Source organism: Corvus kubaryi, unplaced genomic scaffold (assembly GCF_017639235.1).
Source record: "Corvus kubaryi isolate FWS band 111438036 unplaced genomic scaffold, C.kubaryi_AGA036_p1.0 split3-73, whole genome shotgun sequence".
In the NCBI taxonomy this organism is placed as follows: Eukaryota; Metazoa; Chordata; class Aves; order Passeriformes; family Corvidae; genus Corvus; species Corvus kubaryi.
Window position 1 is genome coordinate 17,356,243 of NW_024582091.1, and position 72,089 is coordinate 17,428,331.

The following is a 72,089-nucleotide window of genomic DNA, read 5'->3' on the forward strand; positions in this document are numbered from 1 at the left end:
CCCCAACCCCGGTGTGGGCAGGAAAAGCCCTCATTTCTGCACCATGATACAAGGCCATTATGCTTGGCAGATGGGTACTTATCAATTCTGGTACTTCTTGTTCTCACTTGGCTCTATTCTTTTGGTCTTCTTTATTTTACAACAGGGAACAGTGACTTTTTATACAGCAGAGCCCTTTATATGTCTTTTGAAACTTGGCAGTCCTGTGGGGTGCATCACTGTATAAATGTGTATGAGTTTCTGCACATCTGGGGTGTATTCAGGTAGCAGAGAACTTTTTTTTTTTCTTGCAATTCTGCTTCCCACACAGCGCTGCAGTACCTCTCCATCTTCTCAAGTCAGATGTGAGTGCTAAGAGGACACTGTGGCATCGTGCTACAGGTGTGAAGAGTGCCTGTACTGCTGGGGGAACAGGGGCTGTCCGTCTGGTTGAGCTGCGACTGGAAGCTTTACCCTTGTCACATTCTTTTGTTACATTCCTACTTTTAAATGCAGCATTTTTCCATGTTAAATGCTCCAAGGGATTGTTGGGCCCAAGCATGTTAATTATGGGCCTGAACTTGGACTCAAACTAGAAGGATTTTAGTCCCAGTTTAAACTGAACTAAGACTGGATTGAAAATGTGCTGGTTCAGCTCATACCTGCAGGCTGCTTCAATTTCTACAATCCCTGTCCCACTACACATGCTCAAATCTCCAGAGTCTGGAAAGCAGCTGCCAGTGTTGGATGGGTCAGTTATATTCTGCAAGAGCAGTTCCAGCCTGAAGAGCTTTAATTTCTCCTGGTGCTCTTTTGTGCAGCTCAGATGCTTTATGAACTATCATCACCATCCACAACCATGGGAGCAGGAGAATTAGAAATGGGCTTTTTACAGAGGCTACCTGTGTCCTGCTGGGAGAGTGGCCAAAGTTCAAGGTAGCAGAGATTGCCTTGCTCGGGGTGTGTGTGTGGGAACTGCTCTGAATCTCTGCAGGCTGCTGTGGAGGTGAAGCCTGGGACTTGCAGCAGATGTTCTGAAAGGCAGGACTTTGGTTTGATTTCATATTACAAGAATTAGAGGTGTTTTCTTCACTAATTCAGAAAAATCAACACTGCAAGTTTACCTGTGAGCAAAGAGCTCCCAAGAGATGCTTAAGCCTGCTACTTGCTGATGTACTGTTTTGCCTTTTGGATCTACCCTTTGCAGTCCCTTCATGTGCTCCATTCTGGGTGAAACTGACCCTTAAAGAGGGAGCCTGAGGTCCACACATAACTTGCCTCTTTATTTAACCTTGTGCTGACCAGTTACTCAGGAATAAATTGAATCCCTCCTGAATTCTGCTTTCCAATATGTATATTTTAAAAAACCCAAATGAACTGAGACCTTTTCTGTTTTGCAGAAACTTTAATAACATTTCATAGCCTCTAAATTCTTGGCTCAAAAGTCTGTTTTCTTTCTGAAGACTTCTGACTTTTAATAATAAAGGAACTGCCTGCCCCGAGCAGAGAAATACAAGAGCACTTTTTTTTTTGGTTATTCTTCAAAAAAGGGTATCTTAAAAAAAAGGTTAATAGCTTGTGACCTGGGTATATCAACAGGGAAGCTTACTAGTATCATTTATTTTGTCCTAGATGGAAACTATTTATTTATTTATCTTTATCCTTCAAAAGGGAAATTTGTAGAACCTGCTTGGAGATTTAGGGAGATGTTCATTGCTTCATTGCCAATTTAACATTACTGTTTAATGTACACAGTATGTGGGCTTCTCTTCCGTGTTTTGCAATAGATGTAGAGTAAGAGTCATAATATATCACTTTCACAAGCAATTTAGCACAGCATAAGGGAGGAAATGTAGCTGTACTGTCTTGCTACTTATTTTCTAATAAAATTCTAATAGATTTTAGGTTAATGACACAGAAGATGACATTTATATCCCTTTTTTTTTTTTTTTTTTAATCTGCAGCACAATGAAGCAGGAAGTTATAAAACCAGATGATAAGATAATGCACTCCTTGCTTGTGCACAATAAAGTACCGTTATGAAGTGCTGGTTTGCCTTTGACACTTAACTGAAGTCTCTCTGTAAGACAGTACCTGGCAGGCCAGAGTCAGTAAGGCTGGTTAGGCTTTCCTTCACTGACATTGATTTGCTCCTCACTTGAAAGATGATCTGCTTTAATTCTCCCCCACCATGCCAAGAATTATCAGACTTTTTTAAGAAAGAAGGCAGGGAAAACAACAATATTTTTTTTCCTATGGTTAATAAAGGAAGATTAAAAAGACTCCCCTGTTGATAAGATCTAACCATTTATGTTCCTGTGTGATGAAAGGTGAATACTTATTTAAGATTTGTTTAGTATTTTGTCATCTATAATGAATCTAAAGGGCACAACAATTTGTCTTAACATTCTATAATGCAATGGAGCTCATTTTAACAAATAACTATATAAATAACACATTTACTAAGCCCCTTGGTTGACTGATCTTGTGTTTGAGCTGTAAAACATTTTTAATTGATAACAGACTGAATCTGAAATAACAGAATGGATTCTTTCTGTACAGAAAAAGAAAAAAAAAGTGTAAGGCACTTGTAGCTGTCTACCTATGTTTCTGTAAATCTTGCTGTGCATCTATGTAGGGTCTCATTTCATGTTTCTCAAAGTAACTAGGAATATTATGGCTGATTACTTTGAACATGGCTCTGGACAATATCTACTTTCAAGTTCTTCAGAATTTAAATGAAGCAAACATCATAATATTTCTTTGTAATATCATAATGTTCTTTGATTTCTAGAGGCAGAAAGAAGGATCATTGTTTTCTTATAATTTTTTTACTACTAGCCAATCCTGCCATTTGATAGAAAAGATTGTCATCTCTGTACAAGAGAAGTAAAAGAATATTGTGGCTGGATTTGAAGTTTATAGAATCATGCAACCTATCAACAAAGTTGTGAGACCTTAGTGCTATCATCCATGACTTTCTTTTTAGTTTTCAATGGATATGTTTCGGTTCAGTATATGTGATCTGTAATCAGGCTTTTACCTGGTATTGTGAGTTGGCTCATTTTTGAACAAGAAGCAATAAATCAATAAGAAAATGAGAATACAGCATAGGAATATGCCCAGTGGAAGGACCACTCAAGCTTCCCATACAACTGTATCAAATCATCTCTATTCTGAGCTGTGCCTACCCATGAATTAATGTGCAAGTAGAAGATCTGAGTTTTAGTTTCTGGTGTGGAGGATATGCTTTCTGCAGCAGCTCAGGTTGACTGCACTGGAGTCTAGAAGGACAGAACACAGGTGCCAGGCTATCACTGGTACCTTTTCCCTTCCAAGGCAAGCCCTGAACAACTGAAAAAGGCACTGTTCATATGCCAGTGAGTTTACTCAAGTAAAACAGTGTGATTGTCATGGGTGGAGTGGGAGCTTCAGACAAAATTTATTAGAGAAGTCCTCCCATTGAGTCATGAGGTGCAGAAAGGACCTCCTTGCTTTTGTAACTCCTCTCAGAGAGGAGCCTTGGTGTGACGGGATCCAATCTTAGCCCCAGGCTCAGCCAACAGGTTATGTCCAAGGGATTATACAGGTGCAATTGAGCCTTTATAAAACTTTGTCCTGGAGGATTAAGGATGGCCGCTCAGATATATTTATATAAATAAAATGAAATATTTATTTGAGTTGATTAAAAAAAATTATAATGATCAGACAAAAAAAGAACTTAATCAGAATTATTTACTATGCAGTATGGATTGCTATAACTACTAGTATAGTGCTATTTTTGAAGCAATATTGAAGCAGTTATATTAAAGCAATTATATTGAAGCAATTATATAAAACTAGAAAAAACAATTATTAATGGTTGTGGGCAAATCTCTTTCTTTCAGCCTCAAGAAGTAACCTTGAGGGGCATCCCCACTCAAGGCAAGGCCCTTACACCTTAGGGATGTATGCTTGAAGACCTCACCATGCAGAAGTGGGACTGGTCTTTTATGGTATACAGTGATGGACTGTCAGTCATACACATTTTTAAGGTTATGTTTTTCAGATTTACTCAGCAAAAAAATGCTTTGTGCTGAAAAAAGTATTAGCAGCTGTTTGGTTTTTTCTGCCCAACACTTCTGACTCTCACTTTTGTATCAGTGCTTATATTCCTTGCTGGCCCCAGCCTCAGGGAGCATGTCTTACATATCCTTGTGGTGGAGTCTGATGGCTCGGTCAAACTGATCTCAGCATTCACCAACACTAAAATCAGCAGACCCTCCTTGCTCCAACAAACAGCAAACTCTCCCTGCTCAAGCCATCAACCTGTAAAAAATACAAGTTTTGAGCTGCTACAGCGTTCTTACTTAGCTGGACATATCTGAACAAAATCTAGTACTTTTACTTAAATGCATCTGGCTTTGGGCAAGACTTGAGTATTTTTCAAGAGTGCTATACTGAAATAATTCAGCAACATTCATGTTGGCCCCTGAGAATGGTACTTTTGCAGTACTATCTGATCTCTTTTATTACCTCTTTCTGAAGATGAAAGGAGTTATTTTCATACCTATTTCTCTCAACAGTCTACAAGAAGTCCAGACAAGTAGATCTCAACCTCTAGTTGCCGAGACCTAATGTTAGGTGTCTATGTTATAGACCCTGCCTAGCAAGTCTGTTTTGCTGTGACTCACTCTGAAGTTGAGCTCACTCAGCATTTCATTTTCAATTAAGCATTCTCAGAAGTAAAATACATGAGGAGGAGCTGGAGCTACAGGAGCAGAGGGACTGAGTCTTCTTCTGTGGTGGGACTCCTGGGAGTCCTCTAGGAGTCTTCTGCTCTGTCTCTCTATGTGCTCTCTTAGATGACATATATACAATTGTTGGAAACAACAGATTGAATGCATTAACCAGGACCTTTAACTCACCTTGTCTAACATTCTTTGTTCTCTAATGCCAGTCACAGTTCTCTGCCTGCATCTGAGCAGTATTTTTTTAAAAGGAAAAGAATACAGTTAATATCCAGCTGAATAAATACTAAGATTTTGTCATACGTTGAAAGCTCTTCAGATGTTTTAAGAAAATAACCAGAATTCAGAGTGTATATTAAATTATCAACTATCTAATAAGCATGCTACTTCCCAGCTGGGATCCTTCTGGTACATTCATTCATCTTCAACCAGTGTAATTAAAGATGAAAGGTGTAACACTGATGATCCTTCTCTAGAGATCTCATCAGTTTAATTCTAGAACTATCAATGGAAAGGGAATATCATATAAATTTTTCAGACTTAATTGGACACCTGCTGGAGGTCAAGGAAAACAACCAAGGTCTATTGAAACAGGGATTGCCTTCAGTAATTTAGTAATTTGGTAAGAGGGAATTTGGAAGGCAATGCAATCTTTGTTTCATATTTGCTAAAACCCAGCTAGATTTGTCTAGCAAAGTAAACACTAAGAAAGAAGTGGAAAACAAGAAGAGCAAACAGAAATGTGCTTAAAATCTCATCATGTGGACTGGTAACATCAGAATGCAGTATCAAGGTTGCATTTAATAGCTTTCTACTGGTCCAACAAGGGTGTGCAGAACTATTTCTGGTGTAGCACAACTTCTTTATAAACTTCTATTCAGAAAGTGTGCTGTAGTGGATGAGTGAAAGAACCGCCTTTGTTTCCCTCAAGAGTGATTTTAAATCCTATCAGTATGTTTTGATGTAGTGAAAAAAAAAAAAGAATGACTCACTTTTAAAATAACTTTTCGTAAGGTGGTGTCAAGAATAATTTTTCATTATGATGATGTCATCAGATCCACTTGATCCATTTATAGCTGTTATTTAAATTGCTGTTTCCATAAATGTATATGACTGCCTTAAGGGTGTCTATATTTGTCACAGAAGTTGTCTCAGGAATCTTGGAGCAATCTCCCAATCTAATTAAGAGTGCTGTAATTACAGCATAAATGGCTGTGATGCTAATACTAAAGTTTCAAAAATCATGAGTCAGGTCCCATAATTTGAGACTGGTCCCCAGTGTGCATATTTGCTTTTTAAAAGAGTATATTATGTTTTGGGCTCGTTGTTAATTTTCGAGCTCCGTTTGACGTGGTTTGCGTGTGCAGGTATGTGCATGCCTGTGTGCTGTAATTCTACAAATAATGTTACTTCTTCACCATATGTTTAGGATAAGGCCATGCTAGTCCCCAGTCTCATATCTGTCTACCTGCCTACCTTTAAGCCCCCAAGGATTGTTACTCCACAGGTCCTCCTGTGGCTCTTTACATTACTCATTCCTTGAGAAGGGGACAAATTGAAGTGTTTTGTGTTCTTCTCAGGCCTGGAGGGGAAAGAGATAGGGAAAAGGAACCGAGGGAGCCTTCCTGCATGGGAGGAAGAGATGGATATCTTGAGTTTCCAGTCTCTTTGCTACTCAAATAAGAAGTTTATCTCCCTGGCTTTCATTTTGCCCAGGTTTGGGGAAGTACATGATGAATGCACCAAGTTCTGACACGGGACTAAAGTATTTGGATTTGTCTAAATCTTAAGATAGGACCTTCCTTGTCCTGGCTGCAGGACAAAGCTAAGATTTGGTGATAACGGTTTGAGTCCATGTGCAGCAGGAAACAGGATTTATTATGCAGTGTTTTTCTTCTGTCAACATTGTATTCCAGTTCTCTACGACAAAAGATGCTCAGCTATGACACTGATGAGAATGATATATGTCAGTCTTCCATACAAAACAGAATGAAGGAGTCTCTCCTTGGGTAGACTAATACAAGACTTAATTTCTGCTTTTTTAATCAGTTTCCTATAGTTTAACTAATCCCTGGAATAATTTATTTAAATTATCCCTGGAATTTCAATTAGTGAATTACCATAGGGCATCACTATGTCTTACAAGGCAATTTGAATGTTTTGCATCAGAAATGGCTGTGTTACAACTTAATGTCAGATGTGATCCCTGTGAATGGAAATATTTTTGATTTCCCTCCTCAAGGCCATGACATAAATAAGGAAATCATTCAACAGTCTGCCCCAGAGAGAAGCAGGAATCTACCTCACCACAAAATATTCTTTGCTGTGGCATTTCAAATGGGTATTATACTAATTGAGATGGATTTTTTAAAAGATTAAGAAGCTTTCAAACTTTCTTTCAGATTCCTATAAATGTTTTCTCATAGTTCAGTATTTGCCTCATCCTCTGGGTTGCTTGGCATCATTGCATAAGCTCTTCTGCTTGCAACCCTCCTTCTATAATTTATCCTTTTTGTATCAGCTGACTCAAGGTCCCTGAGGAGTATTCTCCCTTCATGATATTTGTAACTTTTGAACATTATCTAGGAATGAGCAATAAGATGTGCCAAGTTTGACATGACATTCTAAAAATCACATCTGTCACTTCATTTTCTTTCCTCAGTTTTGACTCCACTGTTTGTAAATTATGCATCCTTGTTGACTGGGCCAACCACAAAGATCACATATCCCCATTCTTAGCTCTTTTTTGCACATCATCTACATTGCACTTGAGCAGTGAGGTTCTCAAAGAGTCTTCTCTAATTATTAAGGACTGTATTTTTAGGTTGGAGAGATTGGGTGTTGCTCCAGTGAATCTTGCGTAGTCTTTTGGAAAAATGCAAAACTTATATCAGAGTGGGCTCTCCTTCAGCATTATGTAAATACAGGCAAGTCACCTTTTCTCATCATCTAGCTTCACAAGTAGTCAACAGACAGACAAACAGGCACCACAGGGAGGGGCACATTTTTTTGATAAAAGAGAAGACTAAGCAGGACAAATTGTCCTGTGTAGGTACCCACAGTCCTTCCCTTGCATCTAGGTGAGCCGTGACATTCTAGTTTTCACACTCTAACTTCAGAGATGCATCAGGCCTATGCTTTAAGCAGCTGCTTTTCTTGCACTGAGAAAGTTCCCACTGGATGTACTGGAGCACCCATAGGGGATCTCTGCTCCAATGCCAGATCCCTATAGGGGATCTCTGCTCCTCCTGTCTCACCAGTGGCATTGCAGCTGGTACCGGGTTTCCAAGAGATGTTTAGGGTGCTTTATTGGCTGTCTAGATAGTTTTCTAAAACTGGACCTTCACCTCATTAAAAGAAAAATGTCTTTTACCTGGAAATACTGCTACTTATGTTTTGTTCTTTGTTCAGGATGCAGGTGTCAACTATTAGCAGTATGAATTTGTTGTCCGGACCAACACCATTCCTGCTTCGTAAGCCTCCCGTGGAATGACAAAGGAATATTACACAATTCTGCCAGGATCAGCCAACCATAATGCCTCAAAACACAAACCATGTCCTGATACAATTAATTTTTTTCTTAATAAGAGCAGCCAAACCTTGAGAACTAATATATTAATACAAGCGGGACAATTGTATTGCTAGACCTTAACAAAGCATGACTTATGATTAAACTTTTTTGCTAAAATGTCTCAGTTCCAGAAATTGTCCTTTTACTGACAGCTTAAGAAGGTGAATTTGCCTTTGGCAGGTTGCAATTCTTCCCTCCAGAACTCATATATTTTTCTAGAACTCCCCTACATTATACTTGCGTACTTCAGTGTTGCAGTGTATAACATCAGCTCAGTTCAGCAAAGCTATTGAGTTATTGTACTGGTTAATATAGTGAAATTTATGCAAGTTTAATCACATTTATTATCCCTGACAACAATGCAGGTGTTCTGAATGCTAAGTGAATTTTTTAGGAAGAATATAATTAATTTTTCTTGCCATGTCCAAAAATGCTTAGTGGTCAGTTCTGCCATGGAAATGTATTTGATAATATGTAAATCTGGCATTTTGGAAAGTAATTAAAAATAAAGTTGCTGTAATTTTAAATTCAGCTAATATCTGTCTTGCTACATTCTAAAGTGGTACTAGGCTAAGTGCTTTCACTAATCAATTTTTAAAAGGCTTTGGTTAGTGATCTCAGGGGAAATAAGGTAGGTTGTATGAAAACATATTAATTATAAAGCCTCCTTTTTTAATGATGCATGCCCTTTTTAGAGTACAATATATTGATGTAGTAACTCCTTCAACTTAAATCATCCAACAAACCTTTCTAGTTTTGTCTCATCTATCTTGATTGTTAGCTATATTTATTACAGGATGAAAATAAGATTTTAGATTTTTAATTATTAGCTATAAAGGATTCCAGAGCAGCTCAGTGAACTAACTTCTTTGTAAAAAGTATACAACTTCAGCAAATTTTTGCTGACTAGGAAATTTGTCTTTCTCAAAGATTAATATTACTTTCCCGTTCAGTATGTCATATTTTGCTCTGAAGTGTGCAGAAACCTTATTCGTGAAAAAGTTTTTACTCTTTGAATAATATTTTAAATTAGTCTTAGAATGTCTGCTGCAGTTTTGCTTGATGTTAACCAATATTTTAGAACTTTTTATTTAAAAAGAATAAAGTCATCTTTAATGCAGAGATAAAGGCTATGCCTAGCCCCTGGGCTGGAGTGAAATATCAGATTGCCAGGTGCAGAGAGGCTGGGTTTTCAACTGCAGAGTACAGAGCAAGGCTGGAACTGCTTCTAGGGAATGTGGCGAAGCTGTTCCTGATGGGCAGGTCCTTCACTGGAGGAAGCTGACTGCTTGCAGTCATGGTGAGACAGGGCAGAAGCTGCTCTCGAGAAGGAAGGTTGGCCTGTCAGGATTTAGTGCGGAGATAGCAGGGATGGTTAGCCGTGGGCACAGCCTGCTGATCTAAGTGAGATGGAATGCGCAATAAGCCAAGGAGCTAAGGAGGACCTGCCTGCACCTTTCCCCTCCGGTGGGTGTGAAAGGGCATTGAGTATTAAAACCCCTGCTTACTGGAACAGCTTTGAATACATTAGTTTTGAAACTGAGATAATTGGAGTCTGCTACAGATGAACAAAAATGAAAAGCTTTGAAAACAACTATTTCTCTTAACCATTGCTCCTTGAAGGACAGGTCCTTTCCTCCAGCTCTGCTTTCAGTTTTAGTGGCTTCCCAGGTTACAGCGGACACTATTGAAAACGTCTGGTGTTTGATCTTAACCCTAGTTTGTCTGCTCCTGGTCCTCAGAGTCTGTTTTTTCCACCCTGGAATCTAAAAGGTAAGCGTGCTTGGGGCAGACCCCCACTCCCTACAGAGAGTTTTCTTTGACCCAAGGAGCACCTCCTCTCACAAATCTAATGGACAGCTTTCCCCTCCAGCTTCTTAATAAACAAGGCATGAAATACAACTGTCAGTGAGCCGTGGATCAACAGATAAAATAGAATCATAGGATCGTTTAGGTTAGAAAAGAACTCTCAGGTCCTTGTGTCCAACTGTTAACCCAGCAAGTAAACAACTAAATCATGCCCCTGAGTGCCACATCCGTACCTTTTAAAATACTTCCAGGGTTAGTGATCCAGCACTTCCCTGGGCAGCCTGTTCCGATGTTTAACAACACTTTGCATGAGGAAATACTATCCAACCTAAACCTCCCTGGTGTAGCTTAAGGCCATTTCCTTTTGTCCTGTCCCTGGTTGCCTGGCAGAAGAGACTGACCTCTACATGGTATACCCTTCTCTCAGGTAGTTGTAGAGAGCAATAAGGTCCCCTTTGGGCCTCCTTTACTCCAGGCCAAATAACCCCAGCTCCCTCAGCCTCTCCTCATAGGACTTGTGCTCCAGACCCTTCACCAGCTTTGTTGCCCTTCTCTGGACCTGCTCCAGCTCCTCAGTGTCCTTCTGGTGGTGAGGGGCCCAAAACTGAACACACAACTCACGGCCTCACATATAGAGACCAGTTTTTCTGCTTTGTGTAATAAATGGTGCAAAAAGGACCAAAGGGTGTGTTTTCTTATTACTGTTTCATTAACTCAATAAACTAAGATTGCCTGGCTTTTTAGTCTTGTTTTGTTTGTGGTTTTTTTGTTTGTTTGTTTTTGGTGGTTTTTTTTGGTGTGGAGCACACATTTCAAAAACGATATTTATTTATGAATGCCTCCACTGCTAGGCTTCTAGGTGTGATCCTGTGCTGTCTTTGTGACAAATGAAACCATTGCTTACACAGCTAACACTATGTACACTGCCTAATATTAGGCAGACATTTCAAGTATTTTTAACAAAATTTGCAGCTAAAAACCAGGATCTTATGTCACGGAGTTGGTCAAATTCTTCAGATACCATCAGAGAATGTAGCTTTCAGCTAAAAGAAAATTCTTAAGTGAATACTTATACCTGATTATCTTGTTGAAAAGAGAGATGTGAACATTATGAGTATTTCAGTTACTGATTAGGCAATAGAGTTTTGTTTATGTCCAGATAATCAAACTCTTGAGGTGTTTGCCTGAGCTTAATGAGGTGATATATGGAGAGCAGATTACCTGGAACAAATCTGACAGTACACATGTTATCAGTCCCATTTTCAGTGCTGAGATGTGGATGACAAAAAATGTGTATTTCAGAAGATGCTTGTGCTAATTTACCAGCACAGGAGATCCTGTATCCTCTTTTCCCATTGCATTCTGGCTGTGTGATCCTGTACATTTTCTTTTGCTGTCTCTGAAGCCAGTCTGACCCCTTGATGAGACATGTCAGCTTATTCAACAGGCAGAAAATTATGTCCCTTTTTTTACTTGCTGAGTGAGCAGAATTGAGTCATCAAACTGTTGGAGCTAGCACAAAGGAAATGGTAAGTACACACAGCTGAGACAGAGAAAAAGGGGAAAGCTGAACCATATTTTTAGTGGTAGGAAGCTGTTAGACCAGCTCAGCACTCTTGTGAAAACTCATTCTCAGTGAAGAGCTCCTGTGTCATATTCACTCTACCTCTGGACTGGTGAACCCTGGATATGTTGGCTGCTAAGCCTGGTGGCTCTGCAGAAGTGTTTGCCAGAAGAAAGGTTGTTTGATTTAACAACCTTTGATGGAGATGTCGTTGGCAATGGATATGGATGGATTGGAGCTATTTACTAAGTCTTAGTGCATAACATTTTAGTTCTTTTATATATTTTTGTTAGTGTAAAACCGGCTATGATTTGTTGATTCTTGCAAAAGATTTTGCCATTTCCACTTCAAAAACATTCATGGAACCCCAGAAGTTTTCGTTAAAACTACAGATGTATCCACTTACTATGTCTGTTAGTCACATGAACAGGATGGGAATGCCTCTGAATCTGCAATGCTAAATAACGTGAGACTTACTGAAGAGAATGCCTGCTGGAAAAATATAAAGCCACACGGAAGTGAGCATATTGGAGAGGTTTATTTTCATCTCTATAGACAAATGCCAGTGATTATGTCAGGATTTTAAATTTTTGTGGTGTTCAGCAACCACAATAAATAAACCCCCACAAGCAATGCGAAACCCAGCAACAAAAATCCCCAACTCCTGTCTGGGCATTAAAGAAAGGGACAAATTTTCTAAACTGTATTCAATACCCTCACACATAGGTCTTCTGCACACTCTTCAAACATGGTTAATGCTAGGGTTTCAAGCTCTTAAGAAAGCTGCTTAAGCTCTCCACACCACACTGAACAGCCTTCACACAGTAGGGCAAAATTGACTGCCTGTTTTCCACAGCAGAACAAATTATATATCCAGATTCAGCTGGACGTATCCAGGAATGGATCAAAACAAGAAGACTTGAGTGTCTTTCAATGAAACTTTGTGCCAAACAACAGGTCAAGAGACATAGGGCAGAAGACAATGCACTGGAAGTTCCACCTGAATATGAGGAAGAACTTCTTTACTGTGTGCGTGACACGGATTTCCCAGAGAGGTTGTGGTGTCTCCCTCAGAATCCTGTGAAATGTGCTCTAGGATGATTCTGCTTGAGTAGGGAGGTTCAACCAGATGATCCAGTGTGGTCCCTTACTTTACCCATTTGTGATTGTCTGTTTAATATCCCTGAAAGATGCTCAAAGTATGACAAAGTAACAGAAATCAAATCATGGATCAAAGAATGGTAGGTATTTTCAGAACACATTCATAAAAAAATCTTTTCTTTGTGGATGGATTTCACCTGAGCAACTAGGATACTTGTATTCTGATTTACAAAAATGAAGAAAAAAGGTTTTTTAAACTGTTAAATGACAGGAGATGATGACGCTGAGACACCTGTATAATCTTTACACAAGATAATTGTTGCTACAATAATTACAAGTTTATTGCATGACTATCAGGAAGTGGGAAAATAAAGAGAAGAGAAAGGACCTCTGAGTAGGTAGGCACCGGGTTGAGGCTGGCCACAAGGGAATATGTGAAATATCAATGCAAGGAGTGTGGGCCAAAAAATGGAGGCGTTAGAACTGTTAATGTACAGAATGAAATTGAATATCACAGATGAAAGAGAGGTGAACGTGGCTGGACCAGGGAGATATTCAAAGGGTCTAAATGATCAGAAAAAGTGAGATTACAAGTACCTTCACTCAGTACTTGTGATAAACACAACACTCTCCCAACCAAACCAAACAACAAATACAGTGGATAAAACTATCTCGAAGTCAGAATTACTTTTAGAAAGGTGATAACAGCTGTAATATTGGCAATGGACTATCAGACCTCGATTTGGCTATACCTGTGGATCCAGTATTGATTCCAGAAAGATAAATAGCACTGGAAATGTATTTATTTAACTAGATCCTAACTTCTCCAGGATAAATTAGAAAAAAAATGCTGTGAAGAAGTTCATCACTACCTTGTTTATAAAAGCAGTCTTTCAATTTTTTTCCCCAATAGTCACAGAACTAGCAAATGCTGATGCTATTTTAAGCTTGATTTTGCATGAAGGTCGTTGACAAAAGACTATAATACAAAATTACTTTGAATAGAATGGCCCTGCTGTCTTTCAGTCTGAGTGAAAGAACAGACAAAGGAGAGTCAGCAGAGTTCTCAGTCTGAATGGAAGTGCTTCCAAAGAAGGGGATTTGGCCAAGGAGAGCAGCAGAGTGAGATATTCATAGACTTGTCTGTGAAGGAAACTCATAAATAAGTCAAACATAGAAAATGAGTTTAGAACTTCAGTCCCAGGAAAGGGGGGAAATATGATGGACATGCAGCTGTGTCAATGTTCACTTTAAGGGATACCCTAGGAATGTCCAGAGAGAAAGAAATTGATAATTTCAAGGCAACAGATAACTGTTATTGAAGAATTGTGGAAAATGAACCCACAGAATAACAGATCCAGTATCAATTTTTTCAGTGGTTTTCTTGGTTTCAAGGTGGTTCTATATTGGGTATAGAATCTGTTTGTAGGGAAAAGTAACCACAGAAACCTATATCATTTAGCTGAGTACTATAAAGTTAAAAACATGTTTTGAGAGGAATAATAATTAAGGGTATCAAAACAAATGAGGCACTGGATAAAATGTAAAAAAAATTTTACCAGAAGAGATATATGCAAGCATATCCCCTCACTTTCTTTAGTATAATGAATTATTTTCAAGGCAAATACAGTATACATAACTAATCAGAATTGCAATAAAATGGTATATGAATTTTCTATTAGATAAACTTGATAATGAGGATGGTAAAAAAACCCCAACTGTCAGGAGAGGAACTGTCAAAAAAAAAGGAGATAGCCATATTTGTGGTATAGGATAGTGGGAGTTTATTGTTAGGCTTCCTCTGGAGAAACTGTTAGAATATATCTCCTACAATCTTTTCACTTATGTCTGTGTAAAGACTCAATGTTTAGAGCCCAAATGAATTTTGCTGGTGTTTAAATTGAGGAGGCATCACTAATGCCAAAGAGGATCATAATATGGCAGTGGCAAGATTGGAGGACCTTGAGAACTGTGATCACAGAAAGGGAATGGAATTTAAAATTTGAAATACAAGCATCATATAAAGATTTTGTGCTGTGATTTGGGATCTTACCATTAGAACAGAGAGAAGAGAAAACTTGATCAAAGAATGATACAAGTAGCAGAAATGATGCAATGCTACAGAAGGAAAATTCAGTTCTAGGATGTGTCTGCTAGCAGAGGGAGGGAAAAGTGGATGTGACTGGATGAGGAGCATCTTCACAATTATTGTACAACCTCAGTGACCTGTGTTTGTAAAAGAAAGCTGAAGCCAGAAAAGCTGCAGAGAAAGGCTAGGAAGATGATGAGGGGAGTGGAGAGAAAAACAAAAAGACCTTGTATTTTTTAGCTGAATTGAAGACTGAGAAAGTATTTAGCATAAGCCTGTATGCCTTGAATATATTCTTGTCTAAGACTGTTGGGAATGAGACTCTTTGAGTCAGATATTCCTACATCTGCTGATTTTGCTTCCTTTACTACTCACCATGGAATTTCTCTTAAAATGCAGCAGCTCTTCAGAGACTTTGCATGGGGAATTAGAAGAATTTAAGTAAAATAGCATATGTGTAGATGCTTTCATCCTGTGTTGAACTGCCATTAGATGCATCTAAGGGGAAAAAACTGTGGGAAATGTGCAGTGTGAAATCCTGGCTCCAGCAAAGACAATGGTAAAAAGGAATGGTTATGGTGTCCCCCAGAAGCATAGTTAGTTTGAAATGAAGTAGTTTGAAGTGGTTCATTTTTATGTTCATCTGATCTTTCCACCTTTCACATTCTTTGTTCAAATTTAGAAGTGTTAACTGTTTTTAAAGACTAAAACCCTGAGATTTTAAAAGACAAATATTCCTGGAATGAAGAAAACAGGACAAGTACTGTTTTTTGATTTGAACAAATAATTATTAGGAATTAAAAAACCCTCACAAATCCTTAAGCACACTTTTTTTGGAATGAAACATTCTTAGATTATGGGAGAGAGGAGAGTTGTAATTTTACTATGTCTTTTACTGTCACTCAATAAATTTCGAAGATTATTGGAAGCAGGTTCACACAAGACTCTCTTATTTGTCTTTGGAAATACGCACTAACTCTTAGGACAGTTCATCTAAATCACTTTGAAACACCCAGCAGCCTGGTACTGTAATGCAAACAGAACTATTTTATAAATCAGTCAGGAGAGCTCATTCTTTAAAAGATATGCTGCATTACTGAAGGCAAAAAGCTCTCTGTTTCGTTATATAACAATGACAATAACTCAATTTAACTGTATAATGACCCAAGTCAGCAGTCCACAGCAACAAAAATTTAATAGGAACCTTATCTAGTTTGCTGACATGTTCTTCTCTAGAAGCCATTATAGCCTTTTCAGTATACAAAACAATTGGCTCTAATCTTTAATATTGCTAAGCAGCAGGGGGCAAATAGGCATTTTAGCACAGCTTTGCTTTTTATAAACAGCATTTAAAATATTCACGTGCTCCTAGGCACAGAGCTGTATGTCAAATGTTTCTGAAGTTTGGTCATTAGAACAGTCTCTCTCGAAGTAGAGAAGCGTTTCTGCGCTCCCGTGATGCCCTTTAAAATGGATCGAATGTCACCTTGTTGCAAAGGCAAAAGATTCCAGTGAGGGCCTGCTTCAGGAGCAGCATGATTTCCAGCTATCTCCTGATGTAAATTAAACCCATGATAAAATTAATGGGCCCCAGAGAATCCTTATAAAGAAAATCACTCTGTTAAATACAAAACCAAATGTAATTTACTCCCTATTTCTTTCACTAGTTTTGTATATACTGCATGTAAAGAGTACATACTAATGCCTATATTGAGTAGGTTGTAATGGGCACTCAGCTTATGATATGGAGTACTTATTGGGGTAGTAGTGCTGAGACTAGGACAACAACAGAGTAAGAAGCTGTCAGAAAAAGACACCTGTATTTACATCTCAGTTATGGCTGTTCAAAATTCATCCATTTTGTTCATTTAAATGCCATTTCTTTACTTTTGCAGTTACAAGGCAATCAGAGGACAGTAAGTATAAACACATTTTTAATGGTTTTGGTAATGCTGCAATGCTTTAGCAGGGCATACTGGCCCTCCATAACAGAAAGGTGAAAACTAGCATGCAAAATATCTGCTCTTTGCCTGAAACAAAAGATTTTATATAGAAGGCACTACCTGAATCACTGAGTCTAGTCACCTGTCATCATAGGTTAGTAATTTTTAGTTTAGAAGGCTTTGCAGCAGATAAGTCTCACCTCTCCTTGCACACAGGCCAACGAAAATAACCCAAGTACACTTTAATACAGTGAAAGCCAATGGTAAAGGTGGAGACATCCCTAGAAGATAGATGGGAAAGAAGAGTGCATGGGGGTAAAAGGGCCTGTGGTGAAGGGGACATTTGAGAGATGTGAACGAGAAAGGGAAATCTAGAGATGAGGAATGCAAAGTGGAGGCGTTTGGATATGCTTGATTAAGCTCCAACCTTGATTAAGTCACACCATGTTTGCCATAGGATAATGTCACAAACTTTGACGATTTTTCCACCTTGCCTGCCACATATTTGTGATATAAACCACTACACCTAAGCTAGTCAGGATAATCTCTCTTTATCGTAATGGAGAAAAATAGGCAATTTTAGGACAAGACTGGGTTCCAACACATACTTTAGATGGGATGTGTTCGGTCATAGATGTACCTAATTCTCTCCATTGAGCCCAGTGTTTTTTGGTTTAGTTTGGTTCTCATTCTGTGCATGAGAAATATATCCTGCTGGTATGGGTAATTTTTGCCAGAAATGTTATTACAGGACACATCCTCTGTGTCCAACTCATGCAGGCATGAAGCCATCCTCCCATGCATATCAATATGATTGTATATGATAAATGCTGTCTGTGCTCTGTTGTGATAGCTCTGATTGCCTCCTCCCTTTCTTTTTATTTCTGAGCTAGCAGACTGAGTTCAAAAGGTTAGTGTTTTTTCAGCCAGTGGTGTAGGAAACAGAAAACTTTGTGAAAAAGCTTCCTGCAGAAGGAGAATTTCTGGAGTTTGGATCCCTTATGTTATGTTACTTTTCAGTGGCTGCTGACAACTTCTTATTTAGTATTGTCAATATTTTCTAGTGTTTCTTGTCTACAGAGCTTGTGGGGCGTTTTTTATTTTAATTTCTAATTACCAAATAGTCACCTGACACCTTGTGAAGGGGATCTGAGGAAGAATGAAGTTGAAAGAGTGTGTCAACAAGGATGTTATTTGACAAGATAACTGTGCTGCTCCAGCAGCTTCCAGATTGCAGAAAGGGTAGTTTTGCTCTTGCATTCCCTGTTCCACCCCTGCTATCAGTTTTCACTTGCTTCAGCACATTGAATAGCCAAATAGGGCTTAGAAAAAGCATTAAAAAAAAGAAAAAAAGAAAAAAAAATGGAAAGGGGAAGAGTTCATAGTGCACCAGGACTGCTGAAATTGAGAAGACAGGACTGTGTTACGGAGTGAATGTGCCTGCAGAAAGGAGGAAGGAGAAATTCTCCTTTTGGCAACAGCACGTTGCTCCCTGTTTTATCTGAGGACAAATGTGGTAACTGTAGCCAAGCATCTGAGGAAATGAAAAAGAAGCTACAATGACCTAGGAGTGATGACATTTGCTCAGCAGGTGGATCAGGCAGGTGGTTTTCACTGGGTAGAGTCCTGAGGTTGAACCACTCTGATGATGCTGGGATGCTGGGGGCTTACAAGACTTGAAGGGCTGCTCAGGAGGCTTTGCAGTTTTAGCTGTGCGAGCAGAAGGAGGCTTAGGGGCTCAACCAAATGTTTTCCATCAGGTTTAACAAAAAGAGGTAAATGTGGGAAAGAAAGAAAAGGTTTTGGAGGTTATGTTCATGTTTTTATTAAAGCAGTCCCACTGTGTTTCCTTTGGCTATTTTTCTGATTCCTCAAGTGGGGACCCTTAGAGATTAAGTAAAACACCATGGTAAACCATTTCCACTTCTAAAATACAGTGTTGGGCTGTCATTAGACCCTTGAGTTGGCCTTAGGTCTTACTGTCTGTGGTTAGGAAGGAAACTTGTTTTACATGCACTAAAATGCCTAAAGAAAAGGCACCCTACCATGAAGTTGTTTTTATTCCAATTAAAACATCTTTGGGTTTTTTGAAACATTTAACACTTTTTACTTGCTTTTCTTTTTCCTTATGAAAAGTAGCAGAGTCCAACACCCCTAAAGAGAAAGTGAGCCTGTGTTTGATGGAGAGCTATTCGTTATCAGGCGGTGAAGTGTGAACTCGCCTTGTCTCACTAAGGAAGCTGACAGAGGCAACATCTCGTTTTCCTCCCTGTAGTAATTGCTGTAAGGCAATATAATTTTCAAAGTCTTGGGAAAGAAAAATTCCTATTAGAGTAAGTCTTACTGATTTTATTGTTACTGACCTCATAACTCGCTGCTGACTGGCTTTTTACCAGCCAATAAGAACATTCTGGGTTCCTTTAAGAGGAAGTGGACTTAAGACAATGTCTGTCATGAAGTAAAACCATAGGCTCAGAGGATTTGACATTGTTTATTTCTCTTAGAACTCATTCATTATGTTTCCCATTCTTTTTGGATTTCAGAGGCTTATTTCAGAAAATGAGCAGTTCAATACTGATCTGTGCTAAAGCAAACACATGGTCCATCTGGTGAATTGCACATCTGTCTTCAGACAATAGAGGGCGATTGGACATTCTCCAAGGCGGTATTATGCCGTAGGCCGTGCTTTGTCTTGTGTCTTACTACTGATTTCAGACTCTCTCATTTTTGTAGCGGTGTCTTCATACAAAGACATTTCAGTTTTGAACTTTTCCCTTCGAATACTTTAGGGAGTTTTATCTGTGTTATCATACGAACACAGACTGTAAAATGAAAATATGGTATAAAGCAAGAATCCTGTAGTTGATTCAAATAGCTGATCACAGGGTTCCTCCTGCACAGAACCATTTGAAGCTTCAGGGCCCAAGCTTACAACATCTACAGAGACAGAGATTGGAGAAGACTAAATGATTATATAATGATGATTAAACACCAAAGCCTTTCTCTAATAAAGAAATGAGGTATGACCTAATTACTACTGTTTGCTAGTAAAGATTGGTCCATTTATCATTTTACTCTCTGTAATGGTTAAAGTATTTTCCCTCAATTTTCAATAAAGTGGAACTTTTGAAATATTTTCAAACTTTTGAGTTATCACTTATTGGGGCTCAGGTAGTCACAATTAAATTATGATGACCTGAGAAGTTATTCTGCCACAACTACCTTTGTGCTTTTAGCCCACCTCAGTACAGTGTAAAATGCTACAAGTTTAATGCTAGACCTTAAACTTATCAAAGTTCAATCTATTTTTTGCTGAGAAGTCAGCAGTTGTGACTGGAATACACCAAAAGCATTCACATTATGGACTAGGTTGGCTCAGTTGACAGAGTAACCTATGAAGCCATAGAAATCTGGTCATGCTTCATTAAGAGCCAGAGTTCCAGCATTTTTCTCTGGTGTCCTGGTGTAAGGCCCCAGAAAGCTTGCTCGACAAGCCTCTGACAAGGGCTTAGGCTATTTTATGTACTCTGAGTTAGATGCACGGGAGAAATACCGACAATATATTCTCAAGAGGTCAAAACAACAAAAAGAACTTTGATGGCATCTTCGGAATATCAGAGGGCTTTGGCAGAAGTTTAGAGCAGCATTCCATCAACATAAAGCACTTCGCAAGGCATTAACTTAGCCCATTCAACTTAGCAAACTCCAAGTCCATCTGATTTTAAGTTACTCAAAGCTCCAAGAAGAGGGACTTAGAAGAAAGAGAAAAAGGGACAGACAAAAAAAGTACAGAAAAGAAAAAGTATCAGTACTACTCCTGGTTCCAGCAGTATTCAGCTGATAAAAATTCCAAGAGGAGGTAGGGTCAAAACACATGCTTTCTGCATGTCCTGGGCTAAATAGCCTTTGGTTTTGTGGGCCCTTCCACCAGCTGGGACTTTCTGACCATGTTGGGGCTGGACTGGAGCTCCAGGAGGGGGGTGTGGAGCATTGCCTCCAGCATGCCAGGGATTGGCGGCCACTGTGGGGCCGGGATAAAGGCCCTGGGGGAGGAGTGGCTTATGCGAGACAGGGCATCACCTCAGCAAAGGGAAGCTCAATCTACTGCTTTATCCCCCCCTCCTGGAAATGTTTTGAGCCAGAAGTCTTTCCAGTCTTTTACACCTCGGAAGAGTGATGGAAAGATGTATTTGACTCCTTGGGATGTCCCATGCAAAATAATTTAAATGTAGAGATATATCTGCCTTCCACACCTGACTTCAAAGGTGTTTTTCAGCAACAGGAGAGCAATGGCAGCAATAACATGGGTAGTAATTGAATTAGATGGCACACTTGCTTTTTTGTATAAAATAACATTTGTTTTAAACTATGGTACAGAATAAATAGCAAGGCCTTTGACAGCCTTGCCAGAATCCATAATTTTCTTTCTTGGGCCAAAGGTGTCATGACACTAGTGTTTGTGATTTGAATAGAATCACAGTTCCAGTAGAATTTGTTTGTGATTCTGGGGTCTGTCCCATATCTGGCTGGAGGTTCAGCCTTTCCCCTGCTACTTTGGGGTTTGCACAGTAGTGTTTTACCTGTGTTAGATTCCTGTGCTCCAGATTAAGTGTTGCCCTGAAAAGTGAATATCAGCTGGCCAGCTGACAGTGAGCTTTTTTGCCATAAACTTTGCTCAGCTTCAGACTGTTGATGAACCATGAGGCATCTTTACTAGCAAACCCATGTGAGGCCCTATAGGTGGAAAGGTGAAGGCATCAGGTGTTTCAAACTTGTAATGTCCAGTGCTTTCCAGAAGAAGGACAAGTCCTTGTAGTTCTTGCTTGAAGTTCAGACACTTTCAGGAAACCTGTTTTTATTTATCCAGCCAGGTGTGGGGGAAGAGGATTGTAAATGAATAGATCAGGTGATTTAGCTGAAGAGTTTGCTTTCAAAATAGCAAGCAGCACATGTGCTTATTATTAAGCACATATGCTTATTGCAATTCCACCAGCATACTCAGAACTTCATCAATGAGACAAATATTGAAGCTAATTTCCACTGGTCCCATGGAGCTGTAGTGTCTAATCATGTCTATTGAAGTGACCTTTGGAAAAAAGTTAACAGAGTAAATGACAAACTTATCAAAACTTTATTAGGACACTTCTGCCTCATTTCATAGCTTTTGAAACCCTCAATAAAAGTGTTTACTGCTGCCACTGCTGGTGAAGGAATAGGCATAAAAAGATTTTTACAGTTTTTCCTTAGTATTTCTCCTTTTTAAAATTTTGAATTTGATTGAATTCAAACAAGGATCAATGTATGGATTTGCCCATAGCAAAAGTACATTGCCCTGTGTAGCTACTGTTCCTAGAGGATCTGGGATTTTGCTAATAATTGTAGTGAACATATTAGCTTCGTTTTTCAGAAATGAGAAATGTATTGACTGATAAAGCACAAAAGCTTAGGTAGAACAGGTGTGAAAGGTATTCAGTTCATTGCAAAGTTGTTTGTCCTGCTAGGCTTGGTATTGTTAGAGCACAAAAATGGAGGCCATAGGCTTATGGTCTGCTTCTCTGCTGGTAGCCTGCATAGGTGTGTGTCTTTGCTTCACAGGCAAGCCAGGAGGTTTCTCTCTCTTGCCCCTATTTTTGTCCTCTATCATTTCTATTCCCTTGACCTTTACCTCTGCTGATTCTGGAGTAGATCAGATGGTGCTCTTGACACCTAGAATTTTAGAAAATGTTCAGTTTAACTTTAGGCCTAAATCTTTCAACTTAAGCTTTAAATAAAAGATGCTCACTCTTAGGTCTTTGGTCCTCTGGTGAGCTGAAATTCATTGCTCCATAAAACCGTACAATTGCAGCCACAATATTGTGCTTCCTACTCCTCTCCCCATGCTATAGATTTTATGATTTTGCAATGCACTCTTTGTACTTCAGCTATAGAAAACTCCTTTTATTTTCCTTGGTTTTGCCAAGAGAGCTTAGCAGGAGATCCTTTACACCCTGAGAGAAGAACTCTAGTTGTAGTGGTTTGCCTGTGTTGTCCCTTACCCTGGGTTCCAGAGTTCCCAGGTACTGTTGTGCCCCACATAGTGCTTCAGGGGACATCCCTGCTCCTCCTGTGTCTCTCTATTTAAAGGAAGCCCAAGAAGGTGGACATGACCTGTTCTGTCTCCTGAGGTGGACTGTCTGGGATCCTGTGCTCTGGGATTGCAGGGCACATTGTGAAATGCCTTTTGCCTTCTAGTCTGGAAATACCATCTAGGTTGAGTCTAAATTTGTGTGTTATTGAAGTGGGTGAACTGGTCTCCTGTTCCCCAAAGAAGATGAGAGAAGGAATGAGGAAAATAGCAGTGAGTTCCAGCAGTGCAACAGATCAGTTGGGCTACTGTCTGTAAAGGTCTGTTTCATTCATCATCTGCAAGATAATTATGTGAAAAACCTCGATTTCTATTAAATTGTACCATCTGTTTATTAAAACAATTATTTATAGTGTTGCTCCAACTGTAGCTACATTTCCTCACCTCTGATGTGAGAGCTGACTTTCAGAGGCCTCCCACAGACTGTTTCTCCTTGCAAATATATTCTTACCATTTTTCATCTAGGCTAAACACAAGTGAAAAGGCCAAACTTTCGTAGGTCTCTGTGTCTGTCAGACACACACACACAAGGGGACAAAGAGGCTCTATACTTTGGAATATACAATGAAAAAGAAAAAAAAGACATCTGTTTTCAAGATAATTGATTTTCATACATTTTAAATGTATAGTACGTAAAGAGCTGACTTAGCATTTTATAGAATATTAACCATTTTCCCTCAATTCCATCCTCCAGTTCTGATTATATTTTGCATGTGGAATTGAGTATTCAGTTAGGCGCAAAGCTATGGAAGCAAATTTTCCTGATTCTAATTGCACCGCTTGCTTCAGTTCCCCTTGTAATAGTATTTAGAGTCAGTTGAACATGCAGTTTATCCTCTATGTACTTTAAGTACCTGAAAATTTAGCTCTGCATACATATATATATATACACACACATGCACACATGAGTATTTGCTGAGTTTTGCAATGATCAGATCCTTTACTTTAAAATGCAGGCCACTATGAAAGAAGCAATTATGAAATTTATGTTTGCTAGCATCTTTGTATTTATTTTATTTTGTAAGATATCCAAGGCAACAAGCAATTCAAGGGAAAAAAGCATTGCAATAATAGGGAACAGGAGGTCACTGAAGAAACTTTAGAATGAAATTTCAAATATAGTAGAAAATAAAAGATGTTAGATCACTTTCAAAAGCTATCAATTCAAAGAAGCTTGACACTCAGAAAAAGTCAAAAGGCATTAATGCATTTTAGTACCTCCTGCATAGGACCTAGAAGTAGCTGTTGCTTATCAAAAACAGTTTTCACACTTTATAAAAAACAATGATTCTAGGAGAAAAATAGTGCTATTAAATAGTGCTATTATTTCATTGTTATTACCCTCAGCTTCAGGATAAAATCTGATGGCTACTGTAAAACTGCCTAAAAGGAAGCAGTACTAACTCCCAGTACATGTGTAAATTTTCCTGTAATTACTGAGGAATGCTGGTTTCTGCACTTTCCCCACGAGCAGAGCAGGGCTGTGGGGAGGGCAGACACAGCCGCTTGCAGTGGCTTGGAGCCTCAGGATGCTGCCACAGCCCCGGCTTCTGGCTCCCTGTTCTCCTCTCTGGGGAGATGTGGCTGCCGCAGCAGAGATGTGAATTTACAGCTGCTTGTTGTGACCAGGGTGATGTGGGGCAGGCAGAGCATTCCTGTGAATCTGGCCAATGCCCTTTTTATAGGGTGAAATCCTATCCTTGTTAAATCAATGGGATATTTGCCATCACAGGGCCAGGGTTTCTCCCAGAAGTTCCTCATTGTAATCTGAGATAGACAGGCAGACGTCACTGGGACTGTTGAAAAAAAAATCCTCAACTTGCTCTAGTTTGCTCCTGCTAGGTCCAGTTTTCCACTGTTTTGTATATGAAGTTTAATCTTTCACTGTGCCCGAGGTCTGGCAGCCTGGGAATTAGGATTACCTACTTTCTTTATGCCCCCAGGTACCAGCTAAAATTGCAGGACGGAGCTTTTCGCTCAGGCTGCTCCAGAAGGCGGTGCAACAGGGTGGATGACCTGGAACCCACATTTCATCTCCTGCTTTTCCTTTCCCAAATCCTTTCCTCCCTGCCTGGCAGATGATCGTGGTGCAGGAGGTCTTTTCCCTCCCTTCTCTCTCCGCCTTGGTGCAAGTGAGATGGCTGCAGGGGATGCAGGCAATGGAAAAGGACAGGGTTTTGAAACACAGGGAAGCACATCTGTTGTTTCTCAGATTAGAATTGAGCCTCTAACAGTTGTCTGACAATTTGCAAGTTGGATTTATAAATCTGCCATTGTAAGAGGCTGAGTTACAAATGCACTGTGCAGTTTATAGAACCTGCCAGCAAATCTTAACTGCAAACCCTTGATTTATAAACCATCTTTTAAACCAGTAATTTTTAGTTTGGTTTTTACTGAAGCTTTTCAGTACACGGTAAGTCAGAGAAAAAATTTCCATATCCTAAACGGGATTAACAAATCTTAAATCAGATCTGTAAGTCCTAGAACAGATTTACAAATCATACCAATAAATCCAAAATAAAACTACGTCTTCTTTTTTTCTCCTTGGCTTACAAATCCTGATTTTGCAGATGCCTGGTAAGGAAGTGATTTATAAAGTATGAATTCAAAGCTCAACGGTCAGCATGATCAACTCTGAGAGGTCTGGCTCTCACATCTTATCTGAATGCTTTGATTTACAAGCTGTAGTCAGGCTCTCTCTATCAGAGATTTTCTCCTGAAACTTGGAGTTGTTTATTATGAGATCTACAAAAGGTTAGACTCTCTCTATACCACAGTTTGACTGGCCTGGCAGTGTTATGGAAAAGGTGATACCTAATCAGATTGCAGCTGGCAAAAGTGCTCTGCATAACATTTGGTTGTCAGAGAAAACAAACAGCAGATGAGCAACAAATTCTTGAAATGTTAATAAGCTGAGATCCCTGACTCTTCTTGCATGCATCGGTAAGGCACAGTGCACGCCTTCAACAGCTACAAGGACAGAGGTGTAGGTTCACAAGCTGCTTTGCACTTGTTTAAGTCCCATTAGAGGCAGGATGACATATAGGTTACTCAATTTACTGAGTATATATGGGCTTAAGCACATGCTTCAGCTTGTGTTTTAGTACACTGCTGAACAGTATTGCGACTGATTCTTTTTCAGATTTGAGATTGGATTTTCTTTCTAACTCATGTCAATACCTTTGAAATTCATACAAATAAAAATGCCAGACAATTAAAAATACATAATTACAGAATGCATTCTGGAGGCTGAAATCAATATAATAATCTCTCTCCTTCTGATGAAAAAAAATCTCCACAAACAATCAAAAGCAGCTTCAATGACAAGAGAATATTTAATTTATGGTATATTTATATGAATTTGTTCCTACTTGACAGATTAGCTCCCACTAATCAGATAAGTAATTTAAAAATCACTTTCTATACTCCAGAGTGATCACTTTAAGTGCTCATTTTTTTCTTTATTGATAGTCAGGATTTTCTTTATCTCATCTAACATGTTTTCTTGCTACCTACTCTTCACCTCCTCTTTATAGATTAAATACTAAGAATTCTTTCACATTAAAGAACTTGGTGAATAGCCTGTGTCCATCTACTGTTTGGACTCACTCACTGACCTGTGCATACACCTAGTATTTCAGAGGTTGCTTTCATTATTGTTTGAACTCCTTGAGAGTTTTTGGGCATCTTTGTATCAAATAAGCATGAACCTGCCAAACCCAAATGATACTAACTGCAGCTACCAGAAAGGTGTTTAATTTGGGCTGAATTTTGGTGGACTATTACTTGATTATTTTAATGTTCTCTCCTAGGCTCAAAACAGACTGGGGGATAGCCAGTACTGCTCAGCACTCCGGTCTCGTTACTCCTGGTGCTTCTTAGGACTTCCGTGCTAAGTTCAAGACCATCACACTGCGGCAGAATCCGTGCAAACCCAGGAAGTCCATCACTCTTTTCTAGTAAATTCACTGAAAGTCCTTAGAAAGTGAGTGGAATGTTTCTGATGCAGCTAAGCATCTAACTTTTACTGTGATAAATGGTTGTGATTTGACAGACAGCTACCTGGATTTGAAGAGATGAGATCCGATGTGCTGGTGCCTACTGATTACACAGTGATTATTTAAATCCTTGTTTGTTGGGAGCTGTTTACTGAACACAGCAGCTCATCAAGAAGAGACTTCCCAATCTGAACAAATAAATTGCGTAATCCTAATAGCAAACAGAGTGTTACAGAAATAATGAAAGAATTCAAGGGGGGTGTGTGGGGGCTGGAGCATGGATGAGTAACTTTGTCGGCACATACATCCCTCACTAGTGCCTGTCAGTAAATTTTCAGGGACCAAGCAACTTAATGGCAGGGCAGCAGTTGTACTGATAACAAGATATTACCTAAAGATAAACATAATTACAACCATCAGTCTGTGTGGTTTATTTTTTTTTTTTTACAAAAACCTAGTTATGAGAGTGGTATGGTTTTAATAAAGTATGGAGCTGTTCCAGAGTAAGCAAGTATCAATTATGCTCAGGAGAACTGTGTTTTACTTTACTTGTGCTTGGTTTTACCCAAGCATACCAAAACTACCTCACAAAGAACTATGGGATTTGAAGAGACATTTGACTTATGATGAAAAGGAGAACAGGAATCCAAAAATTTGCTTTGTGGCTTCTGTGGTTTTAACAAATCAGAGGAAATCTCACATATAAAATGGCATAAATATGTTTACTCTACTACCTTGGAGGAATGGGTATGTAAAAATACACAGACAAAGCTTACGCAGATCTGGGAAACTGTGGAGTAGAAGAAGTCATCCCTCTTTTTGTTACTGTAGTTGGCATACATAAATACCTAAAGAGGTGTTTGGATTTTCTCAACTACAGATCAAAATTTCTTCCTTGAAAATCCTTCCCCGGATAAACTAGAAACCCTGCAGATTTTATATGAGCAAGGGCATAGTAAAGAGTTTGCAGTGAAGGTCTTTTCTGCATTGCCCTGCACTGAGCTGGAGAAGGACTAGAACATCCCAGGGACCTTATGTGAATTGCCAGTGTATGACATCCTGTAGTGGCAGTTTAGGCCACAGTAATAAATTTGAGAATGGACTTTTTATGATCTGAGTGTACAGGGACACTTCAATAGCCCAGAATTTGATTTCACAATTGTATGTTTGGTTTAATCCCAATTTGTTCCAGAATAAACTGGTAAAAATTCTGGCCCATGATATAAATGGTAGAGATTATAAAAATGTGTCCCTACTCTTCTTGGATGACTCTATTTTTCCCTTTAAAACCATGAAAAATCCTTGATTGAAAGCAGAAAGCAAAACATTTATTTCAAGTTGTTCCAATGTGATTTATAATGTCTCAGTTTATTTAACCAAACCAAGAGGTATCATCTTGGAACAACTTGATGCTAAAAACTGTAGTTTTAAATTTTTGGTTTTTTTTCTAAACTGTATTTTTCTAAGGCACAACTGTGATTTTCCCATCATTTGAAGTGCAAATAGCTCATACTTCCTTCACCTCAATGGGTCAGCCTTCCCTGTCTGTACTGCGGCACAGATTACTTCAGGGACTTCTTGCAGTACAAAATGGGAACTGTGGTTGGAAAGCAGTTCGGAGGAAGTGTGTTGCTTTGTGAAAATGGGGGTGTTTGGCTCCTAAAATACAGTTCTTATGAAGCATTGTGACAGCTTACAAGGATCATATTGAACAGTGAACCAAAGTGAAGTATTTGCTTATAGGACTGCTGAGATGTTTTGCCTCAGTTAGAAGAGATACGTTCATATTTCCCCACAAAAATCTTCAGCCTTTGGCTAAAATACTTTTGTGTGTGGTTTTTTTTTTAAACTCTCTGCTTTCATGTGCTTGTGGATTCAAACTCACCCCCCCCCCGGTAAAAATTATACTTAAAAGACATTACTATTGGAAAACTATATTTTGAGAACATTTTCACACATACAACTATATATGAAAAAACATTGTTTTGGTCTATTCTTTCCACCATTATAATGGACAGTTTGGCACTGGTATTCACACACGAGCATGTGCAAACACAGCCCAAGCTGGCTGATATACTCAAAAGGAGTCCAAGCATTAAAGAAAAGCCATTACATTTTTCTCTGTGTTGTAAAAGACTACAAGCATTTCTCAGCACAGCAAACAGAGAGATGGGTAAATGTGTTTTGTATTTAACTTTTGAGGTTTTCAGCTTGTTCTGGACAGAAAATACTGAACAATAAGCTGTTACTCTTCTCAGCTCTACCCAAACCTACCTCCACACTCCCACAGGGGAGAGGAAAAGAAGAAAGCTCTTTCTGGGTAGCTGGAAGAGGGAACGGCTCCTTTGTGAGACAAGAGAACAGCAACCCTCCATACTATCTTCTCTGTGTGAGAGAACAAAGACTGTTTTCCTGGCCCTTTGCCTTGCCTCCCCCTCTTCTCCCTTGGTGGTGGAAATCATCCAGCTCTCATGTCCCAGCAGCCCCTGGCAGTGGGGAGGAACTGCTCTGGCTTCTCTCTTTGTTAAGTCCCTTGTGAATTAGTCTCAGATTTGATAGGGATTCTCTGTCTTTCAGGAAAAAATGCATGTTATTGGAGCAAGTTTGCAAATGTGCTGGTTTACAGAGCTTAAAATTATTGTTAACCTTTCATGGAGTCTCACAAAGAAGAAAGGAAAGCAACCTTTTACGAACTGATACCAGTCTTAACAGCTCCTTCAAGGAGTCCTAGTATCAGAGGAGATTTAAAGTGAAGAAGAGAGAGACTCCTGAAGGGATAAACTTTTTCTTATGTCTTTGAATTACAGGTCAGGCTTTGCTTTATAACAATGAAAAAAGAAGTCAGAGCAGGTATTGACTTCACAATGATGTAGATCAGGCTTGTGTACTCATGCAGGCATAAATGAGAATTCAAAGCCAGACACCATCTCACAGAGGGAAGAAATGGAAAATTAAACCTCTCATTATTGCATTGGAAATTATAGGATTATATCTATCAGCCATAGCATATAACAAATGTAGCCAGCTTTGCTGAGGGGGTTTGCAAGGCTCTGGAAACTAGACATTTAGAAATAGTAGTTAAATAAGGAAAGAGTAACTGCAAGCTATTTTTTATCTTTGTGGCATATATATAACTTACATCTTTCTTAAAAGGAGAAGAATTATCTCTTCAGCCTCATCTGTGTTGTAAGGTAGATTTCATTGCAGAATAAAGGAGCAGCTTAATAAAGACCATATCCTTAAACATCTGCATCCATTCGATCAGTAGATCAAATCACAGCTTCCCTTAGGTGTATTTGACCTGACCCTATTCTATCTGGCTTCACTTGCAGCAGTGATTTAATTCATAATGTTTAATTTTCAATTATTAATACCTGTCTATGCTGTCAGTTTATTTAATAAACATTCAATATTAATCTAATTCAACAGGGTGGTGTTTAAAACTGAGGAAGTTCTGCTTTTTTTTTCACTGCTATTATCAGTTGTCCTGAACAAAGCAGACTATATAAGAAAGAAAAAAAATCCAATAGTGACATTTAGAATTCAACAGTGAGCAGCACACCTGCTGTCAAATGTTTTTCTTTGACTTCTTTACACAATAAAAAAAGACTAAGAGATTTTTTTCCCATTGGCACTTACAAATATTCAGGAGTTAATGTGTGTTTCTGAGGAAGAGAAGAATTTGACCTAAGTGCTTACTTTTACCATTTCAGATTCTTATCCAGTACAAATATGCTTCCAAACACGATGGACTAGGGATTAAAGCCATGCCCAAGCATAGTGGGTATTCCAGGTTTCTCAGGCATCCATGTTCAGTGAATGGAAGGGATTGTTAAACCGTACTAAATAAGAACAAAAGCCCCAGTGAAGTATTCCCTTACTTAGAAACAGCTTTCTGTTTCAATCTCGTTATTCAATTACATCATGGGATACTGTGCAGGAGACATTGAGCCAGAAACACTTTAATCAAATAAAGAAACTGAAAAGGACTTCTCCTCTCAGTATCATTTTATTGAGACTAATATTGTTATTGTCTACAGTGTCCATATCAAAGAATCTGTATTGATTTAATCATTTCAGGCAAGGTTACAGAGAGAATCCTCAATACACATCCATCAGCATATATTTATGGAGATAAGTGCCCTCATACTGACTTACAACAGCCCAGGGTTTAACCGGTAACTTCAGCCCCCAGCCCCTCTTGGTAAGTTTCTGGATGAATTCTGGCTGGTTCACTAGGCAACAATTGTAAAAGGGAGCACCTTCATCTGAAAAGATGTGGTACATACTGTTCTCCAGTATGAGCTGGCTGCTTTTTACCATGTGAAAGGTGGAAAGAGACTCTGTCATTGCCCTTGCCCTCCACAGTGGTGTTGGTGCCTCTGCTGCCAGCACAAGACTGGACCTGTTTCTGTGCTCAGGGGACATGGAGGGCTGCCAAGAGCTGATGGCTGCCAAGGGTAAGAGATAACTAGGAATGCAATGAGGTAAGGAAAAGCTTCTTGGTTTTCCTCCTCCTCTAGTACACACATATGTGGTCAACCACAATCTGGACTGAATACTGTGTTTGAATTAAGCCAGATGAAATAACCCTTAAATCAGCCTCTGACAAGGCAAGAGAGAAAGAAGGACATGATTGCTCCAGTTTGGCAGTGCTGGCTTGGTGTTTCCACAAAAAGTACTGCATTTTTTAAAACCACGAATGGACTGGTTTAAGCCATTGCTGTAATTAAGCCTTTGGTGGTCCTAATTAGGGGTTTGCCAGCCAACACAGAATGGCATTTGAGAATGTGTGTAGAGTCTGAATGCCAAAATGTAGGGGCTTGGTTTGCATATCTGTTAACTAGTTGCCCAAGGGGATTTTCATCTGCAACGTGCCTTTTGGTAAGCTATGTGCTCAGTGACAATGATAAGGAAGGTGGCACAAACAGGGGTGTCTCACTCTCAGTGCTCAGTCTTCCTTTGTTCAAAAGATTTCTGTTGCCACACTAGGGGAGAAATGATAACACGCACTTATCAAGCCACTGTGACATATCTACAGCAAAGGTGAGATTGAATCTGGGCATTATCTGACCAGAACATCATCAGAAGAGAGAGCCAATGCCTCCATGTGTCAATTGTCTGTCAAAATGTCTGGCTGATGGCTGTAAATGGCAAATACAGCCTCTGAAATACACATCGGTTCTGGAACAATTTGCTAAGGGGAACAGGTCATGAATGACTTAACTATCACTAATAGTGATCTGTAATTATTACCTCGTTAGGCTGAGTTCTCTTACAGCCACCCCCCCCCGGGAGAAGGAACAAAGGCAAGGGCACACCTTGGACAGATCTCCCCCTACAGATCTCTCTGTGGGATTACCCTTGTGTTTAGCCTTGCTGTTGAAATAATCAATTACGTTCATCTTCTAATTAATGAACTAGTATCCGTTTCATAGGACATGCTCATGCCGTAATTACTGCAATTGTGTTACCAGTGGAGCACTTGGGGAGCGAACGTGTGTGGAGTACTGCTGAGTTTGAATTGCATGCCGTGGGGAGGCAAGGGGGATGTTTCCTCTGCTCTGGAGAGGACCTTTTTTATAATGAGAAAATACAGAAGAATCTGATCAAAGTGCCACTAATGAGACAACATATTTTTCTCTGGTTTACGGTGTATTAACCATACCCTTCTCTTTTATGATGAGAATTAAGGTTTTAGTTTAAGCATTTGTATTATCTCAACTGCAGGAGAAAGTCTATTCTGTACAGTAGGAGAAGTCTGCAACTCACTATGTGTGAAGAAAAAAGTGCATTTTTCATCCTATTTTTTTATGTTATGCTGTTGAAGAAGGGGCAGTCAACAGCTAACTCATGTAAGCACAGTTAACTATTGGGAGACAGCAAATGTTAGTTCAGACAGCAGATGTTAATTACAAAACCTAAGAAACCGAATTCGCCTTAATCTTGTCAAGATAGAAGGGACAAAGACCATCTCAGAGACCGCTGAATCATTCCTCAAAGGACTACGCATGCCCAGGGAGAAAGGTGAAAAGTGCACTGTGAAGAAGACTACTGGCCTATTACAGCTGGTGGTGGGGTCCGTGGCTGTGACCCAGGAAGAGATGACCGGTCCGGGGAGATGGTCCCGAAAGGAATCGCCTTCCTGAGGCCCGGCGTCTTCCTCTCAGCTGCTGGCAGAGGAGCCCTTGCAGAAGCTGTCAGCTCTTTAGTGATATCAGCTCGTGATTCCAGCTCAGCTCTGCAGGGCAGCCTCCAGGCCAAACCAGACCAGAGAGAGAGACGAGAAGGCTCGTGTGGCTGGTTCCGCACGAAGGTAGCTTTATTGTGGGTCCCCTCCGGCGAAGGGAGGCCAGGGACGAGCTCTCTCCTCTACAGAGGCGAATTGGTCTTCTTTTATAGGGATACAGGGGATCAGCAAGGGGACCAATGGATTACAGAGGGTCTGGGATAGACCAGTGGGTTACAGAATGATCTGCATAGGGTCTCCCAAAGGATTGTGGGTCTACTTTTCCTCACCATGACTCAAAAGTAGTCATCTTTCCAGGGAGTCCTGCTGGGCGATTGCGAAATCTTTTATCTCAGCAGACATCCCTCCAGGGCAGTGGCTGGGCATATCCCACACTGGCCTTCATCAGAAAGACCCCCGAGGAAGAAGAGGAACCTTCCTCAGCACGACCACCAGAACACGCAGCGCATGCGTGGTCTGTATGCTAATGATATTAATGACTTCCAAGAAATAATTTGTATAACCACACCTGTTCCAAGGAATGTGATGAATATTCATAATTTAACCCATAACACTGTGTTGTAGGGAGCACCGGTGTGTGTGTTTGGAGGAGCGATCCCCACACACCCGGCGCGCCGAATAAAGCAAATACCCACTTCTCTGTCTCTGAAGTGTCTCCTGGCCCGGTTTCGGCGCGATTCATCTGGCACCCCAGATGGGACCCTCTCTGCCTGGCTGCTGGATCCAGGGGTAAGCAGACCTCCCAGTCGAGACCCTGAATTTTCAGGGGGAGCTCAGCTGTCCTTTGGCTCACAGCGGGGGCAGACAAGGACCATCTGCAACCATCTGCACCAAATTAAGGTATTTGCTATTCCTTTTAACACAGAAATACCTGCAGGTCCAGGGTTCGAGTCCCTGAGGGTGGGTTGAAAGTCCCAAGGAAGACTGGGTCTCCCAAAATTAGTCCTGGGTAAGAGGAAAAGTACTTTTAAAGGGGTGGGACCCCCAGGGGTTGGACCCCACTGTGAAAGGTACCTTTAAGGGGTTGGACCCCACTGTCATGTACTACTGTACTGCTGTTTTTGTTTTGTCTGTTGCTATTCTGCTGCTGTGTGAGTGAGAGTGGATGAGACGTGCTGTCAAAGTGCAAAGTGAGTGAGGAGCTCTATCTGCGGTTCTGTACCCTGGTGACGGGCTCGGCCAGAGAAAAGCGAAGCGTTTGGCAAAGAGTGAACGAGGATAAATCATATAAACCATTGGTTTGGAATTCAACCTTACTATCTGAAGGGGGGAGGATTTTAGAGGAGAAAGATTTTAGTTACTGAATTGAGAACACCCAGGCTCCAACGCTTTTCTAATATAGCCCCAGCTAATTTCCCTTTTGAAATCCCGTGCCTTGTGTGGAAACAGTTGTGAAGCTTGAGTTTTTGTGTACATGTATTAGAAAGTGGTACTGTCTATTAGAAAAAGTGGACAGTGTCCAAGTTGCTGGAGGAGAGAGCTTGGTGTTAGACAAGAGTGGCAGAGCGTGGCTTTGTGGAAGGAAGGAGTTGGTTCCCTGGTTTTGGGGGTTTTTGGCCGTGGAAGAGAGAAAAGAGAGGGAGAAAGGACAAAAGAGGCAATGGGATCATCAGAAAGTAAGGAAATAACCTGGAAAAGTCCACTAGGATGCTTGCTGGCACATTGGAAAGAGCTGGGGGAAGTGCCTGGAGGGAATACGAAAAAGACCACCCTAATTAAATAATCAGTGGTGGCCACTCTACAGATTGGATGATGGTGAAAAATGGCCAGAGAATGGCTCTTTAAGATATAATGCTCTATTGCAATTAATGTTATTTTTAAGGAGGGAGAATAAATGGGATGAGACCTCCTATGCAAATGTTTTTTTTGCCTTAAGACGCAAACCAGAGCGGCAGAAACAATGTGGCATCCATCTGGCACCACAGGACTCTATGGTCCTCCTCTTAGAAAAGGAGGCAAAAGGAAAAAAACTGCATGAAGAGGTGCTGCTCATCATGCAGTATTGGGCAAAGGTGTTTAAAGCTCAAAGCTGAGAGAGACCAGGATCTCTTGGAAACCCAGGAGCTAATGGGGCGCAATGGTGGCACCCTAACATTAGGAACAATGTCCCCAGCGCCCCAAACATCCTCAGAGGATAGTGGGGATGAAGGAACAAGTGAGACTGGCTCAGGAATATAATCCAGAACTAGGAGCAAGGCCCCTGTAGAAAAGAAGCTCATAGCACCACTTAGAAAAGTGGTGGGGCCAGACAGGGGAATAACAAAAGTTAAAACACCATTTACAGCTTTGGATTTAGATACCTGGAGGGAAGCAGCCAGAATGTATAGAGAAGACCCTGAAAAGGTAGCAAAGAGGTTTGAATTGGTTGTTAGAAATCAAGATATTGATTGGGAGGATATAGACCTCATGCTATCAGAATTAACTGAGACAGAAAAAGCTGCTGTAGTATCCACAGCAAGAACACACGTGCAGGAACAGATAGCGGCTGGGACATTGCATGGAAATGTAGATAACATTTTTCCTACAGGAGATCCACACTGGGACCCCAATGATCCACAAACATACCCGTTCTTAGATACAGGAAATTAGTACACTGGGGGCTTCTAAATGCTATACCTAAAACAGTTAACTGGTCATTGTTATTCAGTATTCACGAAACCACTGAATCCCTAGGCACACTTATAGAAAAACTAAGGGATAATATGAGAAGACACACTACACTAGACCCAGCTTCTAAAATTGGGCAGCAACAGTTAATATCCTTATTGATGGGGCAATCAGCACCAGATATACGTAGAAAACTGCAAAAGATTAAGGAACCAGATAACCGAAACTTAGAGAAACTTTTAGCAGTAGCATGGGAAGTTTATAAAAACAGGGCAAAGCCCCACACAGTTGCAGGGGCCCAGGTCAGGGGATCAGGATTCCCCAGGGGCGGGAGAAGGGCCCCACCCAGAGGACAAAGGCAGCAACGCCCAGGCTCAGACCAATGTCTGTTATGCAGTCAGCCTGGGCACTGGAAACGAGATTGTCCTATGAACCGTGCTGCGACCCCGGCGCCACAATCATCAGTGCCGCCGGGGCCAGTGACTGTAGCACAGCTGTACCATGAGTGATGGGGACTGGCGGGTCCCTTCCTAGCCAACCCACTGGTCAAAGTTAATCTAGGGGAACGGGAGGTGGAAGTTTTGGTGGATACTGGAGCCACATTCTCAGTCCTGAATCAGACTTTGAGTCCTGTAAGTAATGATTATGTCCAAGTTGTTGGGGCTACAGGGAAAACTGAGAAAGCCTATTTTTTGAGACCCTTAAAATTTACATTAGGCAAAAAGATGGGAATATACCAATTTCTATATCTTCCAAACTTGCCTAAACCCCTGCTAGGCAGAGATCTATTAACCTGGTTAGAAGCAAAAATAGAATTCACGGAACAAGGAATGAGACTACAGGTTCCTGAAGAAAAATTAATTTTGGCCTTAAGTTTAGCAAATGTCCCTGAAAAAGGAGGAATACCCATAGATGATGAGATAACAGATCAAGTGAGCCCACTAGTATGGGATGTCAAAATCCTGGGAAGATCAAAACAAGCTTCCCCAGTGGTTATTGAATTATTAGAAGCGGCACAGCCGGTGTCAGTCAAACAATATCCACTAAGGCATGAAGCACGAATGGATATAGAACCAATAATTGCCAAATTTATTGATCAAGGGTTGCTGAGAGAGTGTAGGTCCCCCTACAACACCCCAATTCTACCAGTACAAAAGCCAAACAGAAGTTATTGGTTAGTCCAGGACCTGAGGGCAATAAATGCAATAACAAAAACACTGCATCCCATAGTAGCCAATCCTTACACTTTATTTACAAAATTACAAAGTGACTGGGTGTGGTCTTCAGTTTTAGATTTAAAAGACGCTTTCTTTTGTCTGCCATTAGCTAAAAAGAGTCAGGAAATTTTTGCCTTTGAATGGAAAAACCCCAAAACAGGGAGAAAAAGTCAGCTCACATGGACTGTATTGCCCCAAGGATTCAAAAATAGCCCCACGATATTTGGAGGTCAATTATCCCAAGAACTGGAAGCCTGGACACTGCCACTTGGAGAAGGTACATTTCTGCAGTACGTTGATGACCTACTAATAGCAACAAGGACCCATGAAGACTGCAAGAACTGGACTGTAAGTCTTTTAAATTTGCTGGGACTAAGTGGATATAGAGTCTCTCCTGAAAAGGCTCAGCTACTCCTCCAGAAAGTTAAATATCTAGGGTATGAACTGGCGGGAGGGGAGAGAGCCTTGGGAGACAACAGGAAAGAGGCAATTTGTCAAATGCCCAGGCCAACCACTACCAAAGAACTGAGAACTTTTCTGGGAATGACAGGATGGTGTAGATTATGGATCTACAACTATAGACTAATTGTGAAACCTTTATACCAACTCCTAAAAGAGACTGGAGGAACTCACTTATGCCGGACACCAGAAACTAATAATGCATTTGTAACTCTGAAACGTGAGTTGATGCAAGCTCCAGCATTGGGCATACCAGATGTCACTAAACCTTTTCTGTTGTTCTCACATGAGAGACAAGGACTGGCACTGGGACTTTTGGCACAGAAGCTGGGACCGTACAAAAGGCCAGTGGCTTATTTCTCCAAGCAGCTGGACGTGGTCAGCCAAGGATGGCCCGCCTGCCTGCGTGCAGTGGCAGCTGTGATCCTGAACATAGAAGAAGCTCACAAGTTCACACTGGGACAGCAGATAACTGTTTTTTGTCTCTCGCACAGTGTCAGCAGTGCTCACACAGAAAGGAAATCACTGGTTGACCCCATCTCGCTTTCTCAAATACCAGGCTGTCCTAGCAGAATCGGAGGACATGAGTATCCAAGTAACTAACATTTTAAACCCAGCAGCTTACCTCCAAGGCAAAGCTACTGAGGAGCCTGTACAACATGACTGCATCGAAACCATGGAGGCAGTTTATTCCAGCTGCCCGGACCTAAAGGACTCTCCGCTAGAAAATGCGGAAAACTGGTTCACTGATGGGAGCAGTTATGTCAAGAATGGTAAGCAGCTCGCTGGGTATGCAGTTACAACCACAGACGCTGTCATTGAGGCAAAACCATTACCCGTGGGGACATCAGCTCAAAAGGCTGAGGTAATAGCCCTAACTTGAGCCTTGGTGCTAGCCGAAGGAAAACCTATCAACATTTGGACTGATTCAAGGTATGCTTTTGGGGTGGTAGACGCTCATGGGGCTATCTGGAAAGAAAGGGGTTTATTAACCTCACAGGAGAAAGAAATCAAGCATGCTACTGAAATCATACAGTTATTTGAAGCAGTGGTAAAACCTTCAAAAGTGGCTATAATGCATTGTAAAGGACACTCCCAGGGTAACACCATCCATGAACTGGGAAATGTTATGGCAGACAAAACAGCAAAGGCAGTGGTTGGCGGGGATCAAATTCAAGCCCTTGCTCTAATCCCTTCTAACATCATTATGGGTCAAAAACCCCCACCATACGACACTGATGATTTAAATTAGATACAAGAAGGGAAGGGACAAATAGGATCTGATGAGTGGGCTAGAATAAAGGATCTCATTGTCATACCCCGAAAACTGCTAAAATTATTCATCCAAAGCGAACATTCTAAGACACATTGGGGAGTTGATGCTTTATATAACCGTTTGAAGGACAAAGTGACGGCATCAAAATTAAAGGAAACAATTGAGGACACAACTTCCACTTGTGAAATCTGTCTTAAAAACAACCCTAATACCACTGTTAGGCTAAACACAGGAACTATCACTAAAGGAGTTTTATCAGGGGATATGTGGCAAATTGACTTTTCTAAATTACCTAGGAAGGGGGGACACAAGTACCTTCTAGTCCTCACAGACACTTTCTCAGGTTGGCCAGAAGCTTTCCCTTGTAGGACAAATAAAGCTAGAGAAGTTGTTAAAGCTTTAATATAAGAAATTGTTCCACGATTTGGGGTATCCAGAGAAATTAATTCTGACAGAGGATCACACCTTGTAGCCCAGGTGGTGCAGGGAGTGAGTCATCTACTGGGCATACACTGGCAGTTACATACACCATACAGGCCTCAGGCAAGTAGACAAGTGGAAAAGATGAATCACTTAATAAAGCAACAATTGGACAAAATTTGTCAAGAAACTAATTTATATTGGTATCAGGCTCTGCCCATGGCTTTGCTAAGAATTAAGGTAAAACCACAGCTCAAAGAAAAATTAAGTCCCTTTGAAATTCTGTATGGAAGGCCCTATGGAACAAATGTGATTCACAATGACAGTGTAGCTCTGGCAAGGCAAAGCTACTTAATAGATTATGTAAAGCATTTAAGTCAAAAATTACAATCAATATGGACATTACATCAGATCACCTTGGACGACACTTCTTGAGGGTTTAAAGAAGTATGGGACAAACTTACATCATGGTTACCCAACTTATCCTGGCTTAAACAATTGTTTGCAATAGCTATTTGTGTTATTGCATTGTTACTTAGTGTTTGTATTAGTAGTTATTGTTGTATGATATTATGTACTTGGAATCGCGACGCTTATGCTCAGTGGCACAAGCACAAACTTAGAAATAAGATAGAAAAAGGTACTTGCTTTAAAGACATGCGAGATTTGTAAAGAATTACAAATAACCAAAGAAAAGGGGGGATTGAAGAAGGGGCAGTCAATAACTAACTCATGTAAGCACAGTTAACTATTGGGAGACAGCAAATGTTAGTTCAGACAGCAGATGTTAATTACAAAACCTGAGAAACCGAATTCGCCTTAATCTTGTCAAGATAGAAGGGACAAAGACCATCTCAGAGACCGCTGAATCATTCCTCAAAGGACTACGCATGCCCAGGGAGAAAGGTGAAAAGTGCACTGTGAGGAAGACTACTGGCCTTCATCAGAAAGACCCCCAAGGAAGAGGAGAGGCCTTCCTCAGCACGACCACCAGGACACACAACGCATGCGTGGCCCGTATGCTAATGATATTAATGACTTCCAAGAAATAATTTGTATAACCACACCTGTTCCAAGGAATGTGATGGATATTCATAATTTAACCCATAATACTGTGTTGTAGGGAGCACCGGTGTGTGTGTTTGGAGGAGCGATCCCCACACACCCGGCGTGCCGAATAAAGCAAATACCCACTTCTCTGACTCTGTCTCTGAAGTGTCTCCTGGCCCGGTTTCGGTGCAATTAACTGTCAAACATTTTTGTGTATAAGATTTCAAGATTCCGTGGTATCTTGAAAATCTTCAACAAAAAGTGTAACATCAGTATTAAACATGAATGAATAGAAGCTTTGTGGTGAGTCAACTAGATACATGGTCTGATCACTTGGAAAGTGATACCTCCATTTGAAATGAGTTTACCTAATAATATTTTATTTCCCTTATCAATTAAATTCTATATTGAAAATCAAGAAAAACCCCATATGTAAAACTTCATTAAAGCCAAGTAGAAATGTCACAGTGAGTTACTGGGGCAGTTTTTTAAATGGTGTAAACGAACCTGGCTTCACTGAATTACAAAAGTCCTAGCTCTTTAAGTTCTAGTTATAAAAATAGATTTTCTAAGTTCCTCCTGGAATCTGAGAATAAAGTACAGATTTATTTCAGTGAATCAGAACATACAGCAATGAAAGGTAGCTGAGATGATCAGTAAGGGGCTCTTTGTACATAAAACTAAATCACTAGACTCTCACTACACATTTACAGACTGTGGAATAAAAAAAAAAAGCAAAGGATTCGTTTTGTGGGTTTTGATTGTTTGTTTTGCTTTGTCACTTTCCCCCATTTGTTTCCTTGTTATCTATTGAAAACCTTAGTTTAAAATTTGCATTTCATTTGGTTATGCAACTGATATTTATTTGTATAGCACCTCTTTGTTACTGATTGTCTGGTGGAGTAATGTTGCTGTATGCTTAACAAATTATTGTTCTGTTATGCAGATGATGACAAAACATCTGCTTTATATAATTACAATTTTAGACTAAACAAGAAGAAAATTCTCTTAATAATTTATGCATATGGTACTCAAAGTAACTTATCATGTTCTATTCTCCAGAAGAGAGGCAGTATGTAATAACTTTCTAGAAATTAAAACAACTATTTCTTATTTGGCTTCCTTATGCATTTGTGCTCCAAGTTTCAGCCTGAAGCAGATTTTAAAGGTTGCGTATGGAACTCTCAAAGTGGCTGTGATGAAGACACTGACAAACTGAACAATACTGAAGTTATATAAATCATTGTACAGTGCATGTGTGTCAGCTGCCAAATGACAGGATTTGAAAGAAAATTCTGTGTGTGCAGCTTATTTCAGACTTTTCTTCTTCCATATTGCTTCTACCTGTCGGTAAAATCTCTCACTTGTCTTGTTGTGAGCATATGAATATTGAATTAATGGGCCTTTGTCCCAATCTAGACAGAAGTTTTCTGATAGATGGTTCTGTGTTTTGGAGTGGCCAGCTGTACCAGTACTTTGTACAGGGTGTACATGTAGATGTGCATTTGCATTAGCAGCAGCATGAACAGAGATGGCACTTTAGAAACCTGTGGTGGCTTGAGTTCTCCCTCTTCCCCCTGGATGTAACAGGAGAAATCTTTCTCATGAAGAGGCATGAGAACACTCTGCATAGAGTTGTGATAAATTACAGATGTGTAGTAAATTAAATTTATGATAGCTACCTTTGATCTCCTCCTGTATACTTTACTTATTAATCACATTTCTCTGGGATCGCTTCTGCTCAACATCTTCCAAGATTTCCACATTTTTAAACTGGTCTGCTACAACTGTGTATGAATATATGATGCTACTGAAGGAGGGAGGAGGCATGAGTCAAGAGACCTCATCAAGGAGAAATATTTCACTGTTTGGAAAACTGTACTTGAATGGAGAAAGAGGAGGAAAGTTACAGCACTGGGCAGCACTGGATTAATGTCAGCCCATTTCAGTGATGCTTCTTCTAATTGATTATATTGTGATAGGTGTATGCTCATACACAGACAAATGTCTTATCAAGATTAGGATACAATAGCCAAATCTCTGCTCCATTTTGATCCAGTTCTGGATTCAGATCTTAGATGACAAATCAGTGAAGTCAACCGCTGTGCTACCCTCTCTCCTATGTCCCCATACCAACACTTTCACCCTGAACACTGTTGTGAAAAGGTGTCCATATAAACTTGCTCAAAGTGTCAGCTCCAGGAAATTGTGCTCCTTCCTTTCATGAGCCTGTGAAGATAAAAATACTATCCCACCACCATCCATTAAATGCATTCTCTATATATAGAGAATATATTAGAATTATACTACGGATATTGAATTTATCTTCATGAGATGGGGATGGTCTCATCAGTCATGAGTGTCACAACTAAGCAAAGACACAAGTGAATAATGAAGCCACCCTTATCGAGTACAGATGAATTCAATTTCCTCTGCACTATAATGTCATATTTGATTCAGTGAACTATAACGTCTACTTTTTATTTTTTAAGTTGCCCATGGGTTGTGTCTTTTTCTCATTCTTCCTCTCTAAAGCTGTTTTTGGGACACATTTTTCTGCTTTTATGCATCCTGCATGTCTTTTTCCTCTGTCTGACATAACTGCTAAGTTGAGTTCATAAATGGCATTCACTGAGTGAGAACACTTACCATGTCAGGTGCCTAAATTCCTTGCCCCTACTAGCTTTCCTGAAAAAAGCTGGGAGTTATGCTGACAGAACTTTATGCATAGAAGTAGAGACCAACAGTAAATGGGTTTGTTCTGGGATATCATTAAGGCTATATTCTCTTACGATTTTTGAAAAAGTGTGTATGAGTCTGTCCATCTTGATGGACAAAATATCAGAAAGGAATGAATTGTAGGAGTGGACTTGGGGTTAAGCAACCCTGTTGTGAACCCAGGCTGAGAAGAGTAAACCAAACATGTACAATATTATGCAGCAGTGGGTCATATGCAGAAGAGTGCAAGGAGCAAGAATTGCTATGGTCTTCCTCTTACCGGGACAATTTTTAATATGAGAAGAGCTAATCAGAAAGCATGCTCCTCTCTACACCTCAAGCCCCTTGAAGTTTTTCCCAGAAAATGTGCTCACTGTGAGCTGCCTATCAGCCTGCCAGTAAGCTGCTCTTTCAGGGTGCTTTGGATGCACTGGGAACAAATGCCACTTGTGCAGCACTGCTACAGCTGGGCACTAGACACTGGAAGAAGTGCAGAGGGACAAAGCATATTAAAACCCTTTCCCACTGTTGAAGTTGTGCCAACATGCTGGCTGCAGACAATACCAGATTTGTTTTCAGGCAACTTAACCATTCACATAATCCTACAAAATTGACTTCTATCTCCTTAGACAGGAAAATGTGCCACTTAAGCTACCAAGGGCAGAGCGTAGTGCTGTCCCTGGGAAGAGCTTCTCCTGGCTGGCGCAGTTCTTGGCACAGTGGAAACAAGGCCTCTGGCTCAAATCCCCAGAGCTTGCTCTGATTTTCCCTCTTTGCAATAAAGAGAATAAACACAAACCTGTTGCATGAACAATGCAGCTGCTGCATCAGCTCTGGGCTTGGTGCTATTATGTACCTAGGCTGCATATTCTATATTGCTTAACACAGAAAAGGGCACCATACCTCAATTTCAAGCTAATTATATCAGTAGAAGATTCTATGGTAATGCCTCTCCAGGTTTTACCAATAAACTCCTTAGAGAAACAAGGAGACGTATTCACATTATATTTACCTAATAGATGAGATTCAGTCTATTAGATGAGATATGAAGTAAATTAAATTCCATGGCAGGTGAACACCCTGAGGGTACTGTAGTTTATAACACTACATTAATATTCCGTAAGACCACTGCATGAGCTTAGTATAGCTAACTTCAAAATTAGCTTTACAGGCCACCTGCAGAATTTTTTCTGGTTGCTTTCATAGTCAGTGCTGCAATCACAGATAATTTAACATAAATATTAAGTAAATAATTGGTTCAGAATATTTCAAGTTTAGGGACATAAATCTCATTCCTCTTACATGCATGCAAACCATAAAAATACAAGGTGGTGCTTAACCTGGCAATTTTAGTTTCCAATGGGCCATATTCCATTTTTTGAAATAGAAAAGACCTAAACAAATTCTACAGAATGAAGTTATTGAAGGTACGGAAGAATTATTGTGGAAAGCAGATATTAATTTAGAGCTCTATGTAAAAAATTCTCAGGCTGATAAAATGATTGTAATGAGCACTACTAAGGTTTTAGAGTGCATTTGTATAGATTTAGTGATATGAATATAGACTGAAATGGTTTTGTTATCCTTTTATGAAAGAATGATTTCTGAAGCTGAGTACTGTTTCAGATAATGAGAAAGAGATAGTAGGTGTGCCTCATTATGACAGCTGTGGCTATGACATGCTCTCTAATTAGCCTCCAGAAGCTTGCTACTTGCAGGTTAGCTAGATGTAATCATCACAATAGCTTGGTGGTCTCTTAGTCAGAAAAGCACATTTACATTTTGAAGGGGGTAAGCTCTTTTTCTAATGCAGTTCTCTAGTGCCAGAGCTTGGGAATGAGATCAAGAAATACTGTTAGATGTCAGACTTTTGGCTGTTTCCACAAACATCTTAGCAGCTCACAATAGTGGTACTTGGGAATAAGCCAGTAAGGTACTATGTCTGTTATGTGTATTTTCCCAACATCAACAGGCCTATAATTTGATATTTTTTTTTATAGATATGGCTTGCATTTTTATATGACTGACAGTAGCATGTCTGTGTAGATTCTATTTTGATGCCTTTGTGCCTAATTTGTCAATAAGGATACAAGGAAGCTTTTAATCTTTGCTTTAGACTGTAAGTTGGTTTAATTATCCTTCTGTTCCTTTCTAGATCCTTCTTGAAACATTTCCTCGTTGATATTATTGTCAAATGGTAAGGGGTGGCTAAGGAAGGTGTTTCTGCAGGTGTTTCTCATGGGCTAGACAATGGCTGTTAATGCAAAATTGATCTGAAGTAATTTTGACACCACTTTTCACAAAAAAAGATTGCGGTCAGAGAACCTGTTATCAGAATTTGGATTTGTTGACTTTTACGTGTTGCTTCCATACTACTTATAGCAATAGCTTTAGGTTTATCAAGATTTTTATGTGTTCTTTTTATTTCATACCATTCAATGTTGAATCTGAACAAGCTAATTCTCCTTTAAGTGATTCCTTTACAAAATGTTTGCAGACAATACCTGCTGGCTATTCCCCTATTGCAGTAAGGGACTCTTCTACAGATATCCATTTCAGATAATAGGTCTTAAAGGCAAATATGCAGCTGCATTGGCTTTGGAGGGGAAGGCCATGCTTTGAATCTTCTAGTCATGGTAGCAACATCCACCAGAGATGGTTGCTAAGACAGCACCTGAATATTTAGCAACTTAAGCAACTGTAGGGAATGTTGCTTAACAGTAACTGAAATGGATTTACAAGAAGTCAAAATCCATTGAAAGTCTGACAAGAAAGCTGAGAATTTTTAGGATGAAAAGACAGAGAAAACTTTTCTCATACATGTAATAGATGTTCTTGTATGCCCAGAAAGGAGAGCATTTCAGTGTGAACTCATAATTATCAAGTGACGTATTGATTTGTACATAATTTCTTTCTCAAAAGTAAGGGTTACTTGTGTGAGGATAGTGCTAAAAAACCCCACTTGCAGATGAAAGCGTGAACATAAAACAAACTTAGAGGAGGAAAACAGCATAGAATTTGAAGGCAGAGGAAGGATATAAAGAGAAGACAGAGATTATCTTGCTTATTTTGATAATTTTCTCCTCATATTTTTTGAGGCACTAAGATGTGTCTTGATTACATTTGTCTGTATCTGCTAACATTCCTGATTGTGCACTTTAATGCTATATGGACTCACACCTACTATTAAAGTTTAATGATTGAATAATTTCAGTAGGGAAAAGTCTGCTCTATTAAAGTGCATAGAAGTTCAACAGCTACAGTCTAAGGCAGACATATGAGGTAATATATAGTGTAACTTTTTATATATTCGATTCTTCTTACTACACCCTAGAGATACTAAGAGACAATGGAGACAACATGTAATGAATGACAGAAAATGTGTAAAAGTTCTGTGGTGAATAAATTAAAGCCTTTAGTCATAAGGCTAATAATAGGAGAAGTGAGAAATTAAGAAGTATAAGCAAGGGAGGCAAAACATCTAGCAGAACAAATGGATATAATAATTTTCAAACATGTCAGCTCGAATCAACTAAGGTAAACATTTGGAGCCTCAGTGCATGCCTAGACTAGGCAAACTTTGCCACTGAGTACTATAAAATGGAAAGGAGTCATAAACTGTTGGAGAACAGAACAGGAGTATGTGTCTGACCATTTATAATCTTTTAATCAAACATGGAGCTCATATCTTGAAGTCTGGTAGCTTTGGAGAGTACTTTGTCTGTGTATTCATACACCATTCATAATGCAGTGAGCCATAAAATGCTCTCTCACTTTCTTGCTTCAGCAGTTTCAACACCTTCCTCTGGGACAAATTTCTCTAATAACAAGAAGTAATTCAATTTTGCTCTTGCTCAGCTCTAAACAAACAGTTCTGACTGTTGTGACTTACCAGATTTGTGGAGGTTGTACAGGGAAGACAGCAAAACAATTCAAAGTTATCAGGTGTCCTGTCAGATTGTAAATTGAGTGTTGTAGGGACTGGCACGGATATTGATGCTTTAAAGACCTAAAGTTGCTGTGCTTTGTGGCATGCTGCAACTGGTACATGCTTTTGTTGTGCATGGCAGCGACAGTGCAAGGAAGGGGCTCTAGAGGGGCAGCAGCACTTCCCTGCCTTCGTCTCCCACCTGCCACCCTGCTACTTATGGTCCTATCACTAAATGTATGCTTTGCTGATTTTAGGATCTAACAAACAGGTAAGATGAATAACACTCTCTTTTCATTCCAACAGTTGCATTTCTGCCACAGGTATAAGGCTTCAGCCAGTAGTAGTGCAATTCAGAGGACAATTTGGCTGGCTGAGGCTTTACACTTTAGTTTGGATTTTGTACACCTCTTAAAATTTTCAAGTTGGGAAGTTAATTTAATTTGTAAAACTGTTGAGTTTGTGAAGTATTCCTTGAAATGTTTTCCTTATCCATTTATTTAAGATTTTGTCTTATAGCTGCTTTAGAGTGAAATTATACGTATCTCTGTTTTTATTAATAACGAGCACCTACAGACTTGAATTTATATTGCTGCAGAGAAAATGCAAATAAATCAAGGGCATGAAAATTGATTTAGAAATGGAATAAACTTTTATTTTATTCTGTAAGATACGAACTGATTTATTTGGGTTAGTTTAAAAAACAAACAATAAAACCCTCAGCGGATGGGTTTTCTTTGTAAAGTTTCTTGTGCCTTCCTCTGAAGTACCTTGTACTTTTAGAAAGGCTACTAGTGAGATTTGTCTTGTCAAATCAAGCATTTTCTTTCTGTAGCTCTTTTTCTCTCTAAACCTATTAATTTGAGGCTCATCTGCAGGTCTTGTAGTGATTGGAGGTCTCCCTTCATGTGACAAAAAGCATCCTTACTGCTCCTGAGGATTTTCTGGTTGAAGAAGTTGTGAACACTTCACCAAATAGAATTTTTATTTTGACATTCCAAAGCAACTGTGTTCATGTAATATTTTCCTATATTTTCCTTTTTTCTGCTCTAGATGGCAATGTAGCACTTTTCCTTCCACTGGGAGCCTCATGTTTCTGTAGTATTTATATAAATCCAGTAAGCTAGCAATAGGTATATCTTATTATGTATATTATGTGTATACGCTGCTAGCTGTAATGGTTCCCCTACCACTCAGCTGTGACTCTCACCCCATCGCTTGTATCCACCTTCCTTCCTTGTCTTCCTTCTGTCCTCACCTCACAGGCTCCATCTCCTGCTCCTGCCACTCTTATTCCACCACCTTAATTTTTTGCCTGTGTTGAATGAGAATAACTGTGCATGAGACAGCCTTGAGTTTTGTGTTTTTCACCCTTTTTGTGCCACTGGCCCAAATCTGGGCTTTTACAGTCTTACATTTGCACTGGTTCTTTCATGTCCCATCTCCTCTTTGTGTCTTCTTTTATTTATTTATTTACTTTCTGGAAAAAGAACACTATTTGTATAAAAACTCACTCATGGTGCACTGATAAAAAAAGAGCTCTTCCAACTGAGCAGGCCCTCTTATTTTGCTCGTGAAGTAGAACGTGCTATACTGCCAATCTACAGTACTGAAATTAGGAACAGGCTAATAGCATGTATTTCCAGTTATTTAAAGGCAGTGGCACTGCATCAGATAACATCTACCTATTATTCTACCTTAATAGTGTGAATGGTGAGGGAAAGAATATTACACAAGCGGTGTATAAATTCCCTTCAGGTGGCACTTGAGAATTTAAAGATTCCTTGAGTCAAAGGTTGCTTTGTTTGCATCTAATCATTTTGATGGAGATTTCTTCTCTGAGTGGTGGAGTTTGTTCCATATCAAATTTCGAGTTTGATTATGGAACCTATGTAGACAGTTCTTAATTTTCAGATGCTTTAAACCTTCTTTTTGATAATAAGGTGTCCTTGATTTCTGGGTTATAAGACATTGTGAATAATTGTCCTTAATTTCGGGGGGATGAGGTACAGTAGAGTGCACACAATGTAACAGAGTTATGTAATGATGTTGCCTGTTTTTTCATTTTTCCTCTCCTATTGATCCCCAGTGGTCTTTTCTATTTTTAAATTTGCTGCTGAGCATGAAGATGATGTTTTTTTGAGATGATTGCAAGACCTCTTTGTAAGTGATAATAGTTAATTTGGAATGCATTGGCGTGTCCACATTGTGTGGTTATTTTCCTCTCTTGCTCTTTGCCTTGTGTTTACTGACAGGGGATTTCATTTGGTGTGTTATTACCTCTTCACTTTGAAACACGCATCTCCTCCAGTTCTTCACAGTCAGTTCACAAGTGAGTGATTTTGAATAATCAGAAAACTTGAACAACCTGTTCATGAATGTGCTGAGGAGTACTAGTTTTAGCACAGTAAACCATCACTGGTTACCTTCCTGAAATATGAGAATTGACCATTTATTATATTATTAATTTTATAGCCCTTAACTAGTAATTAATTCTTGATATCTTGAGGGGACCTTCCTTTGTATCCCAGGAGAGGTGTTTGAGAGTTGCATGTGGGGAATTGTGTGAAGGGGCAGGGGAGAAGGTGTTTTCTGGAGTATATTTTTTCATATGCTTTTTAACACTTTAGGAGCATTCCAATAGGTTTCTGGGTCATGACTTCCCTGGAAATCTTGCTTACTACCCCATTAAATTTGCCTATGTGTCTGAGTTGACTCCTACTGTAATTTCAAGCAATTGCTGATCTAAAGTTTGTCACAATTGTAAGTGACAAACTTTTGATTCAGAAAAATGGTAAAAGCAATGGAAGAAGTAATTAACAGATACAAAATTACTGTTTGAGACATTGGAAACTGGAGAGTGACTTGAACCAGAACCACCACAAAAGTGGTAGCATCTATGTAGGAAGGGTAGGAAGAAGATGAGCAAGAAAACACATCTTTTAAAAAGTCCTAGCCAGAATTCTTTGGGCCCTTTCTGGTCAGTGTTTATTCTGAACTTTACCAGTGTTCTGAACTTGGTGTTATCATGAAGCTGGGAGGCACTGCAAGTCCTCTGGAGGACAAAGTTGGAATTCAAAATTATCTCAGTGAAATGATGAAATAGTTTCTAATAAAAACCTGTAAATCAATAGGGATATTCAGTTAGGCAGTGATAATCACCTACACAAATATGGGATGGGAAACAACTGATTAAGCAACAGTCCTTCAGGAAAGAGTCTGTGAATATAGTGATAACAACCTGAACATGAGTCAACAATGTCTTGCTGTTACACAAGGACAAACTTTATAGTGAGAGCTATAAGCTAAAGGAAGTTTGCAAGTCATGTGACATAATCTTTTTGCTCTACTTAGCCTTGGTAAGGACACACTGGAGAGCTATGAGTATGAACTTGTCTAGAGTACCTCATTTCATGATAAATGTGGGATTATGACAATAAACTTGTAAGATGTGAAAGCCTTCTTTGAGGGAGTAACATGTTCTCCGCATTCATGGAGCAGTCAGTAGTAGGAACTGCAGCAGGACTGGTTCATGTTAGGTTTAAGTTCCTGACAGAAGGGAGTCTGGATCACCTGGACAGTGTGCTTTCCTAATGCCGTAGAAGCCATGTCTTTGGAGGCTTTCCCACCACATCTGTCAAGGATGATCTGATGTATTAGAAATGACCCATTCATGAGGTGGGATGGACTGGTAACACTTCCAGTCCTGTTCACTCTTTTCTCTTGCTTTGCCTCTTTCCACTAGCTGCTGTATTTTCATCACTTATAAGCTGCTTGCCGTCTGCCTCAAGACCCTCTGCTTCCTGTTCCAGGTTTATTATTCTTGAATTTACCATGGAGAGCCAAGAAGGCCAGTGTCAGAGTTGGTCAGACCTTACTATTCTTTTACTTTCGTTCATTAGTTTATTGAACCACATTGGTCTCAGCATTGATTTTTGAGGTACTTGTGCTGGCAGATTCCCCACCTTCTGAGAAGGAATCATTTATTCCAACCTGTTGTTTCCTGTCTTCCAAACTACTATTAATCCCTGAAAGGTCTTCTCTCTTATATTGTGCCACCGTAATTTATCTTCATAACTGTTGCTGAAGGACCTCATTTAAAGCCTGTGTTTGGGCTTGCTTTTATTTTGAATGCATGCTGCATTATACCTACTGGAACGCTGTGTTCTCACTATGTCCTTTAAGTCTCTTTCTCTTGAATTATATAAATGATGTTGATTCTGCCCCAGCATGTTGCAGTTATTCATATGCTCACCTGTTCTAGCTTCTATTATATTTTATGCTAATTAGGAGGCAAATGAATTTTCTGGTGTGTTAATCAGACTCATTAGTCTGTAATTTCCAAAATTGCCTCTGTGGCCCCTTACAAAGCTTGGTCTGATATTTGTCTTTTGTCACTCTGCTGGAAAGTAATAGAACTTTCAGTAAGCAGAAGGGGATATACTTCTGTACTTTATTTTCCAGTTTCAGAACTAAATTTCTTTAAAACTTTAAGTGAGTATGACCTGGCCCTGAGTGGTATATTGTTAATTTCTTGGGGAGTATGATTTAAAATCTCCATTGTTGCTTATCTTTCTCCTAACCAAGTTCAAAGCCATCAAAAAATTGCTCCTTAAGACTGCTCAGATTTTGACTTCTGTTAATGCTGATGAAAACATATATTTTCTTATGTGTGTTACTTTTCTTAAGTATGCCTCTTTCTCTTTGAGTGTCATTTTGCCCAAGTGTCTAGTTAATTTTTTAGAAAAAAGGTGTATGTTATACCCTTATGGTTTGTCTTCCCTCCTGTTTGATCCTTGAAGGCAGCCTTTGGGGAATAATTTCCAAAAATTAAAAATAAGCTGACTAGGGAGAAGAATATGGATGCCTTTAATGGCATCCTCTGAGTACCTATGGCATTAACTGTTTTCTCTTTAAATGTATTCTTTGCTAAAAATGCAAAATCAATTAGCATTAGTTAATCAGAACCAGGCAGTGCACTAGCACTTGTTGGAGCACTATTTATTGGTGTATTGCTACACTACAGTAGAGTCCTAGGCTGCAGATAGGGCTTTAATCCACTCTACTACTGTTATTCTTACTGTTTTTAATAATTCCAGCAAGAAAGGTGTGGAAATTCTGTCCTTCCGAAACCAGGTAATTTTTAAAAAATATCTAAAGAAACATATTTAAAGAAAGACATGGACCTATTAAAGCAGACCCAGATGAGGGCTATGAAAATGATCAGAGGGTTGGAACCTCTGGTTTGAAGACAGACTGAGTCAGCTAGCGTTTTCCAGCACGGAGAAGAGAAGGCTCTGGAGACACCTTATTGGGGAGACTTTCAATACCTAATGGGACTTACCAGAAAGAAAGAGAGAAACTTTTTATGAGGGCCTGTAGTGACATGACAATGAATAATGGTTTAAAACTGAAAGAGGGTAGATTTAAACTGGACATAAGGAAGAAAATTTTAGTCAGCATGGCTCACTGAAACAGATTTCCCAGAGTAGTTGTGCACGTCCCCTCCCTGAAAGTGTTTGAGGAGAGGTTGGACAAAACTTTGAGCAACCTGAACTACTAAAAGGTGTCCTCACCCATGTCAGGGAGTTTGGACTGGGTGATCTTTAAAGGTCTCTTCTAATCCAAACCAGTCTGTAATTCTGTGACTTCAGCTGGAACTTTTTCACCTCATTAACATTGTCCACATGAAAATGCACATTCATAAAATGACAAAATATGAGTACGTAAGCCATGACCTTGGAAAACGGAGACATGAATAGTTCCAAATATCAATTACCTGTAATGAATTTGGATCTCTTGATCAGAGTATCACAAAGGCAATGAGTCCATCAGAAAGTGATGGTATAATGTAATAGGCCCTTCAGTGAAGGATCTCGTTGGTAGAGTTTAACTTTCTAAAGTCATCAGTGATTTGATCTCAGACCTGCTTTACTCTTTCTGTTCCTCCTATATGACAGATGCCAGAAGGAAAAATAACCATAATATAGAAAAAACATTTCACCTGAGTTTTCTTCTCTCTAATTAAGGATAATCGTAATGGTGCAGTGCAAATCTAAAAATTTTGGAGAGAAGTAGGGGTACCTTTGCTCATGGTGATATGAAAAAAGGAGATTCGGGAAGATGTATAGCTCCATATATATGGAGTGGTTTTCAGTCACTGATCAACTACTGTACAGTGAGAATATCAGAAGGGAAAATTCTGCATGTTAGATCTTCTCCAAAAGATAAAGTGAAGCACAAAAAGTATTTGTGAAGCAAATACTCCAAAAAAATTTGAATTGAGGATCAATTCTGCAATTTTGTGTCTAATTGATTCATTCCAAAATACTACAAAGCAATTGGAAAGATGACTGTCCTATGACTGCTGACCTAGCTACAGCTGCTGGATTTAACATGAAAGAAATAATGTGAAATTTCCATACTTTATTGGGGACAGGCTGTGACTCTAGTATATTTGATGATTGTCTTGAATTGCACATACTGATATCACCCCACTGATTTTTATTGCTTCAGCAAAGCAAAGCAAGTGTAAACTCATATTAACTACACAACTAAGGTAGTTTTCTGACCATTTCATGTCAAGGGAGTGGAAAAGCAGACAGACTCTGCTGTTTTTTTTGTCCTACCCATGTAGACTGGTTGGTCAAAAGGAGGACCAGCTTTTTAGGATTAGAAAAATCTGAGGGTTTTTTTTTCATTGCTTTGCTCAAAAGGGAATGTTGTGATGCTTAAGTGCTCTGCTGTACCAGTAGACAGTAGGGGATGAACAACTTTTAAGTTGTGACAGCAATTTCCTTCCAAAAAGTGAACCTTTGAATGCCCCATATCAAGTCTCATCTTGAGGAGTTTCCCCTAAACTAGTTCTTTCCCTTTTCTTCAGTTTTTTTTATAATTTCTCCATTGCTAGATATTATACATCCTTCAAAGTAATTTTTTTCAGCAGATTTATGCTGATACACTATTAAAGATAAATATTTCAAGTGATGCAAAGGTCCCTCAACTTTTTTTGAACTGTATTTTTAATACCTAGGAAAGTTGATGTTTCAAATCATCCCTGATCTTAGTACCCTAGGGCTTGAAAAACATTCCCAGTATTAATGAATGTGTTCTGAGTACAATATTTGTCAGAGAGAGCTGGGAAAGGGACCATGAAAAACGTATTACGTAGACTGGAGCAAAATGGTTAGCCTTCTGATTATAAATCTAAAGTATTAAAATAATGAATTCACAGAACCCTATTAGACATCAAAGCTTGTGTCTTATTGGGGTATGCTTTTAATTTATGTGCCCTCTTTCAGGCCAAAAGCAAACCTGATAAATTGAACAGTGAATTCCTGACCTGATTGAAAAAACCTGACTCTGGATCGTTGCTGTCAGTAGAAGGGAGAGTGTGCAAGCTGAACTCTACTCAAGTAGATGCCTGTGGTATATTTTAATGGCACATTTTCAAACCTTACAACCTTTAAACACAGAGCTAAACTTTAAAGCAGCAACTTGGTAGCCGTTATGCTCTTTGCTCTTTTATTTCAGTTTTCTTTGTTTCAGAAGTCTGCAGCAGGGGCAGCTGTAGGAAGAGAATTTAAGTGCTTTCAGTTGGCAAGAGCAACTGTGTTAGCGCTAGTAAACATTATGTCTTTTTCCCCCTTTTTCCAAAGTCGTGAGGAATGCAGTGAAATGAATATGCAGGCAGTTCATAATCTATACATTCCTCTAACCCAAATCTCAGTTTAGGAATATTTAAGCACTTTTTATTACATAGCCTTTTGATTTTAAAAGTGTGAAGGTTTTGTTATATTCTGCCTAGGAACACATAAGGATTTCAGAGATGACAAATAAATAAATGGATAAAGAATGTTAAATGTCGGTAACGGACACACAGGATGAGAGAAGATGAGTGATTATGGTGCTAATGTGAGATATGGGAGACCTGCTTTCAATTCCCTTATCCACCACAAGCTGCCTCTCTGACCTCAAGCAAATTTGTCTCTCAGGTTTAAATTTACCAATGTCTTTAGGCACATTACTTTCTCTGTTTAAACAAATACACTGCTGATGAAATAAGTGGTAAATTATTGACAGGTACATTTGGTTCATCGGGTTTCCATTTTTGCTCTGCAGAACTGGGGGTCATGTTGCTACATTATCTTGTGTAGGGAACATAAATAGCTCACTAGGCTCTTGGGATGCTGATTTTCCAACTCTAGGAAGCTTCAGAATATCTCATATGATTATGCCCCTGTGTGAATTCATGTTGACTTCCTTTCTGCTATTGTATTTAGTTCTGATCAACCCATCTCAAAAAGCCTGCAGCAAACCCAAAGAAGGGCTATGGAAATGATCAAAGGCATGTAATACTCTCTGTACATGGAGAGGTTGAATAGACTAACACTCTTCATCCTGAAGCAGAGGTGTCTGAATGGGGATGTGATGGCAAGCAATGCAGTTGTGAATAGGGAGCAATTACTGAGTTTCTCGCTATATAATTGCCATAGACTTAGTTTTTTACCTAACATACAATTAAACTGCAGGAACCTTTTCCAAGGGGAGTATGGGTGAGAAAAGTTAGATGGTTGTAAAATACATAATAGAAAAAATTCTGGATGAAACATCCATTCTGGATTATGGAACACAAAGAAATGACCTTGAGTTTAAGAAATTCTATAAGCTCAGGCTGAAGAAAGCTGTGGGGAACTGCTACCTCCTGTTTATCCTAGTATATTTTGGACCCTTTTGATACTGACTACATCAGAGAACATTCTAAGATAGATGGACCTTTCGTCTTTCCTGATACAGACATTCTTATATCCTCACTTTCCAAAGGGAAACAAATACAGACAAATATATTCTTCTATGTGCTTTGTTGTGTTTCATTGATTCAATGACAGATGCTAGGCATGCCCTTTGCTGAGACAGCTGAAGGGAAAGGGATGAAAATTTATTTTTGCATTTATATTTTATCTTCTTTCCCTGGAATGAGGAGGAAGGGATTCCCTTTGAAGAGCAGGTTCTCCTTCAGTGACTGAATGTTTAGTATTAAGAGAAGGTCAAACATACTGACAACCATCATAGCAATGGACCACAGAATCAGCTGTGACAACCTTCCACCACACACCATCTTTGCTTTAGCGAGCGACTAAACTACTACCTTCACATGACGGCTTTCATCCTTCTCTTACCCGTGTCCAGTTGACAGGTTGGTAAGAGAAAGAAGGCCCTATCCATCTGTGGCTCTTGGTTGTGGGTAAAACCTGAGAAGTCAGCAAAACATCCCTAATTTTCCTATGTAAACCAGTTGGTATCACAATCTCAGAAGAGAAGAAGGGAAGGTACTCATTTTGGAGACACTCAGTAGTAAAGGGAGGGATGATTTAATCTAGCCTTGAGTGTTTTGAGTGTTTTGCTCCTGAGGCAGGCTGTGGAGTTCTGGGGAAAGGTGGGACACCATTTGAATTTGTACATCCCCATGGCAATGAGCAGCGCCATCTGGTAGCTACCAGGTGTCTATTTCCTTACAAGAGAGGAAAGTATTTCCTGATTTCTCCCCACCCCCAGCACTCTTCCTTGAGAAAACCCTCTTTGTAGCAAGGCATCCTTCTAGGTGAACCAATAGACATGCATCTCTGCCTCTGAGGTTTGCTAACACGCCTTACCATGTGGTAACAGGGCATACGCAGCAGCAAAACATGGCACTTTCCTCCAGTACGACTGGAATACAGCTTCCAGGCTTGCCATAGACCCAGCAATCCTGGGAGTGAGGAACTGACATGAAACAGTTTATTTGCAAAACAGAAAGCTGTATCGCTAGCAATGAACTGAAGAACAAACAGAAGACTTTACACAAATGTGGCACTTGCTCTTTTCAAATTACAGCTGTTGTATTTTTACTACAGATGAAAAACAAACAAGCTGCTCTGTCTTGTCTCTCCCAGCTTGTTTAGAGACTCAGCTCAGCTTGGCTGCATGTAGATCAATTTATTTCAAGAGATCAGCATTTCCTTTTTAACCTTTTGAACTGTACGTCCCCATAGGATCGTGATGTTTTCATCAATTATATATTTTCATTTTGTACTGGTAATCAATAGCACTTTAGAACACTAATGTCATACTTCAGCTTTGTCTTAGGCTACCAAATGAACAATAACTAAATAATGCATTTCAAACAAGAGAGCAAGTGAATATTCTCCCTCCAGTGCACAAAGAAACATGCAAAAAGAAATCTCTGAACAATGGGACATTGATTTTTGTGGCTCCAAACTTTCCAGCTGCAGGCAGAAAAGACCAGAATGGAGTTTTAGTGTTATATCTTGCTCCTGAAGTTGCATCTGAAACTTCGAGATGTATCTCATTTTCTGAGCATTACGACTGGGTAAAGGTTTGATGCAGACCATGGTAATACTGAGAATTCACAGTAATAGAAACCTTTGGAAAGCAAAAGGAAATGCTTTCAGTCCAGCTTTGTTGGCAGGGCCTCTTCTAATGCTATGTGTTCTCAACAGACGAAGCTTCCAAGCAATTGTTATCTGGAAAACAAGGCTACATCTCTACGAGCAGGCCAGAGATGGTCAGGGAATAGCCTCAGGCTCTGGTTTGGGACCGTATATGCTGTTACATTGTTAGCAGAGGTTTTGTCAGAATTTTGGCTGGTGCTAAGGAGCATTCTCCCAAGCAACACTGGACTGTATGTAGGTTGGGAATTAGCGCTCTTGGCAAACAGCTTGAACATGAATTCCCTATTTTGGGTACAAGAACTTGGCTGTGCAGATCGGAACCGTGCTGTGTCAGCTGGCCTTGAGGCCAAGGAGCAGTCTATCTCTCATTTCATTTGCTAATGGAGATATGGCCAATGGGGTACTAGCTGTGTTTGATAACCCTGCTACCAGCTGGAGAAAGAGCATCTCATGGCTAAAGGCTCGGACTGAGACTGGAGAGATTCAGTTCCTACACATTGCACAGATTTTCAGCATAGCTTGAGGTCACTTAGACCCTCTGTGTTTCTTGTTTCACATATAAATTGGAGATAACAGAAGCCTTTAAGTACTGTGACAGTGTTATGTGGAAAGATAGATGGATTGTAACAAATTTAATAGAGCAAATACCTCTTACTAGAAGTGTCTAGAATAATGGGGAATACATCTGACTGGGAAAAGTTTCCACTCCTCTTTCTTTCCCTCACTGTTTATTTCTCCATATCACACTGTTTAGTTCAAACACTGAAGACGCTGGAGGCTCTGGAATCTGGCTGGGTTATTTTTGTCTTCTGTGAATTCAGCCCACCAATGTACTAGTAAGGGCTGAACCCCTGCTTGGAGTTTGTCAAAATATATTTTGAGCCTGAAATCTTTTGAAGACAACAGGTATATGACATTTTCTAAGTAAAGTTTGTGTCACTGGAACCCAGCTGTTAGTGATATTAGGTGATACAGTGCTGCACAATTATAATGAAAGTAATAACAGCAACAGAAGAGAATAGTCAAAAACTGATAAAGATGCACAAAAGAAGATATAGGTTATTTTTCACCCTGATTCAGGACAGTGCTTAAACTTATCTTAGTGTTAAGCACACTTAAGCGCCTTTCTCAAATAAATACTCTTACAATCTGATTTTGGCAAGAGTAGCGCATGATGCTAGACAGCTGTTATGTCCAGAATGAGATCTAAACCAAAATTATTCACTTGAAAAAGTTTCTCTCATGAAATTGATTGTCAACCTGGTAATAGCACTGCTGGAGTTTGCCTTCCTTGAATTTAACATACTGCTTTTTATCGGTCCTGTGGTTCCTTTTCTCCTGTTTGTCTTCTCAAGAGGCAAGCTCCAAGGTTTCTCTTGAGCATTCCCCAATATATGCTAGTGTATTGATGTAAGTACTGGTAAAATTATTCTGGCAAATCAGTGTAAGCTTGCAGGTGCAAGTTTAGGCATGTTGCATTTCTCATAGAGGCAGTGATGCATTTGAATGAAATGCCTCTGTCTTACTCTAAACAGACTCTTACAGCATGGCAGACCGTGTTTGTTAGCATGATGACTGAGTTGTTGGGAGTATGTATGCTGAACATGGACAGGCTGTTACACAACAATATTTTAACTTATTGCAATGGCCTGTCATGCGTTCCTTCTCTCAGCCAAGTTACACTCTCCTGCAGCAATGGAATGAATAAAGAACCTCCCCTTGGGATATGCTCACAAATATTAATATGCATCTGAAATCCTTTGGCTTGATTCCTTATCATAGGACAAGAGGCCTCCATGTTATTCTTGCTTTACCTGGATACGCTTTTTCTGATGACTTTGTGGCATTTCATTACTCTTTTACATTTCACATTCTTTTTTATGTTTTGCAAAATGAGCTAATTCTGAAAATGCAAATGAAGAAACTTCTGTCTGTCTCAAGGTATATTAAAATGGAACAGTTAAAATGATTTTACAAAATCTGTCTCTTTTTTATCTAGAAGATTAAATGTAATTTTAACAACTGGTCAGCAACAAATGGCTGATGCTTTAGGAATGGAGAATATCTTCTCTGTTTTCATGCATTAAAATTTCTAAGATCTAGACAACCCCTTTTTTTTTTATATACACTCAAATAATTAGGACGTGGAGTAGCATGTTTAATTTGGCTAAAAATCCTTTCTTTTTCAGCTTCTTGCACATATCTCAAGTCTCTGTCAGTGTAAAGTGTTGTGTTGAGTCTTTCTCAAGACTGCCCTTTAGCTTAAGGCAGTCCTTGGCTGCTGGAGAGCTTTCTGCCCCAAAAGATTTATCTGTTCCTTCTATCACCTCAGACCTGCATGCCAGCACAGGTATGAATTGAAGAAGTTTTCAGACTTTCCTGTTAAACTTTCCATACAAAACCCATTAAGATTTCTGTGCAGATGAGGGTAGAGAGGGGACCTGTTGAAGTGGGTATGCTTCTTTTAATCTTGACTGCAATACAATCAGATTTTTCTACTGATCTTTGATCTGAAGTACAAAACGTCCCTTAAGCCATGGGAATTCAATGTATCTATTGAATTATCTGTCTATCGAGCAACAGTAGAGTCAATTTTTAGAAATACATATTCGCTTACTGTATCATTTTAATTATATTATGTGAGTATCTGACATATATCTTTGGTTTTCAAAAGTTTGAAGAAAATTCTGTCTTCACAGGTATATGCACAGTGGAGTTACTTTTTTACTCTGGAGTTAAATTTTATCCTTAACACTTATATGATCTCAATTCATCCTACTGATGTAACTAAGAGTCTTTAACTTCAGTGGGAGTTTGATCAGGCCCTAAAGAAAGTTGGCATCAGCCACAAAAGCCAACAAAGGACCATGTCTAAGGAGAAATTCAATCAAAATATCCCTCTTCATGATTTAGAAAAGGCACATTGGAAAGATTTGAAGAAACTAGCTAAAATTATGTAATTAAGTATATAATATTCTCAGGCAACAGAAGGTTATAGAGTTCTAGATTATTTTATTTCTTTTATTTATTCTTTGTACTATGGAACTTAGCAAAGGTGATGCACCCATATAAGTGAATAACATATTTATTGTAGGTTATAACATAAATTTTTCCAGTAATGAAACCCTCGTGAGTGACAAGGCCAGAATAACTAGAAACTTCTAAAATTTCTTCTTCCCTATTTGATTTCAAAGTTCCCAGAAGACTAAAAAATAACTCCCCAGGATGCTCCAGGGCCCAGCTTTCCTGGTCTTTCACAAACATTTCCACCCAGGATACTCTCTGAAGAAAACCAACTGTTTGTGGCCATATTCACATGGGGGTTTGAGAATATTCTACCTTGTGGGCAACATGGGTAAGACTAAAGAGGCTTTGGATTTCACCTCTCTGTGGACTTCCAGCACCATCCCAGAAGGTCTGTTGTGCTCAGACCTCTTTGTTCTCCCCCATGACACACTTTGACATGTGTAGCATACTCACCACACTATAAAACCTTTCTTTGGGAAAACCATAATGTAGCCATCCTATCATTTCAGACATTTTGACCTGAAGAAGTAAACCCCAAAACCACAGTATACTATTGGCATGCACCCTCCAGGGCTCATGGGAGGGCTGTGAGGAGACCAAGGAAAAGTACTGTGTGTTAAAAATGCAGCCAACCTGCTCCAGCAGCAGCTGGGTGTGGAAAGCATAGATGATAACTAATAAGCTGCACTTCACCTACAGGCCAGAGGTCTTTGTCTGGACTGGACTTCAAGTTTTCCAGATGGTGATCAACAGGCACAACTGACTGATTACATGAGTTTTTGATTTATTTATTGTGATAATAAGGCAGTTCAATTTTTAGAGCTTGCTGAAGTTTATGCTTCCTTAGCAAATTGATGGTGGATATAAATGATGACTAGGAAGCAGTTTTTTTCTTCTTGGTGGTTTTAAAATTCTTTTTTTGTGTAAACAGGAGCTAATTTTTCCTATATTCATGAGCAGAAAGTAACAGTGAAGTCACTGTTTAAGAGGTGCAACTGTACAGCAATGACAGTGAAGCGCTGTTTGATGTTCTGGATACTGAATTGTTTTGAGGGCCTGTTTTGAGAATCAAGTCATCTCCCATTGGTACTTGATTTATTATTTACATCCATTTGAGAAATGAGCCCTCAGGAGGTTGAAATATAATTATCTAGTTACTTGTTCTTAGTGGGGGGGAAAAAAGAAAAGACAAAAAACTTCCACAGGAAACAGCACAATATATTATCAAATAATTTGAAAAAAATGTTTCCTTAATTTTCAGTGAACATTGACATTTACAGAATCACTCAGTATGGGCATATGAACTGTTTGAGAAGAAAATATAGATAAATAGCTGATTTGATATTTCATTGTGTGTCTGAATGGGCATATGAGGTGTTTGAGAAGGAAATATAGATAAGTAGCTGATTTGATATTTCAGTGTGTTTCCCTGCCTGTTTTTGGTTTTGAGTGGAAGAGGATTAAAAGGAGAAACAGAATATGTTCTGGGAGAGGCAGAGAGCAAAAAACGGTAGAACATTGCAATATCTCGGCAGTAATTGCTTGAGATGAGTTGTATCAGCAGTAATGTGGAATAGTTTGCATCCTGTTATTGCCTATGTAAGAAAGATGATCTATTCTTCAAAGCTGTGAGCACACCATCTGTGGCAGTAATGTGGGAATGAAGCTTGTAAGAAGACATCATGTTTCCATCTGTTTTCAGAGAGGCTTAAACAATGGCCAGATCCACCAGAAAGCTTCTGCTGTGTGAACTTGTGAAGTGGTTTACAAAATTTTATGGCTTCTGCCTCTGAACTTATGCATGCAAGTCCAGAACGACTATCTGTCAAGAGCAACTGCCTTTGCACATGGATGTGTCTGCACTGGAGGGCACAGGCAGCATCAAAGCTCTGCTGTGGCAGCTGACTTTCATGTTGGTCATGTACAAAATCCTATATGTGCTGAAGCAGAGAGCAACTTAATTCTTTGTCAGACTCTTCCATTTCTGAATGTTGGCTTCAGGAGATTTCAGATATTTTAGGGTGTTCAGATATTCTAAAGAATAAAATGTGATAGTGCCAAGTTATCATCTTGTGGCACCTTTATCTGGTTTTGTGTCAGTAAGCTGTCTTGCGGCACTTGTGATTTTTTTCCCAAAAAGTCATACTGTCTCCAGTTTGTCTGACTAACTGGGTAATTTAACACCAACCTGTGCAGTTATTTTTCATGCTTGCTTTGCTGTCTCCCTCACTGTGGTGTTGGCTTTCAGAGAATCTCAGGAGGGCATACTTTTTTAGGGACGAAGTTTGGCTAAAGAGCAGCAGAGACTAACTGTTAAAAGGTGAGGCCATTTATCTCTGATGTTCATTAGTCTGGAAATTATACTTTCTTTTGATATTATGTTGGCCAGTCATTGCTTGATAAATAAATGAAAACGAAAGGGTATTTTTTTTTCTCATGGAAATGAACTCAGAATTTCAACAGACCCTGAAGTTCAATGCCTTTGGCCAACTCTGCGATTTACCTGCAGCCTGGCTGAACATCTGTCAAGTGTAACAGGACTTTGGAGCAGGTGGTAATACAGATAATTTCTGGAATATGTCTTCTTTTAAAAGCCCATTATTTTTCCAGTAATCTTTGCTGATATATCATACTGCAGCTAGGCACTCCTTTGAATTAGTGCCTGTGAGCTAGTGAGTGAAATCCTCCTTGGAGACATCAGTTTATCATCTTGGAGAGCATCCCCCCCCAAGCCCAGTAGCCAGGAGGGGTACAGTGTGAGTTCCAGTACAGTAGTTCTGCACCAGCAGGAGATTTCTCTCATGAAAGGGAAATCCTCAGGAGAGAGATGGAAAAAAGGATTTGAATCCTAAATCACCTGTGAATCCTTGGGAGGCTTGTGTGAGAAGCTTGCTGTGTTCTCCTGTGTGCACTGCAGAGGCAGACTTAGAGAAGCTATCCCAGCCATCGCTCATAACACAGTTTCAGCAGCACGCTTCGACCAGGCATCAGAACAGGGCTTCTCTGTTTGCTGAACTGGGAGTGGGACGTCAAATTTCATTTTTGTTTTATTAAAAACTATATATCTGTGGTTTTCACCTCTAAAAATCACTGACAATAAAAAGTTTTGATTGGAAGGCATGTATGTTTTATCTAGTAAATCCAAAGAGAAGTTTTAAAAAATGTAGTCTCAAGTGAATGAGAAGAATAAATGGTAATATTGTGGTCTTGTAAAGGTAAGAGTGAAAAAAAAAAAGAAACTCTGAAACACTATACAGTGCTTATGCCATTTTCTCTTCCTTTTTCAGGATATATGAGGGGAAGAAATCTGGGTGAAAGAATACTTAGAAACAAAGAAAAACTTACATGAAATAACCTTCCAGACTAATGGGAATAGACCTCTTGTGATTTTAAATGTATTCCAGTACTATGCTAACACTTGCAAAGAATGAAGGAAACAACTTACAAATGGAGAGAGCGTCAAATTTGCAAATCAAGACAGAATAATTCATCCTAAGAGATAATTTATGCCGACTAAGCTGTCTGAGGCTTTGGAGATCAGCTTTTGGCATGTGTTCCTTTACAGCTTGCACAGTGGACCACAACATACTGTATAGATGATTCATGGGCTGGAGACTTTCTACACATGCGGGGTCCAAGGTGGGTTGGCTCAGCTACAGAACAATTTTTAAAATTCCTTTGCACCTTATGTCTTGGGCTTCTTTTCTGTGGTTTCTGACTCCTACTTCTCAATAGCTGAACAAGATATTAACAGGATAAATTACTCACTCATAGCATGGAAGCAAATTTCAGGAGAGATGTGCCTTATGAAAGCAGTTGTATCTCTTAGATGCTTAGGCTCCAGCTATAATGCTGGTAAAGATGACAGTAACAATATTAATAGTGAGAATATGTAGCCATTAAATAGACTGCAACCATATCTTTACTATCAAAGCTGTGCTTTGCCAGTACTGTCTGTTCCCTCTCTTCCCTGTAAAAGAGGTTGGGGAGGGGGAGAAAGTAAAAAGAGAAAAACAGAAAATGCAGAGGATTCTAGCCAAGATGGACAGAGAGAGGCAAGTAATGTTGTGACTCTTTCCTGTCATCAAGGGTACAGGGGAACACTAGGAAACTTTTAAAAATAATATTTTCAATTTTTAAAATAACATTTTAAATTACTTAAAATTAATTTACATAGTTCATATAACTTTGCAGAAAGACTTCAGTAACTCTTTGGATTAGTGGTATTAAAAATCAGATGGAAAAAATGACAGTATCCCTCTATACCAGTAAAAGCAGAGGCCGAACTTTTAAAAGCTTGTTGCCATTAAAGTCTGCAGTGTTTGAAATATCTAATAAGCTTATGATGATAATTCTCCATCCACTGCAGCTCTTTCTTTTTTTAATCCATTTTTGCTTTCCCTGACTGTTTGACCTTCCGAATGATGGTAAAATTTATGGGAAGGTCAAAAAGTCATAGGGGCCCATATGAGACAAAGCAACACAAATGAATATAGGATATCTAGGCAAAATCAACGATTTCTAAAGGCTACTTTATACTGAGCAAAACACACCCAGGCTGTTTATAAGAAGGGTAGATGGAAGTTTGCTTTATACATATTAAAGGTGCTTTTTATAGTCTTATGGGGAAAAACTTTGTTTGCAAGCTTCACATTCCAGGACCTGTAACCAAATGCCAAGACTTTTTGGATCTGCCAAGTTCAAAATCTAGGATTTCAGGTTCACTTGCCAGATCACATTTTCCATTTGGCAGCAGCATTCTCTCCAGCCCTGCCAGTAGCTGGCCTCTGAGATGCCTCCTTACGAGGTGTGGGATTTAATTTAAATTTTTGTTTTTTCAAACATTATTGTTCTGTGAACATGAAAGTCCAAAATTTCAAGATAAACCCGGGCTGAGCAGAACCCATTCTTTCCTGCTGAAATGTCTCCAAGAGAGCGCCTGCTTTGAGAAAACCTTGGAAATTATATCTGACTTAGCCAAGGGAGTTTATTTGTTACCTGCAGTGATATTTCTTTGTGAATACACATTTGTCAGGGGAATCCTGTTTCTTTACTTAGTGCAGAATTTTTTAATTCATTTTCTAACTGTGCATGCTTAATTTTCCTTTCTGTTAATGAGAGTTTAATGTGCTCTTTGAAATGAAGAAAAAAATTTCTGTGCAACTGATAAAACAGAGCTTAAAGAGATAGGGTGACAGCACTTGAGAAGAGGGGGAAAACAGCTTCCTAGCTGTGAGTTTAATGCTTTTCTGCAATAGGAGTCAAACTGCAGAAAATTGGTGTGGATTTTTTTTTTTTGGCTTTTTTTTCTATGAAAACAGTACTTCAAAGGGAGAGACAATAGAGATGGAGTGGTAAAAGAACTGTGAATTTTAACTAGTTGCAGTGTGTGAGCCATGGAGTGATTCCCTAAAATAAATAAAATTAAACTATTCAAGACAGGATAATGGAAAAAGTGGGTTGCATAAATTGTACTGACATTTCTTCGGAGCTCATCCTATTTCTGTGTTGTGTTTTCATTTTGGTGGTGACCTTTCAGGCCAGACCTGGACAATTTAAATCAAAAGAATGTTTTTCCTTGTTGTGATGCCCTCTAGTAGTCTGTTCATTCAAACTTCAAGGAAATTTTGTGGCAACAAATCACGATGACATGCTTATTCCTGCAATCCCCCTTGTCCACCCTTAGAGAAGATCCACGGCTTAGCATATGAAATGGATTACCTTTCACCCCAATTAATGTTTTTATAATGAGTACCAAAGGAAGTAATAATGTTTTGCCACTTATTATCGAGTGTTACTGGGGCAATCTCTGAAACTCAAGACTCAGGTCATTGATAGCACTGACATGATGGCAATCATGTTGCTGAGGTTTAAGCCCTACTACAGTGATGAATAAATTGGTCAATTTAATTGCCAGTACTATCAGTTTGAAGCTTTAAGTAACAGAATGAGATAGATACAAATGTCCAGGGGTTTTGAAGATTTGGCAGGGGTTAAACTTGAAATTCCATCCACTTCTGAGCTTATTCAAATGTTAATTAAAGGAGAAACAATGAAGTAGTAAAATAAGGAATTATAGTTGTGTTTTGTCTGGGAACTAGAACTACATAATTTTTAACTACAGTGATAAATATTTTTATACTATATATGATAAGACATGATATTGTACAATAAATTAGATTTTGCAGCTTGTCAGTAAGTTGATTGTATTGCACAGCTTTCTAACTGGCAAAATTCAGCTATATTGGTTTTAAAGAATGAGAACCATCTGAGATGTTATTGAACAGCCTGATCCTACCTGCCTTTCACTATCTTTTAGAAGAGTGTAGTAATGCTTAAACATACTTTAAGAATGCCAGACAAAGAAGCAACAGTTGATAGCTGCCTGACAGAAATAACATTTCTGGGTTGTTCCTTGGATTTCTCATATAGGTAAAATTAGACAGTTTCTATGTTTTAACAACAAGAAGAAATGCCTTGCGTAGAACTTTAGCAAGGGGCACACTGGGTTGCCTATAAACCTTTTCCACTTGAGTTAGAGTGACTGAGAACATTGGATGGCCATGCACATGCCATTTATATGAAGAATTCCTTTCTTACAGTCTATTTCTCTTTTCTCTTTTCTTATTAAAATTACAAAAAGTTATTTATGGCAACAGCCAGTTACACCCCACCTCAGGATAGCTTTCTATAACATGTAAATAAAGGCAAAGAGCAGGAGAACAACTGTCTATGTAGGTGTGTGTTTTATGACTTTTCTCCCATTATCTTAGGTAATAATGCCATTTGATACTGTTCATTCATTTCTCAACCCCTTCTTTACATTAGAGATTTACCCCTTCTCCATTGAAAAAGCTTCATTAATCTCTTTTTATCATGATGGTTGAGCAAATATCTCTTGAAGGTCCTCCCACAGGGAAAACCAGGGTGTGTGGGGGGTTTGGTATTTTGTCATATTAATTGACAGAAAGGTGTCTTTGGGAGAGGAGGGACTTCCCTCCAGTCCTTGTGTTACAGAGGGCAGCCACTCAGACCGTGCTTAATTATTAGCTGGGAAGTGCTTGCCTGGCATTTGGGATCCCAATGAGCATTGCAGCTGCTTTTGACTGCCCTCCGATATGGCTGAGACCAGGGCTGCAGCAAAAGGTTCCCTGCAGCACGGAGATTCCCTGGCACACGGAAGACGCAGGAGCCAGTGTTCCTCAAATGGTTGGTGGACCTGTAATATCCCAGGACTGACAATGTGGGTCCTTATTTGTCTCATCCAGCTGGATGAGATTGGATATAGATTTTAGTCTCCATGTTTCAGTTTCCTTCCCTATAAAAAGTAACATTTACTTTGTCTCTCAGTATTTTCATTCAGTTTTAATTATTTGACTTCAGAAACATTTTTGCATTGATAACGTTAGACAGAGAGATTATGTAAAGGCAAAATACTGTGTTGTTACAAAATGTCTCGTCTTGAAGAGGTTATTTCAAGGATGACAGTTGTAAAATTTTAATATCTGTCAAAAATTAGTTATTTATTTAGACTAATGTGCTGTCCTAACACATAAACAATTACAAGGAGAAGAGTGGTTTTCTCCATGGTTGCATGTGGAGATGTGACATGCCACCTCTTTACTGTGTGTCTACTTGTGTGTCTGTTTTTGCTGCAGGTAGGCTTTGAGATACATCAAGAGTTGGCCACTTTTATGCTCAGATATCTGGAAGCTCATACTCATTTATCTTTCCAGAGCAGGGAGGGTGGCGTGGCTGCATCTTCCTGTGAGCAAAACCAGAGGAAACTGAGTCAGGATGATTTTAGGAAACACTAGTTGTGACACTCGCATTTTAAAGCCTTAGTGTTCACAGATACACGTTGCATCTGAAGCCCTGGGGGCAAATTTCTGTTCCTTTTTGTCCGGCATAATGAGAAACTTGGGTTCATTCTTTGGTTCTCTAACTGTTTTACAGGTCTCTGAAATCCATCCAGCTTCACAGACCTGCTTCCTACCTGTGCTCATATCAGAAAAGTTGCCGAAACAGCTAAGGGATGAATTATCTATTTATTTATTCATTACAAATGCTTCTTTGACCTGGTGAAATCTGGTGAACTGGAAAAGCCTTTCTTGTCACTCACTCATGTTATCTCTTATCCTCTGCAGGACTCACAGCGGATTTAAAGGTCATTTGAAATGCAGCCTTTTGCTCTTTGACAGCCCTTTCAATATTAGCCTCCAGTTCTGTTTTACAAAGTCATCATTATCAACTGCGTTTGTGGCTATTGCTATTTTCCTGGGATTGCAGAGAAACCTGAGATACTAATTGCAATGAGCTAATTTGGCAATACCATGCAAACTTCCTTAAGGCATTAGTTAAGAATATACTTTCCTTTACACAAAGAGAATTTGAAAGTGGGAACAGACTGCAAATGCAGCAGAAGGTATGCTTTTGTACTCCTATAGTTAAGAGTAGAGGGTATAATTAGCTTACAATGGTAGTTGAATGTATCTCTCAGAATGAGAACATACAGAATTAAACAGTAGCTTTAGCCTAATGATAATCGGTGATAATGATGATAATAATAATAGTACTTAGAACTTTAATGCAGAGATTTGCATCTTGAAAGTGCTATGCTAAACATTGACTTAATTACTGTCACCTCTTCAGGGAAGGTAGGTATTATTGCCCTGACTGAATAGATAGGGAAATAGAGATATAAGAGAATGAAATGACTTGCCAAGGGCTCTGCAAGAGCCTGTAAAGGGATTCAGACTTTACAGGTCCCTTTACTGTATACTCCCTTATACCAGGATAATTATGCATGTTGTAGGGTGCTTTTGAAACTTGAGCCAAAGCCTTTTGAAATTAGAACTGTGTGTAACATGTTTTGAAGGTTGTATTTTTCAATCATACTTTAATATGATTTTCCTTTTTAGGTCAACCTAAAACATATAGTTGGAGGCAAAATTTTCAGTTTTGGTTTTAAATATATATATTCATTATTCCTTTTAGTAGAAAATGTGTAAAAGGTCAAAATTTTGTACAGGGTAATTCAAGAAACAAAAGCAATTTTTCTGAAATTACTTCATTATTAATTGTGGAGGGATGTATTTGTGTGGCCTGAAGTTTTTTGCCAAAATCTGATTTTATGAAAGCTGTCTCTGACATGCAAATTGCATATTTTTTTAGACATAATTTTGCCTGGTTCTTGTTAAAATCTCTGTGAGTCTTCCTGCCTTAATTATTTCTCCTCACAGAAGGACTGGAGATCAGCCCTGTGATTCGATTACTTGCAGAATATATGGTGAGTAAAATGGTATGAAGCTAACATAAACACTTTTCTGACCACAGCTACAAATTAAGGTGAGGATGAGATTCTGTAAGACAAATTGTATTTCATAAGTATGAAGTGAAAACATCAGCTTTTAGCTATAATTATTTCCCTGTGTAAAAGACATTAACACCAGACTACAGGAATGAATTTTGCTTTGACTGCATTCACTATGCTTTTAGCATAGATCTTATAGGCACTGCAGTTCTGGTTAATTAAGTCTGAGTCGTAGTTCACTTTGATAAGAAATGTAGTTCTGTATCTGTAAAGCATAAGGCAATAAAAGATGTCAACATCTGCATTTGTAGGATTTAGAAGGAGCTTTTGATAATTGTTTTCTCTGCCTCCTACCTTCTGTCACCTTTGCTTAACAGCAGATCTGCGCACACAAGCTCACGGGCATTTAAAAACTGGATGTGCCGAGTGCCTTTCTGTGGACAGGGTGAAGTGCCCCTCTGCACTGGCAGCTGGTGTCACATTTATGTGTTTCAGTACCTATGATGCACATGGGCATTTGCTGGTGTTCAGAAGAGAGATGACATCCGTAGGTAACAGCTTCATGTAGCATTATTGATTTTTGCATTGTACCAGCAGCCGTTTCTGGGCGTGTGAATCCCTTGCGGAGCCTCTCATGGTAGCCTGAACTAAAGCTTCAGACAGTTTATGTAGACGAACTTGAGGAATGCTTTGTCTGTTTCCAGAACAAGATAGTTGAATTCATTCAGCTAATCAAAACAAACACTTTTATCCTACAGGCTTTAACTGGGGTTTCCATTAACGGCTTTTGCTTTTTTTTTTTTTAAACTTTTTCTTCATAATGTCACGACTGAATGCAGCAGCAGAAATTAGAAATATTGAGAAAACAGAGGAGGCACTTTCTAAAAGACTACCTCCCTCTTTGCTTTCAACAGACATTTTACACTGAAAGCCAAATGTTTTTCTAACTTTCACAGTTTTCCAGTCAGGTTAAATGTAAAGAAACTATTTCTAAAAAGGTGAAATAGTAGGCCACGAGAGAAGGAGTGGCTAGTGACACAGCTCAAGGATTTTTTTGAAAAACTGAATTTTGTTTTCAAAAAATTGCTTTGAAGGGACAATATCAGCTAAAAATATTCATAGGCATTATTTAGCAAATAATTTCCATGAAGTTCAAGAGAACCACAATCTAACAATGAGCTAACAGAAATGTGAAATGCTTGTTCATATAATTGGTAAGAATTATTCACTGCTCTAATAAAACTAAGTGGCTTTTTGGGAGGTGGAGTATGAATGAAACATTAAATTTGCTTCATCCTGACAGTCCATATTAGAATATCAGAGATGAGTGGTTATCTCCACATAGTTTAACAGACTCCTGTCTTTGAGGAGTACTAAATAAGAGGCAAGACCTAATGGAGTGGAATAAGAAATGTGGACCTGAAAATGAGACTGTGCTGTATTATATGTTGATCACACAAGGTGGCAGAATGAGCTTAGGGCTGTCCCAGAAATAAGAGGCAGTGAAGGAAGCATCATTGCTTTCAGCCCTAGGAATATGCCAAGTTTTTCTGCACATGGAGAGGGATGGAGGAGGGTATTTAATACAGTATTTTTTGATGATTATCCAAGTGCTTCAATTTCATTTGGAGATTTAGTGGAAATTGTTTAAAACTTGTGTCTAACTTTGGAAATTAATAAACATGCACCTGAATCTGCTCACATCTTCAGTTTTATTGAAAACACAGTTTATTCTCTATTGATACATTGATTCTCTAAGTGGGGCTGAACTCTTCAGATGAAGGACAATTGCAAGCACAGGCACGTAGGGGACATTTTGCTTTTCAATATTGATTTATGGCTAAATTCACTTCTATTGTAAGTGAGTGAAACTCTATTGACTTTCCATGTGTTGCATTTACTTATATGCTCTGCCTGAGCATGGCAGGCAGGTATATATATGTGGCTGAACCAAGGCCAGCCCAAAGAGGAGAAATTGAAGTGCAAAACAAAGAGAAGGGATTACTCTTTGGCAATCTCCATGCTACTGCTTTGGCCAATGTGTTGGCGATTAGTAGCAACATTTCTTTCTGCACCTGTACAGCTACCAGATGTCCTCCTCAACTTCTGAGCCTGTCCTAATGCTCACTTCCAGGGGCAGGGCTGAGCTGCATCACCAAAGGAAGCTTTGGCTGCAGGTTGCAGGTGAACTCCTACATGTGCTCGCTCTGTTTGCCTCTGTGGAGCTACGAGACAGACAAGTGGTGCACCAAAGTGATGGAGAGTTTCAGCTATGATAAGGGGCTCCTTCCAGTCTTCCTGATGTGAGTTCCACCAGTAAAGCATAAAAGAAGGAGGGGTATTGAGCACAAATAATGGTTGCTTGAAGAAAGAGATATGTCCTTGCAGGGTGCATTTTAAAAGTATCTGGCAACATATTTGCATCTGAATTTACTCCTCTCTGTAAGTGAGTGAAGTAACTGAGA

At 39.3% G+C, this 72,089-nt stretch overlaps 2 long non-coding RNA genes across 2 annotated transcripts in view; both read left to right on the forward strand.

The window, feature by feature from the left end:
- Positions 1–1,963, forward strand: part of LOC121659365 — a 7,093-nt gene extending 5,130 nt beyond the window's left edge. Inside the window, exon 2 of the long non-coding RNA XR_006014298.1 lies at positions 311–1,963. This is a non-coding gene — a long non-coding RNA (uncharacterized LOC121659365). The remainder of the gene's footprint in view (positions 1–310) is intronic.
- A 30,777-nt stretch (positions 1,964–32,740) lies between these two features.
- Positions 32,741–40,339, forward strand: LOC121659224. Its single transcript, XR_006014214.1, has 2 exons — positions 32,741–32,935; positions 40,044–40,339. It is a non-coding gene; the product is annotated as an uncharacterized LOC121659224 (long non-coding RNA).
- Positions 40,340–72,089: the final 31,750 nt, after the last annotated feature.